The 72,089-nt window shown below is 43.7% G+C and overlaps 1 long non-coding RNA gene and 1 other non-coding gene across 2 annotated transcripts; one reads left to right on the top strand and one right to left on the bottom strand.

The window, feature by feature from the left end:
• Window positions 1-19,693: 19,693 nt before the first annotated feature.
• Window positions 19,694-19,765, bottom strand: Trnam-cau. Its single transcript has one exon. It is a non-coding gene; the product is annotated as a tRNA-Met (tRNA).
• Window positions 19,766-25,773: 6,008 nt separating this feature from the next.
• Window positions 25,774-42,912, top strand: LOC124264578. Its single transcript, XR_006895172.1, has 3 exons — window positions 25,774-25,810; window positions 28,494-28,506; window positions 42,750-42,912. It is a non-coding gene; the product is annotated as an uncharacterized LOC124264578 (long non-coding RNA).
• Window positions 42,913-72,089: the final 29,177 nt, after the last annotated feature.

The raw sequence follows: 72,089 nt of genomic DNA, 5'->3' as shown, positions 1-72,089 counted from the left end.
GATCATTGATATCGCATGATCGGTAGTACTTGAACGTACGATTTCTGTGAACCGTATAGCAGATGTGTATTGATGAGGATAGTAAGTATGTACATGTGTTTTTGTAGTTAGGGTGGAGTCGATAGGACATATGTTGACACTGACGAACCCTTGTAAACGTGGCATGCTGCTTTATGTAGTGTGTTTGGGGTCTGATTGTCATGAAGGTATTTGCTCAGGGTTGCTCAGGTGCTGGATGGATCTTCATATACAGACTCAATATGTTCATCGGTGACTAAGTCGCTGTTCATCGGTTCATTAATCAAATCACAATGACAGTGCCGGGATACCGTTCTGTATCCAGTGACAGTGACGTCCTTGGATCAATCTATAATATAGATTTAGTATAATATTTACTTCCTAATGGATTGAATTAGTGTTTATACTGCAATTGATTGTTTTTGGACCTCTTATAATTAAAAGTCCAATTTCCAAGATTGAGAAGAGAGCTGTCGAAAGGGAGATGCATGTTTGAACTAAATGTAAGCAGCAGAAATGGAAGCTTTAATTCTTATTCCAAAAGGAAGATTAAGGGGTGTTATATGTAACCGAGACTCATTAAAGGGATTAAACACGCAGTTGTATGGAGGGTTTCATCACTGGATTATAGTTTTGTTACATAATAATGCATATTATGCGATAGAGTAGTCATCAAATTTGGAGCGGAGAAGTCAGCTATAAAAGTGTGTGTGTGTGTGTGTGTGTGTGTGTGTGTGTGTGTGTGTGTGTGTGTGTGTGTGTGTGTGTGTGTGTGTGTGTGTGTGTGTGTGTGTGTGTGTGTGTGTGTGTGTGTGTGTGTGTGTGTGTGTGTGTGTGTGGAGGTGGGGGTTCTTACCACCCTCTCAGTCGGCTATATAAGTGAAGGTGGGAAATCTTACCACCCTCTCAGTCAGCTATAGACGTGAGGGTGGGAAATCCTACCCCTTCCAAGTCAGCTATATAGGTGTAGGTGGTAAATCTTACCCCCTCACCCTTAGAAACATAAGTGTTGGTGGGAAATCTTACCCTTTCGCAGTCAGTTATACAAGTGTAAGTTGGAAATCTTACCACTCGAAGTCACCTATATAAGTGAAAGTTAGAAATCTTACCCCTCCAAGTCAGCTATATAAGTGTGAATGGGAAATCTGACCCCTTCCCAATCAGCTATATAAGTGTGAGTTGGAAATCTGACCCCCTCCCAGTCAGCTATATAAGTGTGGGTGGGAAATCCGACCCCCTCCCAGTCAGCTATATAGGTGTGGGTGGGAAGTCTTAACCCCTCCAAGTCAGCTAAATAAATGTGAATGGGAAATCTTACCCCTTTCCAGTCAGCTGTATAGGTGTGGGTGGGAAATCTTACCCCTCCCAGTCAGCTATATAAGTGTTGGTGGGAAATCTTTTTCCACCGCTGCCACTTGTATAAGTGTTGGGGGAAAATCTTACCCATCCAAGTCAGCTATATAAATGTTGGTCGGAAATCTTACCCTATCCAAGTCAGCTATGTAGGTATGGGTGGGAATTCTTACCCCTCCCAGTCAGCTATATATGTGTGGTTGGGAAAGGGGAAATCTTGCCGCCTCCCTGTCTGTTATATTGGTGTGGGTGGGAAATCCTACCCCCTCCAATTCAGCTATATAAGTGAAGGTGGGAAATCCTACCCCCTCCAAGTCAGCTATATAGGTGTGGGTGAGAAATGAGAAACCTTACCTCGTCCCAGTAAGCTATATAAGTGTAGGTGGGAAATCTTACCCCCACCAAGTCAGCTATACAAGTGTAGGTGGGGAATCTTACCCCTCCAAGTCAGCTATATAAGTGTAGGTGGTAAATTTTACCCTCTCACACGTAGATACATAAGTGTAGGTGGGAAATCTTACCCCTTCGCGGTCAGTTATATAGTGTAAGTGGGAAATCTTACCACTCGAAGTCACCTATATAAGTGAAAGTTAGAAATCTTACCCCCTCCCAATCAGATATATAAGTGTGAGTGGGAAATCTGACCCCTTCCAAGTCAGCTATATACGTGTGGGTGGGAAATCTTACCCCCTCCAAGTCAGCTATATAAGTGTGGGTGGGAAATCTTACCCCCTCCCAGTCAGCTATATAAGTGTAGGTTGGAAATCTGACCCCCTCCCAATCAGCCATATAAGTGTAGGTGGGAAATCTGACCCCCTCCCAGTCAGCTATATAAGTGTGGGTGGGAAATCTTACCCCTTCTCAGTCAGCTATATAGTTGTGGGTGGGAAGTCTTAACCCCTCCCAGTCAGCTAAATAAATGTGAATGGGAAATCTTACCCCCTCCCAGTCAGCTTTATAAATGTAGGTGAGAAATCTTACCCCCTCCCAGTCAGCTATATAAGTGTAGGTGGGAAATCTGACCCCCTCCGAATCAGCCATATAAGTGTAGGTGGGAAATCTGACCCCCTCCCAGACAGCTATATAAGTGTGGGTGGGAAATCTTACCCCCTCCCAGTCAGCTATATAAGTGGAGGTGGGGAATCTTACCCCCTCCCAGTCAGCTATATAAGTGTAGATGGGGAATCTTACCCCCTCCCAGTCAGCTATATAAGTGTGGGTGGGGAATCTTACCCCCTCCCAGTCAGCTATATAAGTGTGGGTGTGGAATCTTACCCCCTCCAAGTCGTGTATATAAGTGTAGGTGGGAAATCTTACCCCTTCCCAGTCAGCTATATAAGTGTGGGTGGGAAATCTTACCCCCTCCCAGTCAGCTTTATAAATGTAGGTGGGAAATCTTACCCCCTCCCAGTCAGCTATATAAGTGTAGGTGGGGAATCTTACCCTTCCCATTCAGCTATATAAGTGTAGGTGGGGAATCTTACCCCCTCTCAGTCAGTTATATAAGTGTAGGTGGGCAATCTTACCCCCTCTCAGTCAGTTATGTAAGTGTAGGTGGGAAATCTTACCCCCTCGAAGTGAGCTATGTAGGTGCGGGTCGGAAATCTTACCCCCTCCAAGTCGTGTATATAAGTGTAGGTTGGAAATACCACCCCCTCCCAGTCAGCTATATAGGTGTGGGTGGGAAATCTTACCCTTCCCAGTCAGCTGTATAAGTGTAGAAGGGAAATCTCACCCCTCCAAGTCATCTATATAGGTGTAGGTGGGAAATCTTATTCCCCTCCCAGTCAGATGTATAAGTGTAAGTCGGCAATCTCACTGAATCAGTTGAAACCCCTCGAAAGAAATCTTTCGAGTATATTTCAATATCAAAATATGTAAACAGGTTCAATACTGCCTTGTAGAACACTGTTACATAAACTGTGTTAAACGATCTCTCAAACCAAAATCATGTAAAGCCTTTAACTTGCCTTGCTTCCATGTAGTATCGTATTATTTCACCCAATCAAAGATACTATAGAATCTTTAACATAGGATACAAGTGGTACTGAATGATCAGTACTGTGTTGAAGTTTCCCGAAACCATATTAAATACTAGTTGTTTGATTATTGGTTTCCAGGTACCAAACCTAGCTAATATTTACCATTCGTCCCGTGGTTTTACAAACACAGCTAGTTTAACATATTGGTCTGTATGGGTATATATAATCCCAGCCAGGCGTGGTATAGGGACAACAATGGCATTATAAGATTCCCTTATGTCCATGTTTGATCACAAATGTCCAGAAGTGTGTCCAGACAGTACAGTGATGGTTTGATAGTTTTGAAAATGATAAATGATCACTCCCACAAGATATCACGGACCACCTATTCAAATTCATTATGCAAGTTGAAATCAGCGAGTGCCAGATCGAGGGCAGAACATAATAATCTGGCTCAATGTAAATATACTCTCCCAAAAAAACGCATCATGAAAATAGCAATTTCAGGTAGCAATGAATTAAAACGTGATTCATTTTGCAAAAGGTTTTGCTCTGTTTATGAGTCCTATGGTGTTTATGTTTTGAAACATCACAACAAAACGCACCCTCCGTAAAATACCTGTATTTAACAGCATGATTTTCAATTTCGGCGTGTAGTGTCACAGGATACACAATTCACATGCAATGCACGTGAAAGTTGGGGATCAGATAGTCTCAATGATGGGTATAAAAGGTTGATCGCTGTCTGTCGATTATTCACTGTATTTGGAATATTGTTGACGAACGCAAAATGCCACGTCTAAGTGAAGCCAACCGTCATATCGCCATTGGTTTGCTTGAAGCTGGCCAGTCTCAACGTGCAGTTGCCCGACGCATGAATGTTCACTGAAGCACCATTTCACGGCTCTGGGAGAGATACCGCCGGCAGAATTCGGTAGCAGATGCCCCTCGTAGTGGGCGACCTCTAGCAACCACTTCGGCGCAGGATCGCTACATCCGGGTACATCACCTGCGTCATCGAACAGCTACGGCGACCAGTACCGCTCGACAAATACCCGGATTGAGGAGGCTTTCTGCACAGACTGCCAGGAACAGGTTGAGAGAGGCTGGTTTACCTGCAAGAAGACCTTATTTTGGCCCTGTGCTTCGACAACATCGTCGTTATCGAGTTCAATGGTGCACCAACGTTCAGGCCTGGAACCTACCGAATTGGCGTAGAATCTGGTTCAGTGATGAATCACGATTTCTATTGGAACGACGCGATGGAACAATGCGGGTGTACATACGTCGACGGGAACGTTTCGCCGACGCTTGCGTTCCCCAGGTGGACATATTCGGCCGGGGCGGTGTTATGATGTGGGGGTAGATCACCTGCCGTAGGAGAAGTGATTTGGTGATGATCCAGGGCAACCTGACAGCTCAACGGTACTGCGACGAAATCCTACGCCCAAACCTCCTTCCAATCATTGATCGCTAGAGGGAGTTGTTTCGACAGGACAATGCCAGGCCCCACACAGCACGTCACACTAGAGACTTCCTCCAGAACCACAACATCAATGTGCTCCCCTGGCCCTCAAGATCACCAGACTTAAACCCGATCGAACATCTGTGGGATGCCCTGGACAGACGGGTGCGACGCCGTAACCCTCAGCCCCAGACACTTCAGCAACTCGCACAGGCACTACAGGCAGAGTGGGCTGCGATTGGGCAACACGAGATTCCGAGACTTATTCTTTCGATGCCGAGGCGATGCCGTGCAGTTCTGGATGCCCAAGGTGGTCACACGAGGTATTGACTTCAGCGCCACCACACGTCTCCATGTGACACTCAAACTGACTTTCCTCGAGTTGGTGCCAAAGACAGATCAGTCTGCATTCCCGGTGTGCAATTTCGCTATATTTCATTCACTCATAAAGCCTACAAGATGTTTCAAAATAAACATAAAAATACAGTTGAAATTCCTATATGCGTTTTGTTTTTGGGAGAGTATATTTGTTTTACTATCATTATATATAAATATAATTGTTACTCTCGGAACTAAATTCCTATCTCTTTGCTATCTGTTATGGCACTTCCCCAAAGCCGATCGTGTCCGTTCAGATCGCCCATAATGATACATGGCTTTGGAAGCTGATCAAAGAGATTCTGAAGATCCGACTGTCGCGTATCAAAAGAGGGAGGGCTTCACAATGTCAACGCAATATGCAGAATCAGACGGACAGCAACAGTTAAATGATTCATGTTAGAAAAACTAGAGGTCTATGTATGATACCCGGCCTTACTAAACTGGGACCATATCGAGTTGCTTTATCTCCACTCCGATATAGTCTGCTTTGATTGACTGCTAAAGGGATCGATCGTTGACAATGGCAATATTTCCCCAAGGGAATTCTTTTCTACATTGGAAAGTGATCACATAATTAAATATTAAAACTGGGATAAAGGTTAAGAAAACACAAAACAACACCATAGACACCAACAAAGTCAACAGTCCTTTAAAAGGCGATACTGGCTGGAATAAAAGAGTTTTGACCTCTTTCTTTTGCTTTAAAACGGGGGCATTTGGTATCGGCGGCCTGAAGGTAAAAGATGGTATTCAGAAAATACAACGTGTCTGGAGGCTAAGAACACGGGAATTAATAAGAGAAGGTAAATCCGAAACAAACACCCTAGAGATGTTTCTTGCAATCAAAATGATTTTGTTAAGATAAGATTTTTGCTTTTGATATTACAGAAGACCATATCAGCATTAGATTGAAAAAAGTTAAAATACATTCAACAAAACAACGATAACACAGCTCCACCTTTTGCTAGCTTACGTTAAAAGATCTCAGTTTGCGAATAAAATACATTCTTTGCTGGCATTTCTTAAAAATAAAATAAAAATCAGTGTTTGGATCCCACTGTAGTTAGTAGTGTGCAGCGTCTCCCTGGCGCCTTTTTCAAGATGGCGGCGCCCATAGGGCGCCGCCATCTTGGATCAGTCACTTCCGGTCAGGGGGAGATCACTCGGGTTCCGGTTCCGGTGCTTCCGGTTCCGGTGGGTGCGCACGCATCGCGATGGCGTCACGTCCGGTTCCGGTGGTTGCGCGCGCATGACGATGACGTCACCTCCGGGCCAAGATGGCGGACGCGGTTCAAGATGGCGTTCCATCCGGTGGGATCGCGTGAGATCTCGCGAGATCTCGTGGAGTCTCGCGGTATCTCGCGAGCGTAGACGCCTTTCAAGATGGCGGAACGGACGAGCGGCGGACGGGACGGGACGGAGAGGGAAGGGAAGGGAAGGAGAGGAAAGGAGAGGGAAGGAGGGAGAGAGGGGGTGAGGCGGACACGATGGCGTGGCTAGACAAGTGTTAGTGTGTGTGTGTGTGTGTGGTTAAAACAACATTGGATGTAGCATTCTTTCGAGCCAGGTGGGTGGCCCTGAAAAGGGCCGTTGTGATGGTATGGACGGGAAGGTGAGACCTCACTTTGTGGTGGCGATGGTACATAGACAGAGCAGGTCGAGGCCCCGGAAAATAAATTTCCCGGGGCAGACTTCGTCGTGGAGATGGTTAGCCCCTTTGCGGACGCCGCCCCCGCAGTAGGTACACACGTAGTACGGTGCACCTGGGGCGACATCGAATTGGTTGGACGGCAAGGCTTTCCAACACGTTTGGCATATAATGAACTTCCAATTGGGTGGTAGACATTGCCATGCGGTGGCGGAGGTGGTACTGCCGTGGATGGTGGGGCTGCGCTGCTTCTGTCTCTTCCCTTTGATGTCAGCCTTCCTTGTAAGGTAGGGCTGCATCGTAGGCATTGCCTCCTACCACAATTTTTCCTGTAAGGCGTCGGTCGCATGACTTCTACTTTTCTTGTATTCATGTTGCATGAAGATAGCTCTCACTGACCCATGCTGGAGTTTATATATGGGCGACCAGACAGCGATGACGTGTCGTCGATGACGTGGTATCGATGACGTGGAATCGATGACGTCATGGTCGCGCGTGAGGGTAATGACGTAGTCCCGGTGACGTCATGGTCGCGCGTGAGGGTAGTGACGTGGCACCACTGACGTCATGATCGTGAGCTCTCACTATATAGGATGAGCGGAATGACCGAAGCAGTGTTACAATGGACAGGATGGAGAACTGGGAGTTAGAACTGATACCCTTGGAGACGCCATCGCCACCCCCCTTGCCGGCATGGCAGTGCCAACGATGTCATGGCTGCCTGCCTGTTTACGCTAATGGGACTGATGACTATCGTGGTACCTTCCAATGTGTGTACTGTGGCACTGTCTTGAAGGACACTTATATTCGCCGGTTGACTCATGGGAGCAAGTGCCCCGTCAAGACAAAGATGACCATCCATCCCTGCCAATGTATGACCCCACTGTGGTCCCTGGAGTGAAGAACACTCCGAAAAAACGGCCCTTTTTCAGGGCCATCCATCTCTCTCAAAAGAAAGGTTCGTTTCAATGCCAGCAACAATAATAACAACACTAGGTTGACATTTTTCAAACGTTTTATTTCCCCCGCTAACAAGAACACTTTGACAAAAAGAGACAGGATTAGGGGCGTCCCTGATCTTTTGTTTACAAACGGTATGAACTGTAACATTAGAACTGTAACATCAGAACTGTAACATCATCACATCAGAACGATAAGGTTGTGTCCTTTGGCAGGGGTGTGGATCATGGTTAGCGTTGTTGTTGTTGTCTGTCAGGCGTGCGGGTTGAAACCAACGTCTTACACGTTCTTCATTGACGAGGGTATCGTAGGGATCAAACTGTTCCATCACTTCGTCAAAAGACCATCCACGGGCACGATGAGCCAGTACATACAAACAGTACATTCCACAAGAGGCACTGAACCAGGGTTGAAGTGACTGGCCATTCCACCGTTGTTGGAGCCATCCGCTGAAGGTCATGACATTCGAAAGTCTGGATGCTGTTGATAGGGATGGAGTCCATAACTGTCAAAGTAGTCCATGGCACCTGGTACTGGACGATACACGCACACCCAGTGTTGTCCTGGGAGATGGCTGGGGTCCGTGTTGACAATGTAGGCTTTAGGATAATGTCCCTCCTGCTGTTCACACAGCACGGTGGTGGCAAAGTGATCTCGGGCAAAGGTACCTTGGTAGAGGGGTCGCAGCAGGGGATCCTGTTGTGCGTAGGCGTTCAAGTGTCTGGTCGTCAAGCCACTGTCGTCGTCGTCCATCCTTAGACCATCAGAGCGTTGCGGAACCGATCAATTTCCAAAACGCTTTCGTATTCCTCGTAGCAGACGAGCGTGACGGGGCGTGGTAGGGGTTCTGCAAACTGAAGTTCAAGTCCCAACTTGCCCGTCTGTCGTGGGTAGTTATACCCTTCATCTGCGCCCAGATCTGCCGTCAGATCCACCACCCACACGGGTGAATCCGTTCCTGAATTCGTCCAGGGTGAGGTTGCAGGGATGTTCTTGCCACAGGTGTCCCGTGTTGCGGAACAGGTTCATGTACAACTGTTTGAAGCGAGGCACTGTTGTCCTGAAAGTCGCTTTTTGATTTCGGTGCCATGCACTTCTTGCCCATTGAGTTTCAGCTTGAGACTGGTCACGTTGTTGTGCTTGAAATGGTAGGGGTTCTTTTCCTTGCTGCCGGCAAAAGCATCATTGTCCACCAATCCCAACACCACTCGTTTGGGCAGTTGGCCTCCAATCAGTTGATCTTTGTGGAAATCGCGTCCTCCTCCTGAGATGTAATAGTGGGCTGTGACTTGGACTCGGGTCAAAGGATATTTGGCGTGACTCCTGGTGACATGTGTTTCACGTGTTGTTCCCCCGTATGGCAGGATCAATGTTGACTTGGCGCCGCGTAAAACTCGGCTTTGGTCAGTTCAAATCGGCACTCGACGTCTCCAGCACTCATCAAGTAGAAATCACTTGGGCTGCGAATCAGTTCTAGTTTCATGGGGACTCCATCCACCAGGTACCGGTCTTGGAGAAACAGGTCACAGTGGAGACGCCCTGTCAGTTCCACGTCTCGGGTGGGTAGAATGACCCTAGGTCGTGCGACAAGTCCGGCGTTGGCATTCTGAAGCCAGCATTAAAGTGATCCATTTTTCCAGCTTCATCGGTGTACCATCCTGGACACTGGAGATGGGTCCCTTTGGCTGCCTTCCCATAACTCAGCAACGTTTCCAAATAGGCTCGGTAGGGATAGGTACCCATGGAAGGAGTAATTTCCAGTTGGTTGTGTCCCACTTGTACACGCACTTCACGAAAGAGGGAATGCATCATGTTGTTCACCGTGGACACGGCGAGTGCCCCATCGCCCTCACGAACTGCATTCGTACCATCTGCATTCTTGATTTTGAGGCAGATGCGGAGGTAACACTGGCTCAAATCGATGTAGGCATTGACAGGGTTAGCAATGTTAAATTGGAGGGGGGCCCGCGACCGAAGGGGGTGCCAGAGGGCTGTATCGAATCCACTGACCTTCTTGGACGGACGTCACCACAGGGGGCACAGAAAAGAGATCCAGTTGGGCCTTGGAGCATTCACAGGCATCTCGGCGCATCATCTTGACAGCTGATCTGGACCACAGGTCTGCACAACACGTCTTGACCCTACGGTGTCTGGTGTTGAACTGAACTCCTCTTTCATCTGGACGGCCCTTTATGCTGCCTGATCAGGGACATCTTGACCCCAACAACTACAGGTGGTTGCTGGTGTTGTACTGTGTTCAAAGCACGTTGCTCTTCTCTTGCATTCTTCTTCTTCTTCTCCTTTGGCCACCAGTTGTCTGTAGTTGTCATTGATTTCCTCCTCAGGACAAAACAGGCACAAGTATTCACAAGGGACTTCGGCATGCTTCAGGTGTTCTCGCCAGGGTTGGTCTGTGGCTTCCCATCGATGAATTTTCAGGCCGCAACAATAACAGATCACACTATCACCTCGTCCATGATAGAAATAGCCAGCCATGGCCATGTCATAAGGACACTGGGCCATCTGTATAGGCCATGTTCGAAACGACCTCGCACGTTGATAAAACTTGGCATACTCGGGGTGAGTAGGATTCTTCAAGCTGTATCCAGGTTGTGTCCATGAGGATGACAGAGGAGAAGGAATATCCTCTGAGGGTCTCCATGGGGATATATCCACATACAACTTCTTGTGCCTGATCTTTTGAGACACCCATTCCGTATCGGGGACATCGAATGCACTCATGCTGATACGTCTGCACTGTCCGACGACTTGAAGCCAAATGACACCTTCTCTCAAAACAAGGGTTTACGTTTCTTGGTGGATCCCACGGGCTGTTTCCGTTTTCGTTTGCGAGCAGGTGATCCTGGTGGGGGGTGCTGTCGCAAGGTGGCGAGTAAGGCTTGTTTCCCATGATGTTTCAAACTGTCCCCCACACTTCGGTGTCCTGAACGGATATCTTGCACCAATCCCGGCAACATCTTGACGCCTGATTTGAGAGCGGATTTTCCCACCGTCTTGAGGATGGAGAGCGCTGAACGTCCCAAGTTACCCAAGATGTTACCGAAACCTCTCCCTCGTTGATGAATGCGTCCTCGGTACGGGCTAAGCCGCCTCCTTGCTGCTGTCCACCCAAGCGCTGCCGCTGCGGAATCTGATACACTGATGTCCTACCATGCTGATTCTCAGTACGTACCCAGGCGACGGGGACGGAAATGAAGTGTCACGATGGTCTTCCCAGTCTGGAATGGCACGAGACGTCCCACGCCATCCGTTAAATAGATTCGAATGGCATCCGTGGTTCCCCTGGACGCAATCCCATGTAGTGTAGGTGCTGAGGGGTTTTGATCACGACGCTGTCTTCCATCATCTGGCGACACGGGGACATACATCAGTAAAGGGAGCCATGGTATCCCCCCCGATTTGATCTTCCACCGCATCCGAGTAGACGTACACGGTATCAAAACCAGCCAGATGGTGTGCTTCCTGTTCACCCACGACGAGAGGGCGGTCAAACGCAGCCACTTGCACAGGCTGAGCAGAGACTTGACTTATTTCTTCTGCTTCGTCCACCATGGGGAGCTGTATGAATCCCAGCATACGTACTAAAGGAGCAGGCAGCACCAATCGGGTGGTGTAGGCAGACCTGATGGCATCGTGGCCAGGTTGGTTTGCGGTTCTGCAGGAGGAACCCGTGATGGCTCTGCACATGTCTTTCGGGGTGGGAGCATAAAAGTTGACATGCGTTTTGCCACGCATTTCAAATCGGAGGTCTTCTTTGGGGTAGTTCACGGTGACGGTGAAACGACCTCTGGCATCCTGTTGGTAAACATCTTGCGTATGCTTGTCCAACAGCCGTGCACAGGTGTGTTGAAGCAGGATGTTCAGTCTCTGGACCAGTTGGCGACAGGAATACACTCCTTCTGGAATAATGACCTTTTCGCTGACGGCTCTGATGAGGCCTGGGTTCTCTTCTATCACGATCGATCAGCGTTCTGCTGAACTGTAAGTCCGGGTCATACGTTCCAAGTTCACATGAAGGACAAACCAGTTGAAGGGGTATGACACATTGTACCATGTCATGGGAAAATGAAGTTCACTGACGCCGACTTCCCACTCCTGACGATTCACTTGAATGGGAAAGGGTAGTTTGACTTCGTAATGATTCACTCTGTTGTCGGGATGAACATCCATGGACGCATCGCTGGGTAAGGTCACGTAAAAGTCCCGCTTGGAAAACACAGACACCGACATCTTTTTCTCTCTCTCTCTCTTAGGGAACCAGACTGGATACAGAGGGGGTTGGAGATGTAGTCGAGGAAGGTGGCAACGTGGATGATGACGACGACGACGACGACACCAACGTGGGTTGTGGGAGCAAGTACCCCAAGCTACTGGCCAACAAAGCTGTCCACAACTGTTTCTCACCGTGGTCCAATGCCAACTGAACCATGCTCATGATGACCACGCCATATATCAGAAACACTTGGGAGAAAAACACCACTTCACTTCGTGGCAAGTCCATGCCAAAGCAACACCAGCGTGGGGATGACTTGACGTCCTCCTTACACCTTGAGATCGGTTCACTCTGCATGATGGTGGAGGCTCCACTGACGGTGGGAGACTGGAGGCCACGCTATTTAAAGACCAGATGAGCCGCAGGGATCCATGAATCAAAGCTGGCAGGGTATCCTGACCATCTCACCAACACTTCATCTTTTTTTTGACGACGTCGTCGTTTCAGGACCTGATCCACTGTGTACACATCATCCGTTTTCTGAATGGGTTGCAGTTCTTGCGGGTAAAAGGTGCCTTGCAGCACTTCTCCATGATCATCTTTCACTTGGTAGACAGGAGGAACACGCCCTTTCACCACCCGATCCACGGTGAACAGTTCGGTGGTCCAGTTGGGAAGGTACCCTTTGTCAAACGTGCCCTTGGTCTTGTTCAAGCGGACACGGGGTCGGGTAACAAGAGAGGCTTCTTCTTCTTCTTCTTCTTTGTCTTCTTGAGTTGGCGCTGCTTCTGCTTCTTCTGTCGTTCCATGTGATCCAACACTCGAATTTCATCGTAGGGAGCGTTAGGGCGCATATCCACGGGCGTTGTCCAATCGCATCACGATGGACACGATGATTGTAGGAATGCATCAGTTGGGGTAAGGCCTTCAGGTAGTGGCGTGTCCCTTGTTGGGTGAAGTAACGCCACATACGGTTTTTCAACGTCCTTTGAAAACGTTCCACCACAGAGGCTTTGGTTTCTGGGTTTTGACTGGTGTAGAAATGAACACCCCGTTTCTTGAGGAAGGCTTGAAAAGGGCATTGACAAATTCAGTCCCTTTGTCTGTCTGTCTGTAACTGGGATGGCACACGTCCTTTGGCTTGTTTCAGGATCCGTTGAAAGGCCTCTATCAAAGTGGCACCGGTCTTGGCTTTCATGGGCTGCACCCAAGCCATTTTGGAGAAAACATCGATGACACACAGCAAATACCGGTTGCCTTGGTTCTCTTTCTGATACGCAAGGAGATCGCTCAGATCAGCTTGCCACAATTCATCCACGCCACCCACATGGTAATGATCCCTGGGAAACGAGCGTCGGGCTGGTTTGTGCAAGGTGTACGTGTCCTGGGTTTTCAACCATTGCCGCACCTGGCGTTGGGTGGGCCTTGGCCCCGTTTTGCTTCCCCCCTTCTTGGGTCCTGCTTTGGCTTGATGTCCTGCTGCTTGCCACAAGGCAAGCCACCCTCCATAGCCTGCTGGGTGTTTGGGATCGTAATAGGTGTGGTGGAGCCATCGTGTCCATGCAGGTGACAAAGACGATGATGATGATGATGCTTTGCTGATGTTGTTTCTCTTTGGACGTCTCATGATGACACTGTCGTTGACATCCCCCTCTGCTCCCTTTTATTAAAAGTGAATCCACTGACGCACCCGGTTGAGAGGGGAGGAGGGGGTCTCTACAGCTTTTTTCTTCTTCTGGGGTTCCAGAGGAAGGTTGGATGCAGGGGGTGTCAAAAACAAGTCAGTGGGTGGAGGGTGTGGACGCTTCACGGGGGTGTCAGGAGGAGGCTGGGTGGATGACCCTTTGGTTTTCATCATCCAGGACCAACGTGGGGTTACCAATCAGTTCATGGGGTACATTGCTGGAAGCGAGATATTGACCCAGAATATTCCAACCCGTGGAGGGCCTAATTTGGTACGTTGTCGAACAAGATCATTGATGAGATCCACCATGTGCGTCCCAGGCATGGGTTCCCCTTCCACCACGAATTGACCCGCCTCATTCCAACCCAAGTCGGGATGAGCACGAATCTGAGGTCATCAACTGCCTGGCCTTGGTCTGTAGCGTTTTTGGAACCGTTTGCACGACTTCATTCAGAATGGCTTCGCATCATCGGGTTCTGAAACAAAAAGAACAAACAAACCATGAGCCACTGCTCACGACTCGACTTCAGCGGACTCCTTCTTAGGAAGGCGACCTCTACGCGGGACATGTAGATACACGACTCAGTAAGTCAACCGTTACTTACGGTGAGGAGATCCAGTCCTGGGGTGCCAACCCTGGGAGTGCCAACCCTGGGGTGCCCGTGGCCTCTAAAGGTCGTGGTTTGACAGCTGCCTCGGTCTTGAAACGCCAAGGTGTGTTGCAACAAGGTGTTATACTGCTGCTCTCGGTCCCTAAAAGGAACCGTGTCATCACGGACGAGGGTATCCATATCGTGAAGCGTGTGCACACGTTTGTGTTCCAACAGGTTGGACTTGAGCAAATGTCGTTGACGTTTTTCTTCTTGCAGACTTTGCCATACCTCTTCTGGGACCATCACCATCTTCCGTGCATGTTTCATCTTGGTGGTAGGACGGTGCAGATGCAACTAACGTCAATCTAGGATGTGCCCTCTATTTATGATCTTCCTTGAGGATCTTCCTTGAGGATCTTCCTTGAGGATCATCTACCCAACAGACCAGACACCAAGGGACCCACCACCGATGCCAAGGCAGACAAGAGACCTAATCCCCTTCCTTTCTGCTGTAAAAGTTGGCGTTTCTTGGACACAGACACCTTCTTTTTCATCAACGTATGCATCAGTGACCCATGCTTTTGTAAACGTTGACGTTGCTGTGCTGTCATAGGAATGTTACCTCCATACAAATTCACCACGCATTCACAGATGGCTTGAATCAGTTCCGATGGGGCCTGTTTCAAAATAGCCTGTCGCATGGCTGGTGTCGCAGAAGGACTACACACATGACAGAGCGCTTCTTTGTGACGCTTCAAACGTGCCGACATGATGATGATGGTGTCGTCCCTGCAGCTGCTACCATTGAACTGACCAGGATGGGGGTGGGAGGCCTCTATTTATGGTAATGTCGCTGGAGGGAGTGGGGGTAATGCCGCTGTGGTCTTCTTCTTCTTCTTTTGACTTCGTAACACCATCCGGGTCAAGGCTGCACCTGGGGCTGAGGGGGAAGTGACCCTTTTCTTCTTCTTCTGCTTCTTGTTCTCTTGTCGGGTGGGTGACTTGCGACGCCCCTGGGGTTGCTTAGGGGCACGGCGGCGACGACGAGGTGCTGAGGGCTTCTGCTGTTTTTCCTGTAGGTAGGACTGCCAGTTCAACAAGATACGAGTCAACACACCAGCCAACGTACCACTTCCACTGCGTTTCATCAGGTAACTCAGGCGTTCATCCAAAGGTAGTCGTGGATTCGCAATCTTGGTCAGCATGTCTTGGTGTCTCAACAGCCAGGTCTTGTGCTGCGTCTTCAAAGGAACACGTCCTGCTCGCAGATTTCTCACGGCAATGACAAACCATTGCAACAGTCGATGACGTCCTTTGACAGCCACGCTCTCTGCCGAAGGGAGTCGTTTCTTCACGATGATGGGTTTGACTTTTCTGCGGGCGGGCATGCTTCTGTGGCTTCCTTTGCGTGGGGTGCCCGGGCTGGGGCGTTTAGCACCCGTACGTTTCTTGCCGGTGCGTTTGGTGCTGGTGGTACGCCGTTGGGTCAAGGGTTGAAAGGGTTGAATCATGGTGGGAGAGAGGGGAGACGATGGGAATGAAGGGGGAGAGGCCGGAAAAGAAGAAGGGGAGAGAAGGCAGCAGGAGAGGCACGATACGTACTGACAGGGACAAACGTGTTCATGGTAGGTGCTGTGGGGTACAACTGCTTTAAGGAACGTCTTTGTTTGGAGGAGGAGGAGGAAGCAGAGGGAGGAGGAGCACTTAGACTTTCGTACAGTCGTTGCACACCTGACCGATGTTGTTGGTGGGATCACGACCCAAGGTGGTCAGGAGTGTTTTATGGATCGGTTTAAACAACCCTGTGGCAACAGCACGTTTGCGGGCTGGGTCTGTTTCCGTCTGTCTCCCATGGCAGCTCTGGGTCAACTGGCGTAGGGTAGACGCTCATCTCTATTTATCACGACTTGGGAATGTAAAGGGTGGTGGGTTACGAAAGAGATGGGACCGTTAACGGTGCTCTTTGGCCGTGGTTAGGTTTCAAGTCCAGAAACAAATAGGAATAAGGAGCCAAAGTGGCATCCTCATAGGCTTCGAAGGAAGGACGTCTGTCCTGGAAAGATTTGTCTGGCCAAGTGATCCATTTCAGCGGCGTCCCTCGGTTTTTAAACAGCACCATGTAGTGGGCATTTAAACTAATGGTGCGATGATGAGGCGATGAAGCAAAGAGGTTTTAGCGTCAAGTACAACACGGACGTGTTCGCGATGATGACTTTTCTTGGTAAACCATCGCCCAGAACTTCGGTTTCTTCCTCTTTGGTATTGTCGCCCAGCAAATCATCAATGATCAACCAATGGGGCGTAGGCAAACCCTTCTCGGTCTTAGCCCCAGACCCTGCAGGTAACTGCGTGTTGGCTTCCCCATCGTTTGCACAAACGTCAGGGGTATCCCCTAACCTCGAAGTCAGAACTTCCAAGTCCTCATGCATGGGTTGCCATTCACTGTACACCCACACGATGCCCTGAGGTGGAAGATCTAGGATCCCCGGTTGAAACACATGTTCCATGAAGGCTTTGACAAACGATGTTTTACCTGACCCTGTAGGGCCTGCAATTAACATGGTAAAGGGATGACGTAACGTGAGTGGGGTGACCATGGCCTCCACCAGGTCTGAGTCTAACACTGTCCCTGATAGTGTCCCTGACATACTGACGCACGTCTTACCACCCTGCGGGTTGCACCGGAAATGACCTCTAAGAGCTAAGATCCCTGAAGATATAGAAGACACAACCCTTTGAAAATGGAATTCACATTTTATTGAGGAACAACATCAACATGGCAAACAGATCAACAATAATAATGATACATTAACAGATCAACAACAACAGGTCATCCACAGATCACCACCAGTTCAGGTGATCATTGGGATTGCAAGTCGAACACCGTAAAAAGTCCATTTGACCGGGATGAAAATGGTTTTCATCGTTAAACATGGGAATGTCGGCAAAAGTCTCTGGCTCCTCCTCTGGAGCCGCCACTGAAGCCATCACCAGATCCGTCTCTGGAGCCGTCACTGAAGTCACCACCAGATCTGTCTCTGGAGCCGTCACTGAAGTCGTCTCTGGAGCCCTCTCTGCTCTCACTCTCTGCTCTGCCCTTGTCTGCTCTGCTTCCATGGTGATAGCCATCGGGAGTAGATCATACAAGTCTTGCAGATCTGGAGGTAACTCTCCCCCTCTGATAGCCCCAGGACTGATCCCTTGACCCTTCTCGCTCTCCCACAAGTCAGTCATCTCCAACTGTTTCTTTGGAGTCTGGGGTGCTTTGAGACTCTTAGGCTTGGGGGGTGTCTTCTTGGTGAGTGTCTTGGGAGGGGACGTCTTCTTGGTGACTGTCTTGGTGGGGGCCTCCTTCTTCTGTTTCTTTGGAGAAGTCGTGGCCAGGGTCCCCTGGGGAGGTGATGTCATCTTGGTGGGCTTTTGGGAAGGGTGGGGTGGAGACCTTCTTCTTCTTCTTCTTTGGAGAAGTCTTGGCAGGCGTGGTCTTGGGAGGTATTCTTTTCGAGGCACGGGCTTGGCGTCATGTCGGTGACCTCTGGATCATTGGAGAACAAAGGTAGAGTGCAGGTGGCATATCGAAGATCATAGCTGGGTGGGTGAGGCCAGAGTTTCACTTGGAGTTTGGCCAGCAGCTTGCTGTACAGTACACCATGGTCATAGGTCATAGGACGTCCATTCCTCAACTTGAACACGATGTGGAACAGCTTGTTGAGGAAGGTCTCCCCTGCATTTTCCTTGGCATAAGCATCGTTGATACCGATGAGGATCAAGCGAGGACCGCGATCTGTTGGCTGTCGGAGAGGATACACAAGTGGTCTTGGTGATCGCCATCCAGTAATAGTCTTCCTCAGTCAACTCACAGAAGCGACCCATCATGCCATACAGTGTTTCTCTTTTTCGGCTGAATATGTGCCAGCTTGCGGATGATCGACGGCAACTTTTGTTCCATCACACGCAGCGGTCCTGGAGATCCATGTAGTTGGTCTTGTATAACTGGCTTTGAGTCATCATGGTGTTGTGGAGATGGGCCATGTCAGAAGCGAGGTCCTTTGCCTGCGAAGCCAAGTTGACGAAGGAAGAAGGGAGGTTGCCTGGAGATGCCATCTTCAACGACTGAACTGATGCAACTGATGACCAGCTCGATCGATCCTGCGTTTTATAGGCAACACCAACAGCGCGAGCTATGACGTCACTTCAAATGACGTCACTTCAAATGGCGTCACGATCGTGTTGTTTCTGGATGGCCTCTTGCACGGCTTTTCTGAACTGTTCTATAAAGTGTCTCTCTTCGAGATAGGTGGCAAGCACAAAGAGTAGCGTGAACAGCATGATGACGAATCACGATGGGACCAGAGTCTTTTATAGAGATACACAGGATGACGTCACGTGGCGCGTGCATGGATGACGTCACGTGGCTCGTGCATGGATGACGTCATTGGAGTTGGCCCATGGATGGCGTCACTCACAACAACAACAGCGTGTCCGCGAAGATGCATGGCGCTTTTCCCAACTTGTTTTCCCCGACCATGTCCAGGGTTTGTCAATATTCGGATGAGATACACCCATTCCTATTCCCCATCGTTGATCGTAGGGACTAGCTTCAGCTAACGACTTTGGGTAGGATTGAATCAATCTCTGTTTCAAGTCCTTGTTCTGGGAAAATTTAGCCGTGATCGCCTTGGTCATCACTTCCAGACTGACCGTGTCCCACACTGTTTGAGTGAAACCTTTCACACATCGCCCCAGACGTTTTTGCTTTGCTGGAACAGCCTCGTGCAGAATACGCTGGCGTCGCACTGTCGTCATCTCCAAAGTACATGGCTTTAGAGTACATGTAACACTGTTCAACACAATTAAATGTAACACCATCCAAGGTAAACACAGCTGGATGAAAGTTGCTGAACGGTGACTGGATTCCATAGAAGAATAACCAGGGGAGTGTCACTTGTGACTGTGCCTTGTCCGTGGGAGTCTTGAGACCCAGCAAGGTCATGGCTTCTGTTTCTCCACATTCCTCCAAAGCTTTGCAGAAGAGGGAGTAAGCTTGGGGCCCACGTCGGGGAAGCATGTCTAACAATTCTCTGACACGGTCAAAGGAGGTCCGAGGTTTTTCGATAATCTCTGCCTTCATGAGGATGGTCAGGACTTTAAACGTCATCAGTTTGTCGACCACGGCTTCGACCTGCTTGATAGCGAGCACGAGACCACAACGATTCTCCCTAAGCCTATTGCAGTGAACGGATTCCATCCTTCTCTTTTCTTAGACAACAGAATCTGTAATGACTCTGACAGAAACGTCTCTTTATATATACACGCAGGGTCGTGATGACGTCATAGGGTGTGTGACGTCAAACTAGAAAGAAAAAAATTGTCGTTAGCAGAGCGTGGTTTCGATCCACGGGCCTCTGGGTTATGAGCCCAGCACGCTTCCACTGCGCCACTCTGCTCTCCCTTCTCTTCCCTTTTTTTTGTGCCAGTACCTATGACATGGTAAACATGACCGTGGTCTCCACCAGGTCTGAGTCTAAGAACAGGGTACAACAGGGTTGCGGGTGACCATGGACTCCACCAGGTCTGGCCCTGAAGAGAGAGAGAGACGACATAACACAAGAGTACAATACAATCACAATTTATTGAATGATAGAACAACAAATGAACAAGGCAATCACATTTTATGGGTTAAACATCAATCGATCAGAGCATGTCTGCATCAAAAGTCCATGGGAGGGATGGGTTCACTCTTTATAGCCATAGGGGAGAGTTTCCCTGGGGACGCCTTGGGGGTCGTACTGCACTCGGCGTTTGGTGTAGACCAAGCGATAGGTTTTGGTGGTGTCCTTGGACAGCAACACGTTGCCCTGACGAAGTCCTCCGCGAATGATACGGTGTGGGTACGGGACCGTGATGTTGGCTTGATCCCTCTGACAGACGAGGTTCTTCATGCTGTCAAAGTGGACATGTTGGCTCGCCCTGTGATTTAAAGTAAATCCCCGGACCTTGCTGATGCCCACACTACCGTCAGATTGAGGATGACGTAGCTTGTAGCCATAATTCTTGGGTCCTGCCGAGACAAAGGTTTGAATGCTGTTGCCCCCTCCCAGTTCATCAGTCAGCTCTCCCAAGGTATCTCCCAGTGGCGGGTTGTAACTTCGTGGACGGTGAATGTAAATGATACTGTCCGTATCAAAATAGAGGACACGTCGATCCAACGGTTGCAAATAAGAATACAACTTGAGACGGGCTTGTGCTGTCACCCAGGCTGCAATGGCCACATTGTGGGCTGGATGAGGGTCGTGAAAGTCTGCCTGAGGTTCATGAGTGACACAGATGAGGTCTTCATTGATGATGTTAATGTCTTTCACCACACGGCACGCTCATCCCGGAGGAGGGCAAAGTACCTCTCAGGGGAACTGATATATTCCGTCTTGGCAAACCCAACGCGTTGACCAAACTTGCCCCAGTGGTTGTTCAGACAGGCCTTGGCTAAGGCACGTAGTCCTGGGTTTTTTGTGAATGCGAGCAGGATCCAAGGTGACTCCCTCTTTCTGCTGTATCTCGTGGATGTAGGCGCTTGGGTCTGGACAACCTTCGGGGTAGCCACTGGCCTCTTGCTTGATCTTGAAGAAATTGTTGACATACTTGGCAAACAGTCCTCCCTCTTGGGTGTCAGGGTCGTAGGTGGCAAGCGTGTCAAAGTGCCAAGCCTCAAAGATGTGAAGCACTTGATAGCCACACTTTTCAACAGCAAACTGAAGCTCTTTGCTGACGTAGGTACCGATCCATGCTCGGTCTTCATCCCCGTGGGGGCAGGGAGCATCCAACTGCTCTTCAGCACACGTACGGCACAGCGGAAAGAGCAGTTTGCCTTGACACTTGTAAGGAAGAACAGGATGATAGAGGTCGGTGGGTGGCAAGACTCGGCACTGGATCAGGCCGTGGAGCTCAAACAAGTCAGACACGGGAGGATGATCTTTGATCTCGGGGTGTCCCACGGGAAAAGTACCATACTTGCAGATGTAAGGGTACAGCGAGCAAACGTCCACATATTTGATTTCTTCATCTTCTTTGGCTTCGTAGTACAGTTTGGTGGCGTTGGTACGACCTCCAAAGAAAGCATCTCTAGGATCCAACGGGTCAGGCATGTAGGCATGGGGTCCTTGCAGGGTAGTCAGGAAGGCTCTCAGATCACCGTTGTCTTTCTGCTGTTTCAGAAAATCGCATTCCCAGAGGGTCACCACTTGGTCAATGTCGGGATGTTGACGTAACACACCCAGGCGGTACATGGTATGATGGTATCGTTCCCAAGGGGTGGTACCCAAGCTAGTATGGCGTTCACATCGGTCCGTTTTGTAACAGCGAGTACATCCATGCCAGAAACAGCCCAAGTATTCGTACACGGTACGTGTCTTGGCGTCGTAGCCATCTGCCATGTAACGACTTCCGTCAGCACAGTCAAAGCCTACTTCTCCACCATTCCGAGCATGTTGGATGTGAACCCCAGGGTGTTGATGCATGACCCAGTTGAGCCAGTGGAGACACTGAAGCGAGTAGCGACGCTGGGGACGATAACCTTGAGTAGGTAGGATGGCGATGGTACGGGGTTCCAAAAACTGTTTTCGGAAGGTGAGCATACAAGCCATGGGTAGAGTCACTGCTTCATAGAAAGGGTCCACGTTGTTCTGTTGAATGAATATGTTGCGGAATGCAGCACAGCCTCGACGCAAAATGTCCACATCACTCTGACAGTAGGTCAACAATTCTTCATCCAGATCAAACACAGTCCCTTCAGCCACCCGTGCATCGTACCAGGCCAAGAAAGCTTTACGTTCGGCAGGAAACATGCTGTCAGGATCGTAAGTAGACACGGGAGGATAAGGACCCACATAGCCTTGGTGAGCTTCGGTGTTGAAGAAGTGAGGGAAGTAGCCTTTCTTGAGTTCCGTCAAGGCAAACGTTTTTGGAAACTGCTTCAGAGCCATCGTGAGGAAGTTGAGTGAATCCTTGAAAACAAGACGTCCCACGGTCATCTGCAAGATGTGATTCCCACGTAGTGTGACCTGGGGTGCTTTCACGAGATGTTGATGGAAGTACTGTTGGAGCAAGTGTCCATCATACCCTCGGTAGTTGTGAGCAATGACCAACACGTCGTCATCATCGAGGGTAGGGGAAATGTCGTCTTCGTCGTCTTGTTCTTTGTCGTCGTTGTCTTGTTGTTCATCATCATCGTTCATCATCGGGTTCTGGTGATACCAGTTTGGGTTGTTTCGAGGCACGGCCTGACGGCTGCTGCTGCTGGGATGCCTTACGTTTCTTCTTCTGCTTCTCTTTCTTTTCCACCAGGGACATCAGCCAGTCGCCCATGTCCTTCAAGGTCGTCGATCCCCGAAACACTTTGATACGGCTAGGCCCTTCTCCTTCCTTACGCCAGGGGCACTTGTCGCACAACTGATCCGAAGCCTCGGAAATACATTTTCCACATCCCAGATGCACCACACACAAGTTGGGAACATGAGTTCCTTGATCTTGAGTACATTCAAAGTCATAGAAGATGAACTGACGCTGTTGCCGTTCTTTGTCTTCATCCATTTTTTCACCGTCTTCATTTAGTTTCGGTGGTTCGATGACGGACATGTAACACTGGTGGTTGGGTTTCAAGGGTTCTTTGCAGATCTTGCAGTCCCAATTCGTGCCACACTGGTGGTTGGCCATGCCCTGGATTTTTCTCACGTTGACTTTGGCATAGCAACGATGACAGGTGTGGATGGTGGAGCAGGTGCTGGGATGGTTGGCGGAGGCCCGTCCGATGGCGTTCAAAGCAGGTAGGGTTTCGGAACCACCCGCCACATTGGAGACAGGAGAGCCCTCCCCTGACCACGTCGCCACAGTATCCAAGACATTGACACCAGTAACATTGAAAGTCTCGGGTGCAGCGATGATTTTCAGCGTGGGCGTAGCCTTGGTCACACGTTTCACAATAGTAGGGATAACCTGTAAAAAGCAGGCATGGAGGTAATGACATCGTAATGGTGATGGTGATGATAGAGGTGAAGGATCTTGGTGGGTTGAGCCACTTCACTCTTGTACAGGAGACGATTCATCACCTCTTGGGAGTAGACTTTGAGCTGATAGTAAGGGGCCAAACGTTGACTGAACAACTCCCACGTGGGACGCCCTGTACAAGGACCTTCGGGGATCTTGAGTTGGCGAAACAAGCCCTTGGCAGCCTTCAGTTGCGCTGGTTTACGATGGTCACACAGGTATTTCCATTCCTTGGTCCATTCTTTGGTCACAGGATCGGGTTGGTGTTCGTGGTGACTGGCCACGACCAGGGCACGGGCAAAGCAGAGCTGATCCTCATTCTTGATTTGAACGATGCATTGTTTCTTTTCCAGGAAAGCGTTTAAGCCAACGAGGTGTGTTGCCCTGCCGTGTCCCTCACCGATACGATCAGGATCCTCTACATGCAGTAAGAAAATGTCCATGGTGTCATCGATATGTAAGTCGTGGTTGCTTTGTTGTACTTTTTCCACTTCGCCCATGATGTGTTCCCCCTGGAGGTCACCCATCCGCCGAAACGTGATTCGAATGTCTGTATCCAGGGCGGGGTGTTCCAGGGCCAATCCCACGCGATCACCATCCTGGCCACCCACATCGTCTCTCAAATCTGCTAACACGGCATCAAACTGTTCTCTGAGAACGACGGGAAGGTCTTCAGGCTGTTGACGCTGCAGCCAAACAGGGTTGAACTTCAGGTGGTAGCGCTGGGTACCAGTCCGGAATTTCTTGGTTGTTTTTTTGAGTCGTCCGCTCCAACTCGTAGGGCACAGGCTCCTCTTCAAGTTCATCTTCGTTCATTCGTGGTGACGACATGGTGAGAACTGGTCAGAGCCACGCTGAGCCTGGTTTATATACATCACGTCACCCTATGACGTCACAATAGGTCGTGCCAGTGCGCACCATGAGCTCATGTGTTATTTATAGGAATGATGTCATACCCCATGACGTCACACTAGCCTGTTGAGTCAGGAGGAGAGTGGTGCGAACCGGATGCAACCGGTGCGAACCAGAGGCGTCAAAGTGACGTCATCAACCCCAGCTATATAAATTCAAGGTTTTCCAGCACTCCTCATCAGTTGCTCACTGAAACTGGAAGCATGCAGTCGTCTCCCGCCTCCGCCTCCGCCTCCTTCCGTTGCCGCCTGTGCGAAACAGATGACCACAGTTATCTACACTGTCCCAAGGTGACCTGTACCGAGTGTGGTGCTCAAGGTCATCGCTATTACGTATGTCCCAAGAAGACCAAGGACAACAACAAGCACGATAACAACACCTGCTACAACTGTGGAAGAAACGAAGGTCATCTCAGTTACGCCTGTCCACATCCCTGTCGTCACTGTGGTGAAGAGGACCATAAGAGTATGAACTGCTCTAACAAGGGCCAGAAACGTCCGGCTCCCCCCACCTACCAGCCAAGTGAACCGCCAAAGAAAGTGAGTAAACGTGAAAGCCAACATTTACTGGCTCTACTCCATGACAAGGTCCTCCTCGTTCAAGATCGCATAGACACCATGTACTCTCTACTTCAACGCATCTTGGAGTTTGTCGAACCCATGGACGATTCCAGCAGCACGGCCTCCAGTGCACCACCATCACCACCATAGATACCTCGGTGATCTCTCACCCACTCATACCAACGGCCCTTTTCAGGGCCACCCACCTGGCTCGAAAGAATGCTACATCCAATGTTGTTTTAACCACACACACACACACACACACTAACACTTGTCTAGCCACGCCATCGTGTCCGCCTCACCCCCTCTCTCCCTCCCTTCCCTCTCCTTTCCTCTCCTTCCCTTCCCTTCCCTCTCCGTCCCGTCCCGTCCGCCGCTCGTCCGTTCCGCCATCTTGAAAGGCGTCTACGCTCGCGAGATACCGCGAGACTCCACGAGATCTCGCGAGATCTCACGCGATCCCACCGGATGGAACGCCATCTTGAACCGCGTCCGCCATCTTGGCCCGGAGGTGACGTCATCGTCATGCGCGCGCAACCACCGGAACCGGACGTGACGCCATCGCGATGCGTGCGCACCCACCGGAACCGGAAGCACCGGAACCGGAACCCGAGTGATCTCCCCCTGACCGGAAGTGACTGATCCAAGATGGCGGCGCCCTATGGGCGCCGCCATCTTGAAAAAGGCGCCAGGGAGACGCTGCACACTACTGTAGTTTATTGTTGATAATACTGCCAAGATATTTGTGCTGTGTTACAATTTCGACAGATTCACTCTTGATTTCAACAGGTAAAATCCACAAGAAGTTCATTTGTTTTCACAACATTTGGCTTCGACAATCATTAGTGTATAGAATGAAAATCACGGGCAAATGACACAGCCCTGAGGTGCTCCAGTATTAGTGTACATCGTTGATGAGTTTGGCTGATTCACGTATTGGGATCGGTTAATCAAGAATTGCTCAGTCCACAGTGAAAGGAGGTGTCCACCGAAAATATCAGAGTATTTACCATGATCCTTTCAACACACTTCATGGCTAAGGACGTGAGGGCAACTGGTCGAAAGTCGTTCAATCCAGATGTGTTGCTTTTCTTAGGCTCGGGGATGACTTTTGAGGTTTTCCATATATTGGTACGAAAGTTGATAAAGTCGACTAACACATGGCCCAGCTGATCACAACATCATTGGAGGACAATTCCATCCAGTCCATCAGGTCCTGATGCTTTCTGTATATTCAGCTTGGAAAACTGGGTTTTGACTATCTCTGGTGCAATAGTGATAGCATCCTCGTTGTCCGGTATGATACCGTCTATGACAGTTTTGCGCTGGTCCGTGAAGTCAAAGGTATCGTCTGTTGAATAAAACTGGTTTAGATCTTCAGCGTACTTCCGGTCGTCTGCAACCTTGATATGTAATGACTTGTTCTGCAGACCGATCATGGTCTTCACGCCTTATCACGCCTGACGACTGTTGTCCTGGTAGAATTGTCGCTCCAATTTGTCCTTATAGTCTTCCTTACATTTCTTCATATCTTTGAATGGATGTCAGTTTGTTTTAACAATTCGTCCGTCACCCATGGTTTGTTGTTAGGATATATAGTTATTTCCTTCTTCGGTGTGATTGAGTCTACACAGAAAGTTATGTAATCAGTTATGGCACAGGGGTCAGATGAATTATCGAAAAATGCGTCCCAATCGTACATTCAAAACAACCCTGTAATTGCTTGATTCAATCCGTGTCAGTCTCTGTATATATACTGGAACAAGGTAAACACAGTTATAGTCTTACGAACAAAGAGGAGCTTTTGATTTCCGTGTGGAATCATCTTTAATATTGCCGTAGCATAAGTTTTCCGTTGGCGTGGGGGACATTTGACGTTTTGCTGATAGTGAGGCATAACTGTTCTTAGTGACACACCGTTAAAGTCGCCGAGCACAAGCTTAGGAGCGTCGGGTGAGCTTTTACACGTGATTGTAGATGATATCAGCTGCGTTGTTGTTGTTGTTGTTATTGTCAGCACTTGGTGGGATATATGTGAGAATCGTGAATATCTGCCCGAACTCACGGGCCGTAGTGACACAGAGAGTAGTTCAATGTCAGGAGTGAATATCTTCTTCAAAACTGTCGTTGCTGATGGTATCATTGAGCCGGATTTCAGTGAAACATAACAGGTAGCTGTATTTGCTTTGGGGATGACACCCTTCTTCTTGACGGTGAAACGTTTTACCACCCTTACACCCTGATCTACAAGCTCCGAGGCAATGTCCCCCTCGGACATATTACACAAACACCGTACCCTGGCTCAACAGGAACTCAGTGGCAAATGTTCTTACAGACAAACGATTTAGAGATTGCTGTCTCCTTGGAAATAGTGAGTGAGTGAGTTAAGATTTACTCTGGTTTTAGCAACATTCCAGCAGTATCACTGCGGGGGACACCAGAAATGGGTTTCAGTCATTGTAACCATGGGGGAAGGGGGGAGGAGGTCGAACCCGGGTCTTCTTCTTGACGAGCGAATGCTGTATAACACAAGGCTACACCACCGCCCGCTTTAGAAACAGGGGGTGGGGGTGGGGGAGGAGGTCGAACCCGGGTCTTCTTCTTAACGAGCGAATGCTGTATAACACAAGGCTACACCACCGCCCGCTTTAGAAATAGGGGTGGGGTAGGTGGGGAGGAGGTCGAACCCGGGTCTTCTTCTTGACGAGCGAATGCTTTATAACACAAGGCTACACCACCGCCCCGCTTTAGAAATAGCAGTCCCCTAGTTTAGCAGGTAAGTGGTCATATAAGCTTCAATCACAACAGATCTAACTCATGAATCAATGACTGTTTGAAGAACTATTGTCAGATGTGCGGTCAAGTTGGTCAATAGGTCTCGAGATGAACCAGCTTGCTGGAGTGGCATGATGAGAAGAAAATGACAAATAAATTGGAGATATACATTATATGGAGGTCAGCATCACTGGATTGGCCCATGAGCCACCGCCTTCTGGCTGAGGACGTCCTGTTAAAAAAGTTAAATAACATTTAGTTGCATATAATGCCAGTGGCAGGACCAATGCTAGATCCTTGTTCTTCCTGCTACCCGTCTAGGTGAAGTCAGGGTCGAAGTGTTGTGGTGTGAAAAAGGAACACTGTTCCTGGCTCCGATGCCCTCAACCACCAGAATATCATCCTTTCCCACGGCAAACAGGTTGCCCGATTTGGCCGCCTCTTACCACCAGCAATGGAGTGATGTGGACACATTCTACCACACAGGGGAAGAACTATTACCGCTACCAAGCACTTACAACGAGGATGTTGCTGTTCACGAGTGGCCATATCAGAAAGAAGCACACAATCTTGTCACAGTCAATCCATTATGCATGGCGGCCATCTTGGATTTTGTCGACCCCAAGTCTAATCACATTCTTTCCATCTTTCATGGTGGCTATTTAGGATTTCTTCCGGCCCACTAAGTCTTATCACCCATTTTCCATAATGGCCTCATATTACATTCGAATTTAAACTGTACACAAACATTTATTTAGCTTAATATTAGGAATCGCTGAGTGTGTCTGTTAAGGTGGAGATTGTATGTAGTTTAATGTCATGGTCTCATATGACGAAACGATGACTGAAGTCTGATGCAATTCCTTATTTGGAAGTGTACCTTGTGTAGACGAGTTCGTCAAGTCGAGTTGGTTCGTGTCAGCATAGAGCTGCACCTGGCTGACCCGCTGCCGTGCTGACGGAAGCACAATACATGTACGTGCAGCTACATGTATAACATTGCCATTGGATGAAGTCAGTCAACCCGTGTGTTCAGTACGCATGTCTTCTGTGATCAGTATAGAACTTCTGTACCATGGACCTCTTGATCTCAGCCATAGTGTATTGTATAGCTACACCACGGTCTGGAGCTGCCCTCGACAAGAACTCTCTGAATGATTGACTCTTTGCTACTTTAGCCGCGCCTACGTTTAACAAACAGAACTTTCTGTCTCCATTGGATGTAAACCTTCTGAAAGACAACAACCATTTGTAGATTCCGTTTACATTCCATCGGCAGCTTGTGAGAGAGTGATGGAATCGATTGTATCATCCCTTCAATTTCGTCAACTATTTGTGACAGTGTAATGTCGTCTATAGTATTATCTCACTCTGGACAAGACATGGGGGCAGTCCCAAACATGATTTTAAATTCAAATATCCCGCGCAGATTTCTAAATTTGAATGCAACATATGGGTACAAAAGCAGTTACTTCATCCGATCACTCGAGCTTGGTCCAAATACATGACGCCGGTAGCCAGGCCGTGATGTATTTGGGCCAAGCTCTCGTATTATACTGAAGTAAATACTCCCTAACATTCAACACACGGTATATGTATATGTAAACAGTTTCAGGGAGTATGTGTAAAAAAACTCTCCTAAAACCAGGGAATATGTATAATTCTTGAAAATTTTAGTCATTATGTATATTCCCTGAGTGAATCAGACTTTACACATATTCCCTGATTATACATTTTCCCTGTAAAATATACACGTATACAGTAATATGTTGGATATAAAGTATAGGATGGATGTGGTCCTCAATAAACTGATGCCTATGACGTCACTTTGCTAGAAACCTCGGATGTGTTTGTCACTTGTATTTCTGAATCCCATTTGAGCTCAAATCTGAAAGGAAGCTGTTTTATCAGACATGTGCTCAATGACACAGAAGTGGATAACTCATGCCGGCATCTTCAGGAAAGGTTAAAATCTGAAGGTTTTATAACTTGCATGCAACATCACCTTGACAGCAGATACAGACCTAACATAACCACCTCATTCCAACCCCTCTTAACACAATACAAGAGGTTTGGAGAAAACTACATATGGTACAAAACCTCCTCTTGCTACCTATAATGTTACCAATAGATAATCAAACACAAATTCTGTAAACAGTACTTTCCTTAAAAAAATATCACAGGAGGCATTGTTTAATTCAATTCGACAAAAACCAAAAGAAACGACTACAAAAGAAACACGCTTAAAACGATTATTGGGCTGATATATCACTTGATGAAAAATGGGGTATTCCGATAATGTGGCACCGAAACACATTCCAGACCAGGGAATATCCGAGATACTGTTTCCATGTACACATCATCTATACTTGTGTATTGACCTGCATTGGTAATCGATATTTTACATCTTCCAAACACAATAACCAATCCAAGTGGTTGTTAAGTGGCTATACGTGGTTTGTGTGTGACACGTCATCGCCGTGAAAAATAAGCAGCTTTTATCAAATCGATGGTCTTCAACATTAAAACGATATGAAATAAAACCTGAAAATCTAGTTGTTTACATATTGAATTAATTTATAAAATGAAACATTTGTAAGTTGAATTAAGACTGGATTCCCTGAGTTGTGTGATTTAGTCGGCCGTACAGCTAGCCCTGATGTATGCCACCGTTATGCTGTACACGTGACACCAAGATCGGGTCCACGTCAGCCTGGACACCGGGTGTTGACAGCAGCTCATCTGGACATGCATATCTGAGATGTAATGTGAGATGAGACGTCATAACTAATGTGCAAACGTAAAAAATATCTCATCTTTGGGAAAAATACTTGACTGGATAAGCGCCCAAATTAATCGTCGGGCATATTATTACTTACGGATTAAAATACATGAGTACAAGAGTGTTCGGTTGATCCTGGTACAGTCAGGTAGGCTAGGCTCCTCATCAGCAGGGAGGTGGGGTAGCCTAGTGGTTAAAGCGTTCGCTCGTCACGCTGAAGACCCGGGTTCGATTCCCCACATGGGTACAATGTGTGAAGCCCATTTCTGGTGTCCCCCGCCGTGATGTTGCTGGAATATTGCTAAAAGCGGCGTAAAACCACACTCACTCACTCACTCCTCATCAGCACACGGCTGTTGCCCTCTTTACACCAGCATCGACCAGCGAAGGGACATTACCCCAGGACGTGCTACCCAGTGGAAACCCCACCAACTTTCCGGAGAATGTTTTGGACTCCCCAATACTGCGGCAGATCTATCAGTTCATTGTCTGGTTTGTTGTGTTTATCCGTCATGTGAACATAAATGCAGGTTATATCGCAACTATTAGCATAATAGAAACACCGTCTATACTTATATCAGCGATCCGCTTCAGAATTCATGGTAGGAAGACTTGAGAGTATTGATGCGCCTTGTGTGGAATATCAAGATAGTCACTTCTGCAAACAACAGTAACCGCAGGTTGATCAGCTCAGGATGGAATTGGATTACAGACCCCCAGGAAGACTCTATGTTAGTTGCTAGTTCCATTACAAACAAGTTGAACAACAGAGAAATGTTAAAGATATTACATAATCTATAAACACGTTCCGTAATTTAGGTCTATATACTAGGTCATGCTTTCTTAAAGTCATGCTTTCGTGGGGCGGTTGGGTAGCCTAATGGTTAAAGCGTTTGCTCGTCACGCCGAAGACCCGGGTTCGAATCCCCACATGGGTACAATGTGTGAAGCCCATTTCTGGTGTCCCTCGGCGTGATGTTGCTGGAATATTGCTAAAAGCGGCTTAAAACCGAACTCAGTCAGTCAGTCATGCTTTCGTAATTGCATATATTTCCCTGTCTCTTAAACCCGTTACGTTGGACGACTGCTTGTAAAGTATATATCATCAAACCTCAATGGTACTCAAGCCTTAAAGACACCTGCTTGTAAAGTATATATCATCAAACCTCAATGGTACTCAAGCCTTAAAGACACCTGCTTGAGTTGTACAGTATATCCACTACTGTTGTCCCAGTAACTCACCTTCTGCCCAGTACTGCTGCAGGAACCATGATACCTAACAGTGTAGTCCCTCTGTAGTTGTTCGCCAGCAAGTATCGCCTTTATGTGCCTGGTATAAGAAATGCCAGTACACCTGCAGGCTAAGCAGTAGATAATTACAGATTCCTTTATGACACAACACAGTATTTTGCAAGTTTGAAGAATTCTGCAATGCCGAAAGCATGTGATTTTCATTTCTGCTATAGCTTGTAATATTTCCTCTTTAGATCGGACAGTCTGGTGCACCTAATGTTATGTTACATTATGGCTGTACCTATCGGTTTCTCTGGTAGTGACACCATCACCGTCATTCTCATCCAGATCTCCAGGAATGTCAAACAGACTTTTAAAATGACCTCTTTGATTGACATTCTAGAAATTTGATTGGCATTCTAAAATTATCCTCATTCTTCAGACGTTTAAAATGTTTAAAATCTGCAAATATATTTGAAGTCGTAGGTTGTTTTAGAGTTCCCCAAATCGTTTGACATCCGACATAGTCTTTCATATTCTCAGAGTAACATGCTGGTGGACATGTTTCGTTGACTGCTAATGAAAGACTATCACTGCACCGTCTTTATCATTTAACATTTAAGGAGCAAGTATTGGGGTTCAGGAGCGAGCATTGTGGTTCAGGGGCGAGCATTGTGGTTTAGGAGCGAGCATTGTGGTTCAGGAGCGAGTATTGTGGTTCAGGAGCGAGCATTGTGGTTCAGGAGCGAGCATTGTGGTTCAGGAGCGAGCATTGTGGTTTAGGAGCGAGCATTGGGGTTTAGGAGCGAGTATTGTGTTTCAGGAGCGAGCATTGTGGTTCAGGAGCGAGTAGTGTTGTTCAGGAGCGAGCATTGGGGTTCAGGAGCGCGCATTGTGGTTTAGGAGCGAGCATTGTGGTTCAGGAGCGAGCATTGTGGTTTAGGAGCGAGCATTGTGGTTCAGGAGCGAGCATTGTGGTTTAGGAGCAAGTATTGGGGTTCAATGGAGATGGTGTTGGCTCTGTGCTTCATATAAGGCCATGCATATGATTCCAAGCAGGAGTAGTTCAAACATATTCTTTTTCAACTTTTACGAATCGAGTACATTTCAGCACACAATAACAACTTTCTCAGGTGCGACCGTGTCACGTGATTGCAGTACATCCTTCTACTAACGGCTCACCTTTATCGTTGTTTGTTACAGGCAATTAACCACAATCCATTATTCCTACTCCGTCGTTGAACTATTAAATAATTTTCCCTGTTGTAAGTTGTACAACATATTTTCAAAAGCGGTGTTCATGAATTTACCTAGACTCTTATTGTTTGGAAGAACGGTTTCCTAGATGTATACACTACACGATACAAGAAAACCTTTTACAAGTTGGACGAACATGAACCCATCACGCGCTTTATGGGTAAAAGTTTCCTTTCTATTGTCCTTCGTGACGTGTCAGGGCTAATTCAGGTTCCTTCGTCAGGTTAGATAAACAAGAAGTTGCTTAAAAACAGTGCCTTGGGGTATTTTATGACATAAACGCAAAACCAGTGTTGCAGTGATGTAATTGCTACGTTGTCCAAGGTTGTAAGGGCCTTAGTGTCTGTTTAGTGAAACTACAAACACTGGGTGTTACGTTCGACATATCAGTTGGTTGCAGAAGATAAACACGGTTGCACGATCGATGAAGGTGAGGAGGTACCCAGGACACCGTGGAAGTGCTACCTTGCACAAGTGTCATGATGTGTGGTTCACCTTTGTTATGTCCATCGTGAAATGGTTCAGGTTCACCATACTTAGAAACTTTGACGAGCACCTTTTGATGTACGCAGATCGGCGTATCAAAGGCAAACATTTCTCTCAATATGGCATTTGAAAAGCAAAACTATAACTTTACATCCAGTAGATCCACCCTTTGTGTATGTAAAGGTTATCTACGCTACACAAAAACACCCTTTCATCAAGTAAGTGTGAGGGCAGAATGTGTCCTGCAAAGCGTTGAAATTTTCCAAGCCATACTCTATGCCTTTTCCTCTCTGCCTTGAACAAGGGATGGCCTTAAAAGTCGGGCCGGGCCGGGCCAAGGCGGGCCAAATCTATTATTGGCTAATAAACCAATTAACGAAAACCATGCCTACAATTAATTAATGCAACATGCACTCGGGATAATAATGATCAATCGGAAGCCACAAACGCGTACCATAATAACTTTATTACGAGTAAATCGGCTAAAACCCAGGAAGACGAGAAGCCTGTGAACTGGCTGACCGACGTTACATCTAAAAGTGGAATCGTTAAACGAAACGGGATTTAAAACGTATAAATACTTCAGCCGATTCCGATACACATTTCCGTCGGCCCGAAAATGTTTAAACATCTATATCCAATCACATACCACCCCATAAATTCACTATTCGTCGTATTTAAAGCATGACCACATTTAAATCATACGATCTCTTCCCCACACTCTCAACACTCTCGGCCACAATTTTCCGCCCGGCTTGGCTCGAGCCGTCAAAAGCAACTGAAACGTAACGCACGTATCTTGAATTGTGTTTAAATCCATAGACTGGTATTATATCTACCTGAATATTGCTTTGTAATGTTATAAAATGCAACATGTAAAGAAAACTGCTCCGTTAAAGTGAAGCCCTTTTCTCTCCCCAAACACAACATAGCCTCAATCAAAAGTGTTTAGTCGCTGTTCAGCTCGGCTTGGCCCGTGCTGTCAAAAGCACCTTAAACCTCACACATATATCCTGATTTGTGTTTAAATCCATGGATTACTGTTATATCTACCTAAATATCACTTCACAGAGTCTCAAAGCGTTGTATTTGAAGCAAACACCTTGCTCAAAATGAAGCTGTCTTTTCTATGCATTCTCAACAAAGACACAGTATCACAAGCTTTCGGTCCGGCTTGGCCCGGGCGCTCAAACGCACCTTATACCTCACAGATGTATCTAGAAATGTGTTTAAATCCATAGATTGGTATTATATCTATCTAAATATCACTTTGTAATGTTATCAAATGCAACATGTAAAGATAACTGGTTCTTTAAAGTGAAGCCCTTTCCTCTCTCCATTATCAACATAGCCTCAATCAAAAGTGTTTAGTCTCTGTTCAGCCCGACTTGGCCCGTGCTGTCAAAAACAAACTTAACCTCACACATGTATCTTGAAATGTGTTTATATCCATAGATTAGTGTTATATCTACCTAAATATCACTTCATGGAGTCTCAAAGCGTAGTATTCGAAGCAAACACCTTGCTTAAAATGAAGCTGTCTTTTCTATGCATTCTCAACAAAGACACAGTATCACAAGCTTTCGGTCCGGCTTGGCCCGGGCGCTCAAACGCACCTCATACCTCACAGATGTATCTTGAAATGTGTTTAAATCCATAGATTGGTATTGGAGAGAAAAGGGCTTCTCTTTAACATGTGGCATTTTGTAACATCACACAGTGATATTTAGGTAGATATAATACTAATCTATGGAATTAAACACAAATCAGGATACATGTGTGAGGTTTAAGGTGTTTTTGTGAGCCCGGGCCAAGACGGACCGATAGCATGTTATACTATGTGGTTGTCGAGAATGTATAGAAATTAGGGCTTCACTTTAAGCAACATGTTTGCTTCAAATACAACGCTTTGAGACTTTATAAAGACGCATTTAGGTAGATATAACTCTATTCTATAGATATAGACACAAATCAGTATACATGTGTGAGGTTTAAGCTGTTTCTGACAGACCGGACCAAGTCGGGCCGAACAGCGACTTAACACTTTTGGTTGAGGCTATGTTGTGTTTGGGGAGAGAAAAGGGCTTCGCTTTAACGGAGCAGGTTTCTTTACATGTGGCATTTTGTAACATCACACAGTGATATTTAGGTAGATATAATACTAATCTATGGAATTAAACACAAATCAGGACATATGTGTGGGGTTAAGGTTGTTTTTGAGAGCCCGAGCCAAGCCGGACCGAAAGCATGACTGTGATACTGTGTGGTTGTTGAGAATGTATAGAAACTAGGGCTTCACTTTAAGCAACATGTTTGCTTCAAATACAACGCTTTGAGACTCTATAAAGACGTATTTAGGTAGATATAACTCTATTCTAGAGATATAGACACAAATCAGTATACATGTGTGAGATTTAAGCTGTTTCTCACAGCCCGGACCAAGTCGGGCCGAACAGCGACTTAACACTTTTGATTGAGGCTATGTTGTGTTTTGGGAGAGAAAAGGGCTTCGCTTTAACGCAGCAGGTTTCTTTACATGTGGCATTTTGTAACATCACACAGTGATATTTAGGTAGATATAATACTAATCTATGGATTTAAACTCAAATCAGGATACATGTGTTCGGTGAAAGTTGTTTTTGAAAGCCCGAGCCAAGGCTGACCGAACGCTTGTGATACAGTGTCTTTGTTGAGAATATGTAGAAATGAGAGCTTCACTTTAAGCAACGTTTTTGCTTCAAATACTACGCTTTGAGACTCTGTAAAGTGGTATGTAGGTACATATATTACTAATCTATGGATATAAACACATTTCAAGATACACGTGTGAGGTTTAGGTTGTTTTTGACAGCACGGGCCAAGTCGGGCCGAGCAGAGACTAAACACTTTTGATTGCGGATTTTGTTTTCCGAGGACTTTTTTCCCCTAAATTGTTGGGAATGGAGAGAGAAAGGGGCTTAACTTTTACTTTACTTTATGAAGTGGTATTTAGGTAGATAGAATTCCATTTTGTGTTTCATGTGTATAAGTAAATATAAGCATATGCATACGCGCTGGCTATCTGATTTGGACTGGTATTGTTTACAATGAAAACACATAAGAATATTTGTGTTTGTTAATGCATACTTTGTTTGATCCTTAATAACATATAACAAAATGTTGTGATTTCAAATATTTCTTTTAATATACATAATCATGTCATATTTGCCCACTGACACTCGCCGATATCCACATCTCTTTAACATAAACATCCTGTGCTCATTCAGCATGAGACAATAAAGGTTAATTAGGGAACCCCAATATCTTAATTAAGGAAAGAAAAGCAGTTAAAACACTGTCACTTCCTGCCCAGGACCCCAGGATGTCACACGATAAGAGAAGTAAGCAACCTTCCCCCCATAGACATATCAAGGAAAACACATAACAACAAGACGGTGTGTTTTCTACGGGAATCTCGGTATGTAGTCATTGTTGTTGTGTGGGTTTTTTCACCATTAACTATATATTTTCAATCAAGCTATGCATTTGTGAAGGCAGGAAAAGTATCGACCCAAATGTGCAGGTTTCGTTTTAATATTCTGCAATCCATTTTAAGTATTACCCGGTGGCCCGGCCCGGCCCGACTTTTCTTGGCCCGACTTTTAGGCCATCCCCTTGAACAAATGTTCACTATGGCCCAGGTGTAGGCCACTGAAATCAAATCAAATCATATAAAATATATTTATTGCATGTAAAGCCTCCGTCACACATACAAATGACCTACATAAAGTAGGTTTCACATATTCGGATATACACTATACATCTTTAACAGTTTGCATTTATAACATATATGACTAGTTTTCATATAACATATTCGTCTTCTTCTGAAGAGAGAAAATTACAAGCAGACACAGTATAATTGACAGATATCCTTTTGGTATATACTTGTTTCTCAAATCACAATAAAATGGAAATACACAAGTAAAATGAATTTCATTTTTAATAGCTGAATGTGCATAACCTCTTCGATCTTTCCATGGACATGTTGTTTCTTCCTTCATTTACCGACCCGTGAAGATCCGGGGTAGAATAGGTCTTCAGCAACCCATGTGCTTGCCATAAAAGGCGACTATGCTTGTCGTAAGAGGCGACTAACGGAATCGGGTGGTCAGTTTCGCTGACTTGGTTGACACATGTCATCGGTTCCCAATTGCGCAGATCGATGCTCATGCTGTTGATCACTGGATTGTCTGGTCCAGACTCGATTATTTACAGACCGCCGCCATATAGCTGGGATATTGCTGAGTGCGGCGTAAAACTAAACTCACTCACTCACTCCTTCATTTACCATGAGATCTAACAATACAAGTCCATATTGATTATATGGACGTCTAAGGGGATTTGGATGTTAATATAAACAGGAATTTTTCTGGTTGAAGTAGACTCTTAGTTCAATACAAGTCATATCTTGAACTATTTTCTTGAGTGGAATGCCATTCTTGGTACAAAATATTTATAGATCGCTCACTAAATTGTTTCAAACATAAGTGAGTGAGTGAGTGAGTGAGTTAAAATTTACAGTCACATGGGCAGTATTGTCTCTATAAACCGCCGTGTTTGATGTACGTGAGATGAGAGAAGCATGGACTTCTGCGGTATTCAACACTAACGTAATTACAGACAACTCACCAGCAATTTGTAAAAGGTAAAGAGGTCAAAGTTCAGCAGCTGCAGCCTGAACCCTGTTAAAGTTAAATATACATACGATCAATATAGAACAGAGGGATGCTGGGTGCATGTAGTGGGACAATATATCTGTAAGGTAATGTCCACTTCCTCCAGACCTGTGACTTCGTAGCTCCAAATGAAGTACGTCTGCATTGTGCACACTTTCATTGTGCAAACGTCCACGTCGCATGTGTTGTTTCTCAATCAAAGTGGTCGCTTATCAAATGTATGAGACTGGTAGACTACGTCTAAATCTTCAGCACACAGGTCTTGGAGGGATGTTTCGGGTACAGGACTGTTACGCACGAATGGATGGGTCCCACTTTTACCATTGTCCTTGCATAAATGACTAAAACAAACACGCAAATCGCCACTGAAAATGGAGGAACCTGACCTTTTTGTTGAACACACATTTTGTAGTGCTGACAACTACGGTCGTATGAAATTATCACTATTAAAGACGACATACAATCCTCAAGAAATCGCATACGTATCAATAACCCAGTACTATGTATCGCCGGCAATACAGAGTGGGTCTGGTTGTCGCGGTGGCAGGTTTACAGTCAGTGATGTATCGCCGGCCATACAGAGTGGGTCTGGTTGTCGCAGGGGCAGGTTTACAGTCAGTGATGTATCGCCGTCCATACAGAGTGGGTCTGGTTGTCGCGGTGGCAGGTTTACAGTCAGTGATGACAACTAGTAGTCTAGGTGACATACCAACATGACAACTAGTAGTCTGGGTGACATACCAACATGACAACTAGTAGTCTAAGTGACATAACAACATGACAACTGGTAGTCTAGGTGACATACCAACATGACAACTGGTAGTCTAGGTGACATACCAACATGACAACTAGTAGTCTAAGTGACATACCAACATGACAACTAGTAGTCTGGGTGACATACCAACATGACAACTAGTAGTCTGGGTGACATACCAACATGACAACTGGTAGTCTAGGTGACATACCAACATGACAACTAGTAGTCTGGGTGACATACCAACATGACAACTAGTAGTCTGGGTGACATACCAACATGACAACTGGTAGTCTAGGTGACATACCAACATGACAACTGGTAGTCTGGGTGACATACCAACATGACAACTAGTAGTCTGGGTGACATACCAACATGACAACTAGTAGTCTGGGTGACATACCAACATGACAACTGGTAGTCCAGGTGACATACCAACATGACAACTAGTAGTCTAGGTGACATACCAACATGACAACTAGTAGTCTAGGTGACATACCAACATGACAACTAGTAGTCTAGGTGACATACCAACATGACAACTAGTAGTCTAGGTGACATAACAACATGACAACTGGTAGTCTAGGTGACATACCAACATGACAACTGGTAGTCTAGGTGACATACCAACATGACAACTAGTAGTCTAAGTGACATACCAACATGACAACTAGTAGTCTGGGTGACATACCAACATGACAACTAGTAGTCTGGGTGACATACCAACATGACAACTGGTAGTCTAGGTGACATACCAACATGACAACTAGTAGTCTGGGTGACATACCAACATGACAACTAGTAGTCTGGGTGACATAACAACATGACAACTGGTAGTCTAGGTGACATACCAACATGACAACTGGTAGTCTAGGTGACATACCAACATGACAACTGGTAGTCTGGGTGACATACCAACATGACAACTAGTAGTCTAGGTGACATAACAACATGACAACTAGTAGTCTAGGTGACATACCAACATGACAACTGGTAGTCTGGGTGACATACCAACATGACAACTAGTAGTCTGGGTGACATACCAACATGACAACTAGTAGTCTGGGTGACATACCAACATGACAACTGGTAGTCTAGGTGACATACCAACATGACAACTAGTAGTCTAGGTGACATACCAACATGACAACTAGTAGTCTAGGTGACATACCAACATGACAACTAGTAGTCTAGGTGACATACCAACATGACAACTAGTAGTCTAGGTGACATACCAACATGACAACTAGTAGTCTAGGTGACATACCAACATGACAACTAGTAGTCTGGGTGACATAACAACATGACAACTAGTAGTCTAGGTGACATACCAACATGACAACTAGTAGTCTAGGTGACATACCAAAATGACAACTAGTAGTCTAGGTGACATACCAACATGACAACTGGTAGTCTAGGTGACATACCAACATGACAACTGGTAGTCTAGGTGACATACCAACATGACAACTAGTAGTCTGGGTGACATACCAACATGACAACTAGTAGTCTAGGTGACATAACAACATGACAACTGGTAGTCTAGGTGACATACCAACATGACAACTAGTAGTCTAGGTGACATACCAACATGACAACTAGTAGTCTATTGACGTACCAACATGACAACTAGTATTCTAGGTGACATACCAACATGACAACTAGTAGTCTAGGTGACATACCAACATGACAACTAGTGGTCTAGGTGACATAACAACATGACAACTAGTAGTCTATTGACGTACCAACATGACAACTAGTATTCTAGGTGACATACCAACATGACAACTGGTAGTCTAGGTGACATACCAACATGACAACTGGTAGTCTAGGTGACATACCAACATGACAACTAGTAGTCTGGGTGACATACCAACATGACAACTAGTAGTCTAGGTGACATAACAACATGACAACTGGTAGTCTAGGTGACATACCAACATGACAACTAGTAGTCTAGGTGACATACCAACATGACAACTAGTAGTCTATTGACATACCAACATGACAACTAGTAGTCTGGGTGACATACCAACATGACAACTAGTAGTCTAGGTGACATACCAACATGACAACTAGTAGTCTAGGTGACATACCAACATGACAACTAGTAGTCTAGGTGACATAACAACATGACAACTAGTAGTCTATTGACGTACCAACATGACAACTAGTAGTCTAGGTGACATACCAACATGACAACTAGTATTCTAGGTGACATACCAACATGACAACTAGTAGTCTAGGTGACATACCAAAATGACAACTAGTAGTCTATTGACGTACCAACATGACAACTAGTAGTCTGGGTGACATACCAACATGACAACTAGTAGTCTAGGTGACATACCAACATGACAACTAGTAGTCTAGGTGACATACCAACATGACAACTGGTAGTCTATTGACGTACCAACATGACAACTAGTAGTCTAGGTGACATACCAACATGACAACTGGTAGTCTATTGACATACCCAAATGACAACTAGTAGTCTAGATGATATACCAAAATGACAACTAGTAGTCTGGGTGACATACCAAAATGACAACTAATAGTCTAGGTGATATACCAAAATGACAACTAGTAGTCTAGGTGACATACCAAAATGACAACTAGTAGTCTAGGTGACATACCAAAATGACAACTGGTAGTCTATTGACATACCAAAATGACAACTGGTAGTCTGGGTGACATACCAAAATGACAACTGGTAGTCTATTGACGTACCAAAAATGACAACTGGTAGTCGTGATGACATACCAAAATGACAACTAGTAGTCTGGGTGACATACCAAAATGACAACTGGTAGTCTAGGTGACATACTAAAATGACAACTGGTAGTCTCGAGATCGCAATACCTCCCTACTTATATGACTAAAAATACGATTTGCACCACACCGTGACGTGTTTTAAATTACTCTTGAAATGGTCCATGTGAATCTCTCATCAAGTGGATTGTATTCCTATATTCCGACCAACAGTAGGGGCACAAATATCCGAACGCTGCGAGCTCTCAGTTTTGAGATTTCTCTGTACCACTCACAGAAGGACATAGGAATATATATAGGAATATAGTACAGTTCTTTTATTGACGAGGTTAAAATACTTATGTAATTATTCAAGCATTTCCTAGACACACATTTGACATTTTCTTAACAATTTTACTGACTTACATTGTTATTGTTGCTGTCTGTGAAGAGATTATATGATACATAAACGATAGCAAAACAAAAGTAATAACATATATACTCACACGCAAAAGAAACGCAAGTTTCTTACTCAAAGGAAGAATTAAACTCAGACGTCTAAAATTATAACAACGTTGGTAAATAATGATGGTTGATGGTGTTGTTAACACTTTCTGTTGCGTTTTGCAAAGCCAGTGTGGGAACAGAAGAAAAAAGACGAATCGCCAGAACGCACCGCTTCAATGCCGATGTGAGCATCATACACACTTTCCTCATGCAATCAAACATGCACGAGTTGTTACCATCTTCAGTGGGTATCAACTTGAGAGGAACCAGGCTATCTGACGGTGGGAAGCTGGAGAGTCTGTCCAAGATGTTGCCCGTCACTTTAATATCAACATAACCACGATCTACCGTCTCCAGTATCGACACAACACAACGCAGACTACAGATGATCTTCCCCGAAGCGGCCGACCTAGGGTCACCACCCCTTGACAAGATCGACACATTACACGTCAACACCAGCGAGATCCTTTCCTGACAGCAAGCCAGACTGCTCGAGACACCATAGGAACGCATAATCGACGCATCAGCCGTGACACTGTCATCCGACGTCATCATTCCAACAACCTACGATGTTGCCGACCAGCACGTCGTCCTGTCCTCCAACCACGGCATCGACAAGCACGACTTCAGTGGGCACAGGGTCATCAAAACTGGCGTCAGCGTGAATGGAGACGTGTCATATTCTCTGATGAGAGTCGGTTTTGTGTGTCCCATGCAGATGGAAGGGTCAGAGTTTGGCGACGTCAAGGAGATCGTTTTGCTGACAGAAATGTTTTGGAAAGGGATGCATGGGGTGGACCTAGTGTCATGATTTGGGCCGGAATTGGACCAATGTGCTTCCAGAATGTGGGTCAAGGTCGAGGACATGGGGTCACAACTCAGCGTTACATTGACCAAGTCATCAGACCCCACTGTTGCGGTCAAATGCTTTAGCTATATTTAGATTGAGATCATGTGATCTAGGATAAGTCACATGACTGTAAAAAAGGGGAGATAACTTGGTTACAGAGGCATGCAATGTTGTACAGTTTCAGTGTTGCAATGCGTTTTTTCAACCGGCAACAGCAGAAGTGTCAGAAAACAGTGTACTGGGATAACACAGAATAAAGGTTTGCTGTGTTGGAACCGTGGGAGTTGTTAATCGATGCAGGCATTTGCAGCGGTGACAAAGTGGACTGCACATGCAGTTTGACAGCGCACGTGGTGTTAAGTTAAGTTTGATATTTCGCATTCTAACTTCGGATATTATAATGACAGTTAATAATTTTGAAAGAACAATGGATATTGCTGTGGAATATTGACTTAAAGTGACTTTATCTGTATCTTCACACTTCGCACGTGAATTTCGTGCCTTTGACCGGAAGTGACAGCAAGAGGTTTGTTTACAAAGTGGCAAGCACGTTTCAAATTTAAATATTTTTGTCTCGCCGCGCACAAGTTTTTCAACAGTTTTATGCAGAAATTAGCAGTTTTGAATGCGACATTTACCTATTTTGTGAATAACTGTATTGTTGACTGATAATTTGTGTCAACATGTCGTCTAAAGGTGCATATGCGCTACCAGAAAGGAACATTGAATGTAAGGAAGACGATATGTCAATCAGATCAAGGACTTTGTCAGAGAAAGGACGTTTGTATAAAATACAGAGATTGAAGGAAGAAAAGAGTAGACTCTGTTGGAATGTAACAAAAGAAAAGAGCATTATTGAATATTTGCTGAAGAGTAATGTTGAAGTGTCAGATATCCAGGAACATTATGATAGATGGAAGGATAAATACAGTGCTTTTCTTCAGTCATATGATTCATATTGCGATATGCTTACACCAGAAGTTGTTGATGCAGATGTTCAGTCATGGTTTGCTATAAAAGACAGTATGTTTCGTAGTTTTAAGGCTGATATGGAAGTGTGGATAGAAGACAATTCACAGAGCCTTGAAAAGGTTGAGAAGGCTAGTGTAGCAAGCAGTCAAAGAAGTCTGAAAGCAAGAAATCTTCAGGTCAGGGTTCAAAAGATTCAGTTAGGAGTAGTGTGTCATCTGCAAGAATGAAGATGGTAGCCCAGCTGGCAGAGTTAAAGGCACGTTCACAGTGTCTTCAGCAGGACATGCCTTGGAGGAGGAAGAACAGCATCTAAAACAGAAGACAGAAAAGTTAGAGATGGAGACAGAATTGGCAGTTGCTAATGCTCAGGTAGAAGCACTTGAGGAATTGGAGATTACAGACAGTGTGAGTAAAATGAATCGCAACGAACAGTTGAACATGTTTAAGAGTGGTAAATCTATTCCTCCATCAGTACTATGTCCAGACTTGTGTACCGAATGTGCTTCAGACACAAGTGTTTAAAGATGTTCCACAGAATACAGAAAATGCCACCATGAAGATGGTCATTGAGAATCAGCGATTAGCTACATTACCAGAGCGTAAAGTTCCTGTGTTCAGAGAAGATCCTTTGGATTTTAAGACATTCATCATGGCATATGAACATTGCATAGGAAGTAAGACAGACAGTTTCAAAGATAGACTTTATTATCTGGAACAATATACAAGTGGAATGCCAGGGGGAATTGGTGCGTAGCTGTATTCACATGGAGCCTCAGCAAGGCTACACGAGAGCTAAACAGCTGCTTCAGACCAAGTTTGGAAATAAGTTTAAAGTAGCTACAGCATACACAGAGAAAGCTCTACAATGGCCGCATATAAAAGCTGAAGACACCCAGTTAACACAAAACATTTTCGAAACATTTTCATAAGGTTTCAAAATAGTTTTTCAAAAACATTTTCGTCAAAATGTTTTTGGAACGTTATAAAAATGTTTCACAACAAATCATAATGTTATTGAAATGTTTTCAAAATGTTATTCAAAAACGTCATGCTATAACATGGGTGAAACTATTTCATAACATGTCATTGAAATATTTTTAAAACGTTGCAGAAATGTTGTGCACTAACATGTTTGATGAAATATTGTCATCACGTTTTAAAAACATTGGGGACACATATGCCATATCATACAAATAATGACTAAATCTCTCAAAATGTTTTTGAAATGTTTTCAAAATGTTGTTAAAAACGTCATGCTATAACATGAGTGAAACTATTTCATAACATGTCATTGAAATATTTTTAAAGCGCTGCAGGAATGTTATGCAAGAACATGGTTAATGAAATATTGTCATCACGTTTTAAAAACATTGTGCACACATTTATGCCATATCATACAAACAGTGTGCGAAATAGCCACTGGCCCGGTAGCCCATGGCAAGTTAAAATCCAGTCGGGCCAGTAAATCTCCACAGTCAATGGCCTGACTGGCAAGTGAATTTTCATTGGATCATTTTGTAATTATATCACTCTCTCCGACTTGTTAATTTATAATACACTTTTGACTCATGCAAGATTATGGCCTGATAAAAATGTTCATCATATTAGCAGCTTAATGATGAAAGCCGTGCCATATCATACAAACAATTTGTAAATCTCTCAAGAATACTGAAAATGTTTTTGAAATGTTTTCAAAATGTTATTCAAAAACGTCATGATATAACATGGGTGAAACTATTTCACAACACATTAGTGAAATTTTTTAAAACGCTGCAGAAATTATGCAAGAACATAATCATACAAATAATGTGTGAATATCTCAAAAATACTGAAAATGTTTTTGAAATGTTTTCAAAATGTTGTTCAGAAACGTCATGCTGTAACATGGGTGAAACTATTTCATAACATATGATTGAAATGTTTTTAAAACATTGCAGAAATGTTGTGCAAGAACATGTTTAATTAAATATTGTTATCACGTTTTAATTACACTGTTTCTGTTGTAACGTTGGTGTGACATAAACAGTACAAACACTGCAATCAGAAACAATATCTCACTCACCCACGTTCTAATGTATGACTTGTCATTAAAGTGCTCTAAAACGTTCCTGAAATGTTTTAGCCGGATCAGTCATCACATTTAAAATGTTTGTTTTTTTATTATGACTTGTTCTTAAAAGGTTTTTGAAATGATATCACACCTACACGTTTTGATAACATTTTTAAAATGTTGCGACACAATGTTTTATTGTTACCGCGGGAAATGACATCGGAATGACGTCACCCTTCACGTCATAATTTTGCACCCGCCATCTTAGTGGAAGTTTTTTCAGGACCCTACCTTTTAGACGTAGATATCCGACGTGGAATCAACGTTGAAGTTTGACCTATTATCAACGTTGAAAAAAGGTTGTATATGAAAGTTTTTTAGACGTAGATATCCGACGTGGAATCAACGTTGAAGTTTGACATATTATTAACGTTGAAAATGGGTTGTTCCGTGGTTGTGTCTGGGAGGTATTACGCTTTCCTGTAAATAGACTCGCACTTCATCTTTAAACTACACTAAAGTAGCACCAAACTCATGCATCCAGCTAAAATACCCAAAAAAGCTACCTGCAATAAACAGTGTTCAAACATAAAATTGCAGTAAAAATATTTACCTGATAAAATACTTGGTTAAAATTCCACATTCAATATCATGTTCATTTAAGTTTTATGTCAGTTGGACGTATATTTCCAGTAAGAAGAAAAGAGTATTCCAAATTAAGAAAAACTATTTACTGTTGTATTGTTATCTTGAAAAGGTGGAAATTGTCCCGAGAAGACATTTTGTCTGAATTTCAGCTATTAGACAGACCCCTGAACAAACACAATGCAATTACTTTCACCATGAAAGGGATCCAAGATGAACAGGAACTATACCTGAAGACAGCACATAAAACCAGTCACTTTTTATGAAATCTTTATGAACACAAACGCACACAGAGAAACGTGGTTTAAAGCATAATGTAAAACATCACACATGACATAGTCTGTAGGTGATCTCTGTTGTGATAATAACACAATGTCATCTGCATATAGCATTAAACTGACATACAGCTTCTCTTCTTTCTGCCACTCCCTGCCTGGCGGTCAGGTAGATACTTCAGAAACGTTCCTAACTCTTTCTTGAAATTTACTTCGGATGCATTCCCATCTCATTCCCATGAGAAAGGACACATTCTGAAATTTTATATTTAAATACATGAATAATTTTATATGGAAGATATATTGTCTTAAATGATTCAAGTATTTGTTTAATCAATCACTTGACAGGTTCATTTCACTGCTGTAACTTGCCAGGTGAACATATGAACAGCATCAATACAAAATGTGACGAAAAATGTAAACAATTTATATTTTCAACTAAAGGAATGGAAGTTTTCTTAAACATTTTCAAAGAAAATCCTCAATTGCAAGTTGATTATTCAATTAGACTATGAATTAGGGTGAATTAGACGATGCTTTACTGTCATATATTATTTGCTATGGTCATGATGAAAATGCTGCATTTGGTAATAAAATTACCAGAGATGATTGAATACAACCTTGTATTCTTAAAAGAAAACTTGCCGTTTTGCCCATCAACATTCATTCTTGACATCAAATTGTTTGACATTGTCCTGCAAAACAATGGGAGATTGTTGTTATTCCGTCAGATTTAGTTTTCTTTAGAGATTCTTGGAAACGATTATTTCAAATTAAATAGGAGTTGTACTGATGTAGCAATTTTGCTAACAGGAGTCATAAATTGTAACAAAAGCCATTTACATTAAATGATAAGAAAACAATATGGGTGGTGGTTCACAGGTCAAAGAACAAGTCTATTGTGGGAGGTCTTCCAAAACCATTTATTCCCAAACACAAGGAAGTATGGATCATGGAGTTCTGAAAACAATAATGAGCTCTCATAAGTATACAATATATTCCCTATTATCTACTCTGTCTCTCTTTGTCATTTGTACACTCATAAAACTCAGATAAATGACTTCTTCATAATTCAGAAATGTTTACACTAAATCTCTTATAGGAACGCTTAGAAAATCTCTCATATAATTAATTATGTGTGCCTATAATATCTGCGACGTCATAACTATGCTTCTCTGAATCATGAACAATAAAATAATGAGATTAAACTCTACACTGCCAGAAATAATCTATCATATCCTGAATAATAAGACACTGAATAACATCTCTTACAACTCCAATCTACACTCAAAAAGACTTAAATGTACTCGTAAACAAACATCGCTGGCACACGCAAATTCTTGGAAACAGTGTATCTCTGACTCTCAATTCCAAGAAATGGAAGTCCTACTCTATTTGACCAAAGGGGTGACAGGTGGCCAGAACATATTGAAATGTAGGTCATACACTTAAAATAACTCTGATTTAAAACAATACAAATATACACCTTCTCTCTAATATACTCGATAGATGATCTTGACAAAGGAACATGTACATAAAATGCTGATATCTAACAATACCTGTACTCTAAATAATGGACTCTTCCAAATCTCAGTATGTTTCACTGCACACACATTTAAATGCAAAATAATGAAAAACCTACACTTTGACAATAATAAAGAAACATCATATTCAAATTCTACAGCTGACTAAATACCTGAAGAGTGTGTCTCCCAGAAATTAACATCTATATATCTCTATAAGTTTATGACTTCTGTCCTCTCGCGTGCTTTCTCGCATCCAGCTCTTTACGGCGAAAAACAATATGGCGCCAAGCAAGGGAGTGCTCATTAAACTAAACATCTCCGGGAGAAATCATTGTCAAATTATTCTCCTACATGATCAACCTTTGTGGTGGATATACTGGAAACAAGTGAAATGTTAAAAACTTGTTACCTTAGCATTGCTCCTTTTATGTGATCCACAAAATTGATGCCACCCAGTCTTCGAAGATGAGATTTCTGCAAATTCCATTAAAATTATATCTTATTTCATAATTAAATGTTCCTTACTAAATTACTTCTTTTGTATGTAACATTTTAACCTTTAAGAGACATGGATCATCACATCCCTTCCAAACAAGTGTAAGAATGAAAGTCTGTGAGTGCAGTTTTGTTAATTGTCCCATCAAAGAATCATTAGTGAAGTTACACATTTTGTAAATAAATAAAAGTTCAAATAGATTATATGCAATTTCGCCCTTAACAAAGACTTGCACAAGACATTTTGATGTGAATTTTCGATGCTTGATCTGAGAAAGATTTCCTTTCGCCATTCTCCACCCCCACCCCCTTCCCCCCAAATAATATGCATATGTTGACAGGGTTCAGAGCGTGCTCAATGCATAATTTACTGATAGGCTTATTCAAACGAACAAATGTTCATAATAATGTGATGCAATATAAAATGTTGATAAATTCTATTCGATTTTGTATAGCTGCCCTTAGGGACCGTTCATAATCTATGGCTTGGGGGTGATGATGATTTTTATGAAGAAGCATGTACAATGTGAATTACCCTCTCCCCTCCCCGTAAAGTGTATGTACGAAATAAGTGACGCCCCACCCTGCATGTAATGTACAATATCTATGACGCCCTCTCCCTTCCCATAATTTCTAAGCATCATATTAAACACAGTGCGTGTGTACAAAAATGCTGACCCCTTAGCTCCCTGAACAAAATGGGTGACCCCCCTTACAATCATCAATCATCACCCCACCCGCAGCTATATAATTATGAATGGTCCCTTATATTGATGTACTTCATTGATTATTTGAAAATGTATATTTGCAAAATTCAAATCAGGTGATGGGTACGAAAGGAAATCTTATTCGATTATATAATAAAATGCCAAATATATGCATGCAAATATATTGAAAAATAACAAAACAAGTTCATGGAAAACACGGGCTTCCACTAAATTTTGAGAAACATGTACGTGACATACCGGTACCCTTGTGGGATAAAACATGAGCCCTAATTCGGAGTTTCTTGCTACATTGACCTGCTAGATTTAAACAACATTCTTACGTTTTCATTATACATGAAGGACTTATACTTACCAAATAAACACCAGCATGCCGTGAAGATGTTGAAAATAGAACGATATTGCGTTGAACTTCGCCAAAGTAAACTGACAACGATCAGCTTCCTTTGCGCGCGCGATAATTGTGCGCATGTCCGGATATGGCCAAACGAGGCGATCTGGCATGTGTTTGAAAGCAAATTGTCGGGAATTATACAATTTTGACAGTTTTGTGGGAAAATATCAAATGTAATGCAATTCGGATAACTGATGACTTTATACCTAAAATCATTGATGTTTTCATTTTCAATTGCGATTTACGTAATATTTCCGTCCGTTGATCGATGCACAATCAAACAATATATAAGATTATATGTGTCACTAGCTCGATCTTGATCTTTTATGAAATTAATGTTCCGAAATGATAGTTGCTAAGCTGGATACCTATTACCAATATGAATTATGTATCAAATTTGCCAAGGAAACAATTAGTTGACATTTTGTTGGTTCCTTACGTTGAAACAACGTTGACAACTAAACGAATCTCGACTAACTTTCTTTGGTCGCATGATAAACGTTGAACGTTTATGAAAGGTTGATCAACCAAACAACCAAAATTCAACGTTGATTCAACGTTCTGTGCCCGCTGGGTACCACCTTGTCATTCGACTCATGGTGCAACAACTGGAACTAGATCATCGATGTGACCTCGGTTGCGGTGAGTTAATTTTACAGTCACTATTTTCATGTTTATGTACATTTTGATATTCACTCGATTAAAATACTGTGTTACTCAAAAGTAGCGAGGTTTTGAGAAACGTGATTCAGTGTTATTATGCTTCCAACAGAATCCCGGTGACAGGGGGTTTTCGACGATGTAAGACAAAAACGTAATTTTATTTTACTAACCTTGAGTGAAAAGGGATATATTCATCTATTTCACATAAAAAATATCAAGTGTTTCCTACAAAAATAGCGTTGATGATATCATATCGGCGAAACTGTTCCTGATCTCCACATCTGGGATTTGTATACATTTCGCTCCGCCATGCGAGTGAGTGTTGTGATCACGTGGCTTCCTGTTTATATCTGGTATATTGCTTGTCACCAGCAGACGACAGATCTTACAGATTTTTTGCTATATTTGGTTATATAGGCAATTGATTTGCGTCTGAAGTGGTATTAACTATCTCAGAATTATATTTTTTGCATCCGCGCTACCAGTGAAACTGTTTGTGCACTCCTATCGCACACGTACTCCCCCGATATAGCGCGAGCAATGTAATCGTCGAAATCACCAGAACATCGAATTCAGCTCGCTTATTATATCGTTGTGAAGAATGTCTAAGAGAGTTTGCACCTCATGACCTAATTAATTTTATGTTACATAAAAGGATAATTAGGCTATCAAGAGCGAGCAATATGTGTTCAAGCAGAGTTCAGTAAGGCGGTTAATGCAGCCATTACGTTCGGTTTTCGATCGTAAACGTATGCACAAGCCAGTGGCCCTTATCGTTGTTGATTTTTTCCATGTTATTTCTGAAAGATATTTTATCAATTTAACATTGCAGCTAATTTTCATTTTTTTAAACTATGACAATTTTGCTCGTTTAAGTCGTTGGAAATGTTGCGTCGATTTTATACCACGAAAATAGGGAATCGAAATAATTTCGAAATTAGTTTCTGATCCACTTGACTGTTGGATAGTTACTGGCTGTCATAGTGTGTGTATGTTATAAAAAACTATTTCTTAAAAGAAATGACAGACGCATTCTTGTTAATTAACACTGACGAACTAAATGTTAAATGTCCATCTGCTTGGTTGTCGGATTGTTGTTTGTCCACTATTACAGCATGTTTTCAAGTGCTATACTGAAGCAGAGACGATATAATAAATAATATATAAATAATATTTATTATATGGTCTCTTATTTAAGGTCATGTTTACACTGTGTATTCTTAAATTTTCCCCAGACAAATTAATTGATCGGTTTTGGATAGATGTATTTCCCTTCTAGACAAGAGCGAGAAATAAACGTGTTGCCCACGCCATATAACGGGGCGTTGGCGATGACTAGTCCTCGGCTATGAGTTGTCACTGTATGGCCACTTGCTGTCTGTTTTCAAAGTGTCAGTCTATCGCAATATATTGTCAGTGAGGTGATCAATGATTGGTGATGATTTATATAAAAGTATTGATCTAATTGGTTTTGCAGGAAGGAGATATAAACAATGTCGAGGTATGACACCAATATATAAGTGACATCGTTTGTAACCGTGTTGATTAGGGTTTTTCATGATTTTTCATGATACAGTATTCCATAGTGAAAATGGCGTGGTCTCAGTTTAGTAAATGTTGGACCAACTAAAGTTGTTACAATTTTTGGTGAAATGATGTTTTGGTAAAACCGAAAACATTGTGATCGAAAACTGAAGAATCTGGTTACAATGCTCGCAACGAAATCGTACTGCAGCTGCAACTGTTCCGCGAGTAAGGCTTGAATCTTGTAGGTAGTTACAATAGATGTGTAATAAATCAATTCCAGTTTGGATTCTGGACTAGAAACGCTCGCCAGTAATCCATGTTTGTTGTAAATGAGCAGAGGTATTTCCAATCCGACGTCATACATGTTGGTGTTAAATATACACACGTCGACCCACCAAAGACTTGAGGCAATTACATAGTATGTTTCAGCTTTAGACTAACTAGATCTACTCTATGCTTTATGGAAAACGGTTCAATTTATAACTTGTGATAATGCGGAACATTGTTATTTTCATTGCAGCAAGGGGAAATATGAGACAAGCATTCCAGGATATGCAAACACATGATGGATTTATGGAGGAATACATGAAATAATCCAGGAGCTGTGAATTATGTAAGTGCAGCTGTGTAATACCATTGTCTATAAACATGTTGATATCTTTTGGGCTTTTTATTGCAAGATTTGATTTGTACCTGTACCCAGCATCTGACCAGTGAGTGAGATTTTGTGCTTGCTACATCTTTGGTATTCAGCATGATTCTAGATATTACCATATCAATCATTACATTCCAATTGTGAGTTCATGTCCACCAAACACGTGTCTGTACAAACGTGGTAGAAGACTTAGTCTCCTGGTTAGTGTCACTTGGTTTGAGTAAACATCACATTTCAAGTACCTGCTTAAGATTATTGAAAGTTTTCTATATTTCTGAAATATTTCAGACTGCAAAAGCAAAGAAGAAGATGATGAAAAAAAGTTTACACGTTTTCTGAATAATTAATAAAATTGTTGATTACAAGTCTGCCATTCTTTAATTTGTTTTTGTGTCCTTGTAAAGATTTACTAATATGTCCATAGGGACATGTGTCACTTAGAAACAGCGTTAGAAAGACATATAGGTGTATAGACCCAACCCTATTGTATAGTAAAAGGGTTGAGTCTATACATGTATATGTCTTTCTAACGCTGTTTCTAAGTGAGACACGCCCCTATGTATATGTCTAACTATTTACCACAGACATTATGTACATTGTTAACTGTTAGTGTTCTACGTTTTGTTCCAGTGGTTTACGTTTTAAGCAAAACACAACCTAATTGTTATCAGGGCTATTCTATATGTTTGAAAAGTTAAAAGTATATGTTCAAAGGAAATGTTATTAAAACGTTTCCAGAACCATACAAAATCACATCTATAAAACATTTTCAGAAAACCTTTATGGAATATATTCACTAAATGTTGGAGAAAACATTGCTGAAACGTTTCTGGAACCATACACAATCACGTGAATAAAACATTTATTAAAACATTATCAAAACATCTCGCAAAATCATTTCAGGAAAACATTTTAAAAACCTTATGGTTAAACGTTTTTGAAAATGTTTCTAAAACGTTTCTGGAACCACACAAAATCACGTGAATAAAACATTTTTAAAACTGTTTCTAGAACATTTCACGAAATGTTTTGAGGATATTTTAAAAACATTTTCGTGTTAGCTGGGCAGTGATGAACTGAACAGATATTCATTGTATCTGCTTGAGTGTTACAACAGTATGGCAGACATTGAGTATTTGAGGGAGCTAGAACACCCCCAAAACATGAAACTTATCATTTCCAAGTTGCCTTACAAGATGCGGGACATATGGAGTAGTCTTGTGTTCACTATTCAGGAGAAAAAGGACAAAAAAGTAACTTTCCAAGATTTAGTTACCTTTGTTGAAGAACAGGCACAGATATTAGCAGATCCATTGTGCGGTAACATTGAGGATGGGAGGCAAGTGCCACCACGAGTTAACAGACAGAGACAAGGCAAGATGAATGGTACCAGAGGCAGTAGCTTTGCAACTAACATCGAAACACCAGACAGAACAATTGTTGACAGGATGAAACATAGAGACATCGAAATGCCTAGCAGACAGTGGATAAATACAGCAGTGTGTTCCTTTTGTGGGGAACAGCTTGTTTTGAACTTGTGTAAGAAACTGCGGAATAAGCCATATCCTGAAAAACTTGACTTTCTCAAATCAAAATCGTTGTGCTTTGGATGTTTATCCACAGGGCATTTGAGTAAACATTGTACTAACAGACTGAAATGCAATGTGTGTGAACGCATGCATGCAACTGTTTTGCATTCTCGGGTTTATGACAAAGACAGTATTGCATTCAAGGTTAATGCTAAAGACACTAAAACAGAGGTGAAGGTTGCTTGTAATAATTGTGTGAGCATGTGTGAAGGTGTGACATATGGTTGTGGTAGTGGAACAAGTGGCTCTTTGCCTATTGTGCCTGTCAGGGTGATTTTGGAGAATAGTGATAGGTGTTATGAAACATATCCATTCCTTGATTATGGAAGCTCTGCTTCATTTTGTACAGAAAGCCTGATGAGAGAGTTAGGTATAGAGGGTAGGAAAACTCAGATTTTGTTGCAAACTATTAGTCAGAAAAAGTCAGTTCTACAGTTCTTCAGTGCTACACAGTGACAGGGTTGGTAGTGACAGATTTGAGGGGTGACAACTGTGTGAAGTTACCTAAACTATATACTCAGAAAGATATTCCAGTCACCAGAAATGATGCATTCGATTGGAAAGCTTTGAGTATGTGGTCTTACTTAGAGGACGTTACATTGCCACATATTGATGCTGAAGTACAGTTGTTGATAGGAAGTAATGTTCCCATTGCTCTAGAACCATGACAGATCATAAACTCTCAGCAAGGCGGACCTTATGCAGTACGGACTCTGTTGGGGTGGAGTGTCAGTGGTGAATGTGGCAACATTGATGGGTGTCTGACAAGAGTATCAGTGAACAGAATTGGTGTGATGGAAAATTTAGAGAAACAGTTAGTTACAACCATGATTTCAGTGAAAGACGTGTAGATGACAAGCCTGAGATATCTAAGAATGACAAACTGTTTATGGACATTATGAACTCTGCTGAGCTTGTTAATGGGCAGTATAAAACCCCTTTGCCATTTAAGTCATCATCTGAACCTTTACCCAGCAACAGAACACATGCAGAATACAGGGCAGAGCAGTTAAAGAAGAAGTTTCTGCGAAGTGAATCATTTCACATGGACTATACAGCATTCATGAATGATTTGTTGAAGAAGGGCTATGCACAGAAAGTACTGACAGATGACAGTCATCATACAGAGAAGACATGGTATGTACCACATCACGGTATTTATCATCCTCAAAAACCAGGCAAAATTCGTACCGTCAAGTGATCGCGGTGTCTTGCGCTTTTTGTGGTGGGCAGATGGTGACATCACAAGAGATTTAGAGGAATACGAGATGACAGTACATATCTTTGGTGCTGTTTCAAGTCCAAGTTGTGCTAACTATGCGCTCGGATTGAAAGGAAAAGATAACTCCGCATATTTTGATAAAGGATTAACTGATAGCATCAGAAGAAACTGTTATGTTGTTGAGTGCCTGAAGTCTTTGAAAACAGACATATATGCCATAACCTTTTTGCAGACATAAGTGATGTTTAATCAAGAGGAGGTTTTCATCTCACTAAATAGGTGAGTAACAGTCGGTTGGTTCTAGAGACAGTACCTGAACAGGAAAGAGCAGTAAAAATCAAACATTTAGACTTGGACCAAGACAAGTTGCCAATGGAAAGAGCATTAGGACTCGGGTGGTGCATTGAATCGGATCAGTTTGTGTTCAAGATCTTGATAAAAGACAAACCAGCAACCAGAAGGGGCATCCTTTCCATTACAAGTTCAGTCTACGACTCAATGGGCTTTGTAATTCCAGTTATCTTACCAGCTAAGCAATTATTGCAGACTTATGCAGGATAATATGTGATTCGGATGATTAAATTCCAGACAAGTATCTCTCGTGCTGGAAGAAATGGCTTACAGAATTGCCACAACTCGAGTACACTACAGATGCATGAAGCCGCAACAATTTGGAAGGGTTGTTATTTCACAGCTTCACCGTTTCTGTGATGCGAGTGAAACTGGGTATGGAGTAGTGACCTATTTGAGACTTGTCAGTGAAACAGGAGATGTTCATTGTTCATTTATATTGAGCAAGTCCAGAGTAGCCCCTCTCAAGCAAATAACCATTCCACGGATGGAAATAACTGCAGCTACAGGGGCAATTCGAGTTGACAATCTGCTCAAAAGATTGCTATTTGATGACACTTTTTATTGGACAGACAGTATGTCTGTAATAAGATACACTGGAAATGTCAACTCAAGATTTCACACTTTTGTAGCAAACAGACTTTCAGTTATCCATGATGGCTCATCTCCACAGCAGTGGCATTATATTGACTCGAAGCTAAACCCAGCTGATGATGCTTCACGGGGACTCTCAGTGAAATATCTCATGAAGAGTGACCGATGGAAAAGTGGTCCTGAATTCGTGTGGCATCAGCAAGATGAATGGCCAGTGGTCGTTGCGAGCCGTGAGATTCCAGGCGACGATTCAGAAGTGAAATGGAAAACTGTAAATACAGTAAAAATCACAGATGCTAGCGACACAGTTATGAAATTGCTTCATCATTTCTCACAGTGGTACAGACTGAAACGTGCAGTGGCATGGATTTTACGAGTGAGGAGACACTTGAGGGACAAAGTCAAGGGGAACAAGACAGATCTGCAACAGAAGGTTTCAGACATTGAAATAACATTGCAGGACATGGTTGATGCAGAGACTTCAATTGTTCAGTTTGTACAGAGACTTGCATTTGCACATGAAATTCACATCATTGAGAACTCCAAGGCTGGACTTTGTAAGTCAAGTAAGCTATACAAGCTTGATCCCATTGTAAGTCAAGTAAGCTATACAAGCTTGATTCCATTGTAAGTCAAGTAAGCTATACAAGCTTGATCCCATTGTAAGTCAAGTAAGCTATACAAGCTTGATCCCATTGTAAGTCAAGTAAGCTATACAAGCTTGATCCCATTGTAAGTCAAGTAAGCTATACAAGCTTGATCCCATTGTAAGTCAAGTAAGCTATACAAGCTTGATCCCATTGTAAGTCAAGTAAGCTATACAAGCTTGATTCCATTGTAAGTCAAGTAAGCTATACAAGCTTGATTCCATTGTAAGTCAAGTAAGCTATACAAGCTTGATCCCATTGTAAGTCAAGTAAGCTATACAAGCTTGATCCCATTGTAAGTCAAGTAAGCTATACAAGCTTGATCCCATTGTAGAAGATAACCTGTTGAAGGTTGGTGGGCGGCTTGACAGAGCATGTATGTCTGAACATACCAAACATCCAGTGATACTGCCTAAGGACAGCAATAGTTCAGAGATGATAGTTAGGAATATTCATGAATCTTCAGGACATGTTGGCAGAAATCATGTATTGTACAAGTTACTCAGTAAGAACTGGATTCTTGGAGCTACCTATTTAATCAAGAGAGTGATTCACAGATGTGTTACATGTAGAAGACACCATGCTAGTGTTCTGGAACAAAAAATGGCTGATCTTCCCAGAGATCGTGTTACCCCAAATGATCCTCCATTTACATTTTGTAGGAGCAGATTATTTTGGTCCCTTTGAAGTTAAGCGTCGGTGTGCCTTGGTCAAAAGGTATGGAGTAATGTTCACCTGTTTGACTACACGTGCAGTTCATATCGAGGTTGCGCACTCGCTTGATACCAGTTCATGTGTCAACGCCTTGAGGAGATTTGTAGCAAGGAGAGGTCAGATTCAGCAAGTCAGGTCAGATAATGGTACCAATCTGAAAGGCACAGAGACGGAACTTCGGGAGGCAATCAAGCATTGGAATCAGTCTACCATTAAGAGAAGTATGATACAGAGAAATGTTGAGTGGATATTCAGTCCCCCTACTGGATCGCATCTTGGCGGAATCTGGGAAAGACAGATACGTATTGTCCGGAAGATACTTTTTTCAGTTCTCAAGGATCAGCCTGTAGATGATGAGGGATTACACACAGTGCCTGTGTGAAGTAGTCGGCCAATTTCAAGAGTTTCGGATGATCTAAGTGATTTAGATGCCTTAACACCAAATCACCTGCTATTGTTAAAAGGTAGTCGAACCTACCTCCTGGTATATTTTCTGAGAGCGATGCGTACCCACGTCGTGATGGAGACAAATCCAGTACTTAGCAGATGTCTTTTGGAAGAGGTGGTCTCGAGAGTATCTTACGTCGTTACAGGTACGACAAAAGTGGTCAAAGCTACGTCGCAATATTCATCTTGGAGATGTAGTTCTCATCGTCGATGAAGCAGCACCTAGAAATTCATGGCTTATGGCAAAAATTGAGAAAGTTTATCCTGATCACAAAGGGTTTGTGCGCAGTGTTGAAGTCATAACAAAGTCAGATGATTTCAAAGTTGTCTTTACTGCTTGAAAGTGAATGTTGACAATATCAGTTTATCAGTTCTACTGCTGAGCTAGTGTAGAGAAGTGTACATTTTCATAATTTACTTGACCAGTTGATATTTTAGGTTTATTATGCAACCATAATGTGTGTATGAGTGTGTGTATGTGAGTGATTCACATTCTCAGAGTTATTTGATGCAGTTATAAAGTTATGTTCAGTTTAAATGTATCAGTTCATGTGAAACTGAATATGTTTCAGATCATTTGACTCAGAGTATATTAGTATTGTAATTGTTACTTGTAACAATTAAGGGGCCGGAATGTTGCGGTCAAATGCTATAGATATATTTAGTTTGAGATCATGTGATCTAGGGTAAGTCACATGACTGTAAAAAGGGGAGATAACTTGGTAACAGAGGCATGCAATGTTGTACAGTTACAGTGTGGAGTTCAGTTTTGCAGTAGTGTCAGAAAACAGTGTACAAGATAACACAGAATTAAGGTTTGCTGTGTTGGAACCGTGGGAGTTGTTCATCGATACAGACATTTGCAGCGGTGACACCCATGTTGTTCCATTTTTCGCCCAACATCGTAACCACCTTTTCCAGCTGGATAACGCTCGTCCACATGTTGCAAGAGTTACCATGGACTTTCTTTAACAACACAACATCCGTGTCCTACCGTGGCCAGGTCTCAGACCTGACCTGAACTCCATCAAGTACTTGTGGGATGAGGTTCAAAGGCGCCTGAATGAAGTGCGACCAGTGCCTACAACTGCTGATGAACTTCGGACACTGTTCTGGATGTGTGAAGGAGGATACCAATGGCCTTTACGAATCATCTGATCTACTCCATGTACAGGAGATGTGTTTCAGTGATCAATGCTAATGGTGGCCACACCGGGTATTGAATGAAGTCATGGCAATTGACCAGAATCTGCGCAACTCTTTTGCTGTCACAAAATGTAATGACGTCATCTGTTTTTGTTGCCAATGAACTGTTCTTGCTCAAATTTCTGTTTTCCTGACGCTGTTGGTATTTGTATTCTATACGGTTAAAAAATAAGTACATAGTACAATATAGACTCACACGCAAAGGAAACGCAAGTCGATTGCGTTTCTTTTGCGTGTGAGTATATATTTACTTCTTGAACTATGTAACACTTATCTCAAAACATATCATTCACACCTAACTGTACCAAAATTACACATCAGACATTGTCTGTCATGGAACAGCGTAATCTTACAACGCACTACTTCAGCAGGGAGTGTACGATTGCCAGCTCTAAACACAAGGATAAGGTAATAACATATTAATATACTAACCAAAGAATGGCTTTAAGCTGCCATATGTCTTACCTTTAGAAGATAAGGAGTTTCATATTTCTACCATGTTTTAAGCTTATCTGTCAAAACTTGTTTAATTTTACACAGTAACGACTAGTACTGATAACCTTTGACTGTTTCATGTATCGGCGACACCACAGTCTTCAAGAATATTCCAAACATAAACAAACTAGGTGGATGATATTCAGTACAGTTATCTGTTTCTGAAACTTAGCTGAAACGTTATATGATAATATATTCCTATTTTCACATCTTAATATTTAAGAACAATATGATAAGACACTTTATACAGGGATTGCCGTTTTTCTCCACATTACACATAAGCAGGGATGTTTTTACTCACACAACAAAAACCCTTGTACTGAACATTCTATGTACCAATTCTAACTGTACACTGTTACTGGGGCCCCATTCTAACTGTACACTGTTACTGGGGCCCCATTCTAACTGTACACTGTTACTGGGGCCCCATTCTTACTGTACACTGTTAATGGGGCTCCATTTTTAAGAAGTATATAGCGTTATTGGACAAAACATGTGATTGTATGACTTAAATACACAATGTGTTAGCAAATGTAAATTTTAGTGTTTTTGCAAGGAATCAACACATTGCTTTCAAACCTTGCTTGTTCTCTCAGTGAATTAATTATGTTTTCTGGAAATGTAAGCCAAGATAAACATAGCTGTCTCTGATTTGCGAGACCATCTCCATAATATCAACTTCTAATGTTCACCCTGGTAATTCCAGAACCAAATATAAATATTTGGGTGTGATATATTTTCAATATCAAGAATGTGACTTTTGCTCCTACAAAATAGATACATTGCAGCATTTATTTTGGGAATGTGATCTTGTACGGCCACTGTTGACCAAACTGGAAGGTTGGCTAAAAGAAAAAGCTCCAACCGGAATTCTTTTAATAAAGACGGATACTCATTGGTTTCCCAGAAAAGAACAATGACCCACTAAATATAATCATCTTGATTTTCAAAAAGACAATCTTTGACCACAAACAGAAGCGATTGCCAACCTTACAATCCTTAATGTGCAAAGTCCGGGATTAATATCATGTGACTAAATGTGCAGCTGCAATGTCAAAAAGAGTGGACATGTTTTCAAAATTCTGGTCTTCTTGTCATTTCCTGTTCATATAAATGTGTCATGTGATCATTAATACCTGTATTTGTTTTGAAATAGAGCTAACTTCCACTTCAAACGTTAACTTTTGACAAAAGCCCACCCTCCAAACATTGTGACATGCTTTTGAGCACTACACGCAGCAAAGAGGATGATGGTGATCCTGGCAGTCAGGCTGAGCTCTACACGCAGCAAAGAGGATGATGGTGATCCTGGCAGTCAGGCTGAGCTCTACACGCAGCAAAGAGGATGATGGTGATCCTGGCAGTCAGGCTGAGCTCTACACGCAGCAAAGAGGATGATGGTGACCCTGGCAGCCAGGCTGAGCTCTACACGCAGCAAAGAGGATGATGGTGACCCTGGCAGCCAGGCTGAGCTCTACACGCAGCAAAGAGGATGATGGTGACCCTGGCAGTCAGTCAGGCTGAGCTCTACACGCAGCAAAGAGGATGATGGTGACCCTGGCAGTCAGTCAGGCTGAGCTCTACACGCAGCAAAGAGGATGATGGTGACCCTGGCAGTCAGGCTGGCTGAGCTCTACACGCAGCAAAGAGGATCCTGGTGATCCTGACAATCAGACTGGCTGTGCTCTATACGCAGCAGAGAGGATTCTGGTGACCCTGGCAGTCAGGCTGGCTGAGCTCTACACGCAGCAAAGAGGATTCTGGTGATCCTGAAAATCACACTGGCTGAGATCTACACGCAGCAAAGAGGATTCTGGTGATCCTGAAAATCACACTGGCTGAGCCCTACACGCAGCAAAGAGGATTCTGGTGACCCAGAAAATCAGACTGGCTGAGAATTACACGCAGCAAAGAGGATTCTGGTGATCCTGGCAGTCGGGCTGGCTGAGCTCTACACGCAGCAAAGAGGATGATGGTGACCCTGGCAGTCAGGCTGGCTGAGCCTTACACGCAGCAAAGAGGATTCTGGTGACCCTAGCAGTCAGAATGGCTGAGCTCTACACGCAGCAAAGAGGATTCTGGAGATCCTTACAATCAGACTGGCTGAGCTCTACACGCAGAAAAGAGGATTATGGTGACCCTGGCAGTCAGGCTGGCTGAGCTCTACACGCAGCAAAGAGGATTCTGGTGATCACGCAGCAAAGAGGAATCTGGTGACCCTGGCAGTCAGGCTGGCTGAGCTCTACACGCAGCAAAGAGAATTCTGGTGATCCTGAAAATCACACTGGCTGAGATCTACACGCAGCAAAGAGGATGATGGTGACCCTGGCAGTTAGGCTGGCTGAGCTCTACACGCAGCAAAGAGGATTCTGGTGATCACGCAGCAAAGAGGAATCTGGTGACCCTGGCAGTCAATCTGGCTGAGCTCTACACGCAGCAAAGAGGATTCTGGTGATCCTGGCAGTCAGGCTGGCTGAGCTCTACACGCAGCAAAGAGGATTCTGGTGATCCTGGCAGTCAGGCTGGCTGAGCTCTACACGCAGCAAAGAGGATTATGGTGACCCTGGCAGTTTGGCTGGCTGAGCTCTACACGCAGCAAAGTGGATTATGGTGACCCTGGCAGTCAGGCTGGCTGAGCTCTACACGCAGCAAAGAGGATTCTGGTGATCCTGAAAATCACACTGGCTAAGATCTACACGCAGCAAAGAGGATTCTGGTGATCCTGAAAATCACACTGGCTGAGCCCTACACGCAGCAAAGAGGATTCTGGTGACCCTGAAAATCAGACTGGCTGAGATCTACACGCAGCAAAGAGGATTATGGTGACACTGGCAGTCAGGCTGGCTGAGCTCTACACGCAGCAAAGAGGAATCTGGTGATCCTGACAGTCATACTGGCTGCGCTCTACACGCAGCAAAGAGGATTCTGATGACCCTGGCAGTCAGGCTGGCTGAGCTCTACACGCAGCAAAGAGGATCCTGGTGATCCTGACAATCAGACTGGCTGTGCTCTACACGCAGCAAAGAGGATTCTGGTGATCCTGACAATCAGACTGGCTGAGCTCTACAAGCAGCAAACAGGATCCTGGTGACCCTGGCAGTTAGGCTGGCTGAGCTCTACATGCAGCAAAGAGGATTCTGGTAACCATGGCAGCCAGGCTGGCTGAACTCTACACGCAGCCCAGAAAGGGAATGGGACCTCTCGCAGGTACCTAAAAAAACCTCATGGGTTTCCTTCCAATTAGTATCCCATTGACTACTCCACAGCAGTGTAGATGTTATCTACCCATGAGTGGCAGGATTGTAATGGTTATGAGTGCCTGGCAAGAGTCTGGCTATGTCAAAGGTAAGCCTTATAGTAAATGTCCAAAAACCCTTCCACTACATATTTTGTTAAGTAAAGAGTTTAATTTGATTAGCATATGTGAAATTTCAAATTGTACTTATTTTCTGAAAATAGTGTCTTGAACATGTCAGCATCAAATAAGTGTCCCCAACCCTGCATAGCATGGGGTCTGGGGAATGGAGAGGGGGCAGAATAACAACCTGCCTGAAATATGAAACCCTGAATGAAAACTTCACCTAAGATTGACCCACTCACAGGCTTGTTTGTACGGAAACGCACCTTATCTGGCCCCCTGACCGATACAGCGGGAAATTCAAATCTGGATTTGGAAGAAGAGAAATATATTTTCAAAACGTATGTTTTGTAGGCTGCCTGCATCCATACATTTTGCAGTGAGCCTTCATAACATACTTCTTTACTGCATAGCTTAATTTCATCATGAACCGGTAAGTCAATTTTGTGATATTTCATGGAATGTAATTCTTTACATGGAAAGACAGCTTCGACAAGGCAAGGTGGCCTCACCCCATCGGTGTATAGGTTTGAACCACGGCCTTTAAGGTAACCTTAGCTAAACGTTAAAGGTACCTTTGGTGAACCTTTCGTTGGATGCCGAGGTTTTGTTCTGAACTACATTTTTATACGTCCTGAAAAAAATGAACGTTGTGGGTGAAATGCATAAAATCAACCTACGGCAATCTATTACATTTCCTATACAATGGTATTAATGCAAGTGCAAATACTCAGCCAGTTTGAAAATACATACAGTATGGTCTGAAATTTTGTTATGCGTTTAAATGAATTACCGCTTTTCAACGATAAAAGCACTGTGCGACCTTTATATTTGGCTTCTTTATATGCTTGGCATTCGGGGGCTTATGTATAATATATAGAATCGATATCAAATGTGGCTTGCCAATTTAAATGGCGAAAATTGATTTTCCTCTGCGATGTCAAACGGCGACAGAGAGGTCATACACGTACAAAGTCGAGGGAAGCGATGAGTCTAACATAAATAAAAAAGATTATTAAAAAACACGCGAATATTTTGTCAAAATAGACAGTTTCCTTGTTCAGTGTTATGTGACTGTTTCTGTTCATAACAATACGATGAAAGATGAAAATAATGCCCCCTTTGTATGAGTTAGTGAGTGAGTTTGGTTCACGCCGCTTTTTGGCAATATTCCACCAGAAATGAGCTTTACACATTGTACCCATGTGGGGAATCGAAAACGAGTCTTCGGCGTGACGAGCGAACGCCCTAGCTCCTTAACAAATCATTGTACACTAAACGCCAAAAGAAACGTTACCCTCTTTCCTTAATGACGGAGGTACCTATCTTCAGCTGGCGTTGTGATGCGTGGACGTCCACTTCTTGGTCTGTCTACGGTGAATCCAGTCTGACTGAAGCCCTGAATAAGTCTTAGAACCGTGATACGGTAGCATCCGAGGGCGTTGGCAGCAGCATTGTATATCGACCCCATCTGCACCATCCCAATGGTTCTTTCTCTATCCTCAGCTGTTAATCGTGGAATATTTCTCATACTTGTGTATCATATCATGCATTCTATAACATGGAATCTACCTGTCTTCACGCTGGTATAACATGGAATCTACCTGTCTTCACCCTGGTATAATTAAGAAATACACTTCGCTCTACCACCATGTATAGTGTAATAAAACACACTTTTGCCCTGAACTATTATAGTTAAAGCACGAGGACGCTTGCATTTCTACTACCAGCGTAAATTTAGATCAGTACATCCAGAGGAAGTTGAGTAGTCAAGCGACATTCCACAATTGCATTGTGGGAATGTAAACATTACGAACGTTACCGTGTCGCTGAAAACTGACACATTTTTACCGTCGTAAAACATAAACGTAATGTTTCCACCAGTGATGTTAGCTGCGTGAAGCAACAGCAAACCAAGAAACTGGATGCAACGGTGTAGTTTACTGTAGGAGGCCGTACGAGGCGATGACAACTGACATGCATTGTGACGTCGCTTACATTGTGACGTAATGTAAAATGGTTCGATTACGAGGGGGCACACTAGAATCGCAGTGACGGGATAATGTCATTCAATTGTTACGTCATCAAAAAACTATACCTTTATTGTCTGATAATGTATTTTCTTTTCGATTGTTCTAACCGCTAGGCATCTTAGAACATGGAATCTACCTGTCTTCACCCTGGTATAACATGAGATATACCTGTCTTCACCCTGGTATAACATGGAATCTACCTGTCTTCACCCTGGTATAACATGAGATATACCTGTCTTCACCCTGGTATAACATGGAACCTACCTATCTTCACCCTGGTATAACATGGAATCTACCTGTCTTCACCCTGGTATAACATGGAATCTACCTATCACCACACTGGTACAACATGGAATCTACCTGTCATCACGCTGGTATAACATGGAATCTACCTGTCTTCACCCTGGTATAACATGGAATCTACCTGTCTTTACCCTGGTATAACATGGAATCTACCTATCATCACCCTGGTATAACATGGAATCTACCTGTCATCACCCTGGTATAACATGGAATATACCTGTCATCACTGTGGTATAACATGGAATATACCTGTCATCACCCTGGTATAACATGGAATCTACCTGTCTTCACCCTGGTATAACATGGAATCTACCTGTCTTCACGCTGGTATAACATGGAATATACCTGTCATCACCCTGGTATAACATAGAATCTACCTGTCATCACCCTGGTATAACATGGAATCTACCTGTCTTCACGCTGGTATAACATGGAATCTACCTGTCATCACCCTGGTATAACATGGAATCTACTTGTCTTCACGCTGGTATAACATGGAATCTACCTGTCTTTACCCTGGTATAACATGGAATATACCTGTCATCACCCTGGTATAACATGGAATCTACCTGTCATCACCCTGTTATAACATGGAATCTACCTGTCTTCACGCTGGTATAACATGGAATATACCTGTCATCACCCTGGTCTAACATGGAATGTACCTGTCATCACCCTGGTATAACATGGAATATACCTATCACCACACTGGTACAACATGGAATCTACCTGTCTTCACCCTGGTATAACATGGAATCTACCTGTCATCACCCTGGTATAACATGGAATCTACCTGTCTTCACGCTGGTATAACATGGAATCTACCTGTCATCACCCTGGTCTAACATGGAATCTACCTGTCATCACCCTGGTATAACATGGAATATACCTATCACCACACTGGTACAACATGGAATCTACCTGTCTTCACCCTGGTATAACATGGAATCTACCTGTCATCACCCTGGTATAACATGGAATCTACCTGTCTTCATACTGGTATAACATGGAATCTACCTGTCATCACCCTTGTATAACATGGAATCTACCTGTTTTCACCCTGGTATAACATGGAATCTACCTGTCTTCACCCTGGTATAACATGGAATCTACCTGTCATCGCTGTGGTATAACATGGAATATACCTGTCTTCACTCTGGTATTTCATGGAATCTACCTATCATCACCCTGGTATAACATGGAATCTACCTGTCTTCACGTTGGTATAACATGGAATCTACATGTCATCACCCTGGTATAACATGGAATCTACCTGTCATCACCCTGGTATAACATGGAATCTACCTGTCTTCACCCTGGTATAACATGGAATCTACCTGTCATCACCCTGGTATAACATGGAATCTACCTGTCTTCACGCTGGTATAACATGGAATCTACATGTCATCACCCTGGTATAACATGGAATCTACCTGTCATCACTGTGGTATAACATGGAATCTACCTGTCTTCACCCTGGTATTTCATGGAATCTACCTGTCATCACCCTGGTATAACATGGAATATACCTGTCATCACTGTGATATAACATGGAATCTACCTGTCATCACTGTGGTATAACATGGAATATACCTGTCTTCACCCTCATATTTCATGGAATCTACCTGTCATCACCCTGGTACAACATGGAACCTACCTGTCTTCACCCTGGTATAACATGGAATCTACCTGTCTTTACCCTGGTATAACATGGAATATACCTGTCATCACCCTGGTATAACATGGAATCTACCTGTCATCACCCTGGTATAACATGGAATCTACCTGTCTTCACATGGAACCCTGGTATAACATGGAATCTACCTACCTGTCATCACCCACACTGGTATAACATGGAATACCTACGCTGGTATAACATGGAATCTACCTGTCTTCACCCTGGTATTTCATGGAATATACCTGTGGTATAAGATGGAATCTAGCTGTCTTCACCCTGGTATAACATCACCTGTCTGGTATATCACCTGTGGGAATCTACCTGTCATCACCCCTGTATAACATAACATGGAATATACCTGTCTTCACATCCTGGTATAACATGGAATCTACCTGTCATTCTACCCTGGTATAACATGGAATATACCTGTCACCATCATGGAATCCCTGTCATCACCCTGGTATAACATGGAATCTACCTGTCATCACCCTGGTATAACATGGAATCTACCTGTCATCACCCTGGTATAACATGGAATCTACCTGTCATCACCCTGGTATAACATGGAATCTACCTGTCACCCTGGTATAACATGGAATATACCTGGTATAACATGGAATCTACCTGTCATCACCCTGGTATAACATGGAATCTGTCTTCACTGGTATAACATGGAATCTACCTGTCATCACCCTGGTATAACATGGAATCTACCTGTCTTCACCCTGGTATAACATGGAATCTACCTGTCATTGGTATAACATGGAATCCCTGGTATAACATGGAATCTACCTGTCTTCACCCTGGGAATCTACCTGTCATCACTGGAATCATGGAACCTACCTGTCATGGTATAACATGGAATCTACCTGTCATTCACCTGTCTGGTATAACATGGAATCTACCTGTCTTCACGCTGGTATAACATGGACTGTCATCACCCTGGTATAACATGGAATCTACCTGTCATCACCCTGGTATAACATGGAATCTACCTGTCTTCACCCTGGTATAACATGGAATCTACCTGTCATCACGCTGGTATGTCACATGGAATCTACCTGTCCTGTCTTCACCTGTCATCTGGTATAACATGGAATATACCTGTCATTCACGCCTGGTATAACATGGAATCTATACATGGAATCTTCCTGTCCATAACATGGAATATACCTGTCACGAAATATATCCTGGTATAACATGGAATCTACCTGCCATCACCCTGGTATAACATGGAATCTACCTGTCTTCACGCTGGTATAACATGGAATATACCTGTCTTCACCCTGGTATAACATGGAATATACCTGTCATCACCCTGGTATAACATAGAATCTACCTGTCTTCACCCTGGTATAACATGGAACCTACCTGTCTTCATCCTGGTATAACATGGAATCTACCTGTCTTCACCCTGGTATTTCATGGAATATACCTATCATCACGCTGGTATAAGATGGAATCTAGCTGTCTTCACCCTGGTATAACATGGAACCTACCTGTCTTCACCCTGGTATAACATGGAATCTACCTGTCATCACTGTGGTATAACATGGAATATACCTGTCTTCACGCTGGTATTTCATGGAATCTACCTATCATCACCCTGGTATAACATGGAATCTACCTGTCATCACCCTGGTATAACATGGAATCTACCTGTCATCGCTGTGGTATAACATGGAATATACCTGTCTTCACCATGGTATTTCATGGAATCTACCTGTCTTCACGCTGGTATAACATGGAATATACCTGTCATCACCCTGGTATAACATGGAATCTACCTGTCATCACCCTGGTATCACATGGAATCTAACTGTCTTCACCCTGGTATAACATGGAATCTACCTGTCTTCACGCTGGTATAACATGGAATATACCTGTCATCACCCTGGTATAACATGGAATCTACCTGTCATCGCTGTGGTATAACATGGAATATACCTGTCTTCACCATGGTATTTCATGGAATCTACCTGTCTTCACCCTGGTATAACATGGAATATACCTGTCATCACCCTGGTATAACATGGAATCTACCTGTCTTCACCCTGGTATAACATGGAATCTACCTGTCTTCACGCTGGTATAACATGGAATCTACCTGTCATCACCCTGGTATAACATGGAATCTACCTGTCATCGCTGTGGTATAACATGGAATATACCTGTCTTCACCATGGTATTTCATGGAATCTACCTGTCTTCACGCTGGTATAACATGGAATATACCTGTCATCACCCTGGTATAACATGGAATCTACCTGTCATCACCCTGGTATAACATGGAATCTACCTGTCTTCACGCTGGTATAACATGGAATCTACCTGTCATCACCCTGGTATAACATGGAATCTACCTGTCTTCACGCTGGTATAGCATGGAATCTACCTGTCTTTATCCTGGTATAACATGGAATATACCTGTCATCACCCTGGTATAACATGGAATCTACCTGTCATCACCCTGGTATAACATGGAATCTACCTGTTTTCACGCTGGTATAACATGGAATCTACCTGTCATCACTGTGGTATAACATGGAATCTACCTGTCTTCACCCTGGTATTTCATGGAATCTACCTGTCATCACCCTGGTATAACATGGAATATATCTGTCATCACCCTGGTATAACATGGAATCTACCTGTCAGCACCCTGGTATAACATGGAATCTACCTGTCATCACCCTGGTATAACATGGAATCTACCTGTTTTCACGCTGGTATAACATGGAATCTACCTATCATCACCCTGGTATAACATGGAATCTACCTGTCATCGCTGTGGTATAACATGGAATATACCTGTCTTCACCATGGTATTTCATGGAATCTACCTGTCTTCACCCTGGTATAACATGGAATATACCTGTCATCACCCTGGTATAACATGGAATCTACCTGTCTTCACGCTGGTATAACATGGAATCTACCTGTCTTTACCCTGGTATAACATGGAATATACCTGTCATCACCCTGGTATAACATGGAATCTACCTGTCATCACCCTGGTATAACATGGAATCTACCTGTTTTCACGCTGGTATAACATGGAATCTACCTGTCATCACCCTGGTATAACATGGAATCTACCTGTCTTTACGCTGGTGTGACATGGAATCTACCTGTCTTCACACTGGTATAACATGGAATATACATGTCTTCACGCTGGTATAACACGAAATATATCTGTCATCACCCTTGTATAACATGGAATCTACCTGCCATCACCCTGGTATAACATGGAATATACCTGTCATCACTGTGGTATAACATGGAATCTACCTGTCTTCACCCTGGTATAACATGGAATCTACCTGTCTTCACGCTGGTATAACATGGAATCTACCTGTCTTCACCCTTGTATAACATGGAATCTACCTGCCATCACCCTGGTATAACATGGAATATACCTGTCATCACTGTGGTATAACATTGAATATACCTGTCATCACCCTGGTATAACATGGAATATATCTGTCATCACCCTTGTATAACATGGAATCTACCTGCCATCACCCTGGTATAACATGGAATATACCTGTCATCACTGTGGTATAACATGGAATCTACCTGTCTTCACCCTGGTATAACATGGAATCTACCTGTCTTCACGCTGGTATAACATGGAATCTACCTGTCTTCACCCTTGTATAACATGGAATCTACCTGCCATCACCCTGGTATAACATGGAATATACCTGTCATCACTGTGGTATAACATTGGAATATACCTGTCATCACCCTGGTATAACATGGAATATACCTGTCTTCACCCTGGTATAACATGGAATCTACCTGTCTTCACCCTGGTATAACATGGAATCTACCTGTCTTCACCCTGGTATAACATGGAATCTACCTGTCTTCATCCTGGTATAACATGGAATCTACCTGTCTTCACCCTGGTATAACATGGAACCTACCTGTCTTCACGCTGGTATAACATGGAATCTACCTGTCTTCACCCTGGTATAACATGGAATCTACCTGTCATCACCCTGGTATAACATGGAATCTACCTGTCTTCACCCTGGTATAACATGGAATCTACCTGTCTTCACCCTGGTATAACATGGAATATACCTGTCTTCACCCTGGTATAACATGGAATCTACCTGTCATCACGCTGGTATAACATGGAATCTACCTGTCATCACCCTGGTATAACATGGAATCTACCTGTCATCACGCTGGTATAACATGGAATCTACCTGTCATCACTGTGGTATAACATGGAATATGCCTGTCTTCACCCTGGTATAACATGGAATCTACCTGTCTTTACCCTGGTATAAATGGAATATACGTGTCATCACCCTGGTATAACATGGAATCTACCTGTCATCACCCTGGTATAACATGGAATCTACCTGTCTTCACCCTGGTATAACATGGAATATACCTGTCATCACCCTGGTGTAACATGGAATCTACCTGTCATCACCCTGGTATAACATGGAATATACCTATCACCACACTGGTACAACATGGAATCTACCTGTCATCACCCTGGTATAACATGGAATCTACCTGTCTTCACCCTGGTATAACATGGAATCTACCTGTCATCACCCTGG

Source organism: Haliotis rubra, unplaced genomic scaffold (genome assembly GCF_003918875.1).
Source record: "Haliotis rubra isolate DU_JTF1 unplaced genomic scaffold, ASM391887v1 Scf1207, whole genome shotgun sequence".
NCBI lineage: Eukaryota > Metazoa > Mollusca > Gastropoda > Lepetellida > Haliotidae > Haliotis > Haliotis rubra.
This window is presented reverse-complemented; position numbering and strand designations above follow the sequence as displayed.